Here is a 72,089-nt window from a genome sequence, read left to right as displayed (position 1 = left end):
TAGTGGGGCAGACACTTAACACCTTCCTTGCTTGGCTAACACATCTTATCAAACTTTTATCAGAACAGGTATTTCAGTGTCATTAAATATATTTTTTTCAATTAAAGTGTTTACTGTAATTAAATTACGTTATTTAACTATGTTGGATAAATAGGGAGCTGTAGAATTGGCGAAACCTATAGATAGGTCGGATCATGATGTCGATGATCCCCTATATCTAATGACATTGACCATCCCACAACTTTTTCTTAAGCCGTTGCAAGTTATGTGGGATGCTACCGTGTTTGGGGTGTTTAATGAGAACTTTCCCTTGTACATAAAGCATGAAGGTCTGTCTGAAATAGCACACGGTGGTCAATGTCTCAGCATCTCTGTTATACAATTGTGGATTTTGTAAGTCAGTTTACATTATTGTTTATTACCCAACTTATTGCTTTTAAGTCATACATAATTTACTTTATGTTAACAACAATAGATATATGACTGAGACAAGTATGTGAGTGGGGAATGCCGATGTGTATGGATTTCTCGAGCCACAGTTCATCCAGAGATCTAGGCAATCACAATTTGAATCAGAAAGTTACATTAAGAACCGGATGCAAAATTTAAAACGGGATGTATACCTAGGAGCCTACTTGAATGGGTAAGTTAAACTGAATAAATGAATATAAATAATGTATAATAGTATAATAACCTATATATATTGGTCTCCACTGCAGTGCACATTGACAAATGGTCGTCATTTTGCCTAAGGAAAATGTTGTCATCTGGTTTTGTTCGTTGCATAATAGGCCAAACAACTACCTCAAAGGAATAATTAACAGGTCAGTGTTGTTTTTCAATACATTTGCATTAGCATTAGTCGGGAACATCAATATTTTAATTGTACAATAAGCATCCATGTTTGTATTCAACAATGCTTTGAAAGAACTTGACGATACTCAACAAAGTAAATCCAAGGCTGGTGCTAGGTGGATTATTGTTAAAGTAAGTCATTTAAACAATGTTTCTAGTTATATTTTAGTACTGTGTAGACTAATTTGTACTTAACGTTGAATTTCTAAATTTCATAATGTTTTTAGTGTAATAGACAAAAAGGAAGCACTGAGTGTGAGTATTATGTCATGCACTAGATGTCAACTATAATTTTAGGAAGTTTTAAGAATAATTGGGAAACGATAATTGTTTAATTCAAACAAATTTCATTTTCTTATGAATGGTATTATATTATTAACTTATATTTTATTATATCATGTAGTATTTCAATGATGCTAGACCATTGGAACCAGAGAGATTGAAGGCGCTTCGCATCTAGTGGACAAAATATTATTTGAAAGTTAAAAATGAAACCTAGGTTGCTTAGGAAATTTTGTAATTGTAGTTTACTTACTTTACATTTTTTACAATTCATATCTCCTTAACATTAAATATTCTTTTAATTTATAGTAATTAATAAATTTCTCATGGAATTTCTGGTAAAAACTGTTTCAAAACAGAATGAAAATTATATATTGTGTGGTCTGCTTTTAAAATTTGCAGGTTAATTTTGAGGTTATTGAAAAAACAGACACCATATTAAAAAAAATCCTTAAAAACAACATCGGTAAAAAATCGATGTTAACTTCCACTAACAACATCGGTTTCTTAAAAATCCGATGTTAACTTATTACCAGCAACATCGATTTTTTAAACAACCGATGTTAAATGTCACCAACAACATCGGTGTTTTAAAAAACCGATGTTAACTTATTACCAGCAACATCGATTTTTACTAAAATCGTTGTTGATATGAAGATATATAACTTTTTTTTTATAATTCTTATTATATAACATCGGTTATTTAAATAACCGATGTTGTATTTTTACATTAACATTGGTTTTGAAAAACTGATGTTAACGATAATATTTTCAACGTCGTTACTTTCAACATCGATTATTAACCGATGTTGAAAGTCCTTAATAACCGATGTTAAAATCATATTTTCTAGTAATGAGTTGTATTTGGAGTTTGGACACATGTAGTTTGGTCAATAGAAATATAGTTTACCTGAGAAAACTAACAAAACATACTTGAAGCTTGACTATGTAACATTAGATTTTTAAAGATATGAATGTAGAAAACATACATATGTTGTAAACGAAACCTAAAAAACCTACCCACTCCACAAGATCTTACTGTTACTTTGTAGGTACAAGATTTTGTTCGCCTAATTTTTTAGTTAAGAGATAATCAAATGATGAATCATATGTTGTTAAACACATGTGCATGTACCTAGTAGATAATCATTTTGCATGTACATGTACAACTCTTCCAAAAAAAATTATACATTACAAATATAGTGACAAAAAAAAGAACACAAGTGCGTGTACATAACATGAATCATTATGTTGTTAAACCAACAATAAAAAAAAATTAAACAAATCATAGGGATGTAGTGTACAGGAATAGAAATTACAACATTAAGAAAAGACATTAAAATAATAATTTTTATTTTAAAATGTTAATCTTTATACAAAATTAAAGCAATACCTACTAGAGTGTTGCATTACCAAAGCTTCATCGTAATCATTTTTCGTGTACAATTTTAATAATGCAAAGAGATGCATTAATCCAGTAAGAAAATAAATTATGCACAAGAAGATGACACCATACACTATTTAGTCCATACAAGAATTGACATAACATGTTAAGAATCAAAACATAATGGTCTCAAAACATCAAAATATTTGTGTGTTGACAAAAAAAATAAAAAAAAATATTTATTACACAACATTTTGCTCACCTTATGATATCACTTTCCTTCTATAAAGAATATTGGTTATTAGTTTTCAACAAAATAGCCATTAATTCCTAATTCAAATTATTTGAGTATTGTTGACCTCCAACAATTATGCAAATATACATTCCCTAATAAATTATTAGCTAAAGAATGCTAATTTACAAACGCGGAAGACATGATTATGTTTAGCTCCAATAACAAATATATAGTTCTTAATAAGGTCACTCAACATGTTGAAATCAAACTTATACTTTTGTGGAAATATTCTACAAAAGATGTCATCATTCTCATTTCATTTATTGGAATATAAAATCGAGAATCATAAACAAAAACAGTAAGATAAGAATAATTATTTACATTAAAATAATAAATAGTCACTTAAACTCTCTAATTGTTTGTGAAGTTTGTAGATACAATATTTTGTTGGCCTAATTCATAAATAGTTGAACTTTTATGTAATTTAAGCTTTATTTACTTGTTATTCAAAAATAAAGAGGAAGTCAACTTTTTTGAGTTTAAAGAGAATCCTATAAATTAAAATCAATGCTAAAAATAAAGCATTCTCTAAGAGTTCAGTTAAATGAAAAGAAAGTCTATATGACAAAAAATATACTTGAAACCCTACCTCCTCATCCCTAAACCCTAGAATGTCTTGAGGTGCTTGTGTGCACAATTATGACACCAAAGTTTGTTATTGAGGTTTGGCCACGTGGGGACTTTTTCATAGTGAATACCTTGAATGCTTCCCTGTATAGTATACATTAGCATTTTAGGTTTTTTACTTTGACTAATGCATATAAAATTTTGGCTAAAATATGTTTGTATTTGCTAAATATAAAAATATTCAGAATTTATTTTTATAAAATTTTTAGTATATTTTCTTTTTCATTAAATTATATTTTTTTTCATTTTTTGTCTAAAACAAGATTTGAACATTTGAACTTACATATATTTGTTTTTTTACATCGATAATTTGCATCATTAAAATGTCACATTTATTATATCAATGAAGCATATAACCCATGTAAAAAGAGCAATACTTAGCATCATTTTTTACATTGGATATTTGAATATTGTATTGGACCTAAAAATGATATTTTAATTTTATGAAGACAAAAAAATTACTAAAAATTTTACAATAATAAATTTCGAACATTTTTATATTCATGATAACAAAAAGATTGGTTCTGACGTTGGTTTTCCAATATATAAAATTTTCCCATTTGATACAAGATGAAAAATGATGCTAAGTCGTCTTTGCTAAAAAATATTATATTAAAAAGGAAATTTTAGTAGTAAATTGTATTTTTCAACGACAATCAATTTTTCAGAGGATGGCTCTTTAATCTGAATGATACATTGTTAATCCATCATAGGATTTATTTTTTCGCATCTTGATCATTACAATAATTATTTCTTTCTTGGTCAGTTTTATCAGAGAATTCTCCGTTTTACACAAAAATTTACTCACAATAATATTAATTATTTTGTAAGATCCCAAGTTGACTTTATATTCAAGAATAGGCTGTTAAATTTGTATACATAGTATTTGAGCTGTTGAGCACAAAAAGTTCTTGTACTCGATCTAACAATCATTTTATTTTGTAACATAAGAAAGGTAAAATTGTAAATTTGGTCCTTCTGTTTGTTTTAGAATTCGATTTTGATCCTCTTATAATTTAATTCACAAATTTAGTCTCACAGTTTTTTAGAATCTCATTATTTCAGTCCCCCAACCCCGAAACTGGATGTTGTATGTTACTTGCCAACATTGACCGTTATATATGACGCTTTTATTATACGTTGATCGTCACGTGTCACACATTTATTAAACGTTAATTTTGTATACCTAATTAATTTCAACTTTCAATAAAATCGCACAACATGACAGTTAATGTACAATAAAAACGCAACACGTGGCAGTCAAGGTAAGCAATTAATAGCCAAGGTACTGATGAAGCTCCATGTGGAGCTTGTAGGTCTTGGATCTTCTTCATCAATGGAGTCCTTTACTTCTTGAAGATCAATGGCAGCAGAATGGAGAAGGAAGATGATTGGAGACGCCACTTCAAGGAGGATGAGTCAAGAAGAAGCTCACCACCATAGGAAGCCATGGATAAGAGCTAGAAGGTAGGAGAAGATGAGTGGAGGGAGAGGGACAAAAGGAGCACGAAATTTTGTGCCTCTAATGAGGTCTAAACTTTGAAGTATAATTCTCAAATAATTAAAGTTGAAAAAATACACACACAAGGCCTCTGTTTATAGCTTTAAGTGTCACACAAAATTGGAAGAAAATTTGAATTGAAATTCAAATTTCACTTTGAATTTGAATTTGTGGAGCCAAATTTGGAGCCAAAATTTCACTAATTATTATTAGTGAATTTTAGTTATGATTCAGCCCACTAATCTAAGATTAAGTCCAAGATTCTCTACTAAGTGTATTTAGGTGTCATGAGACATGTAAAACATGAAGGACATCCATAAAGTGTGACTATATGATGTGACAATGGGGTGTAGCAAGCAAATGCTCACATCCCCCTCTAAAATTTAATTGGATTGAGCTTCTCCCAATTCAATTAAATTTATCTCTCAACACACACATCAAATATTCACTTAATGCATATGAAATTACAAAACTATCCCTAATACAAAAACTAGTCTAGGTGTCCTAAAATACAAAGGCTAAAAAATTCTACATTACAAGAGTACCTTACCTACACTATGGAGCCCTAAATACAAAACTCAAAAATAATGAAATCTTAATCTAATATGTACAAAGATAAGTGAGCTCATATTTAGTCCATGGGCTCAAAATCTACCCTAAGGCTCATGAGAACCCTAGGGTCTTCTCTTGCCTCTCTGACTCAATCTTCTTGGAGTCTTCTATTCAATGTCCTTGGGGGGGGGGGGGTAGGATTGCATCATGTACAGTTTCGGGGTTGAAGACTGAAATAACTAAATTGCAAAAAATTGGAAGAATTAAATTCGTGAATTAAATTATAGGAGGACCAAAATCGAATTCTGAGACAGATAGGGGAATCAAATTTGCAATTTTGCCTATAAGAAAATATGAAAAAGTATAATTAAAAAATATTTTTAAACTACTTTATTCGATGAGTACTCATTTATTAATAACTAAAAATTTTTTAAAATATAATTTTAAAACTTAAAAAAATATTTTACCTGTGATTTGCAAAGCATCACCTATATTATGAATTCCACATGGTTGAATATGAACATATTCTCAACCGAACTATTATCTATCTCTTTGAAATATAGTTTTTATTTTATTCAAGATTTTTTTTCTATTTTTTTAAGTACCGTACCTCAAATTAAATAAGAATCATTTAAAAAAAAAGAAACTGGTAAAAGAAAAGAGAGGAAAAAAATCAACTTTTGAATTGAAAATTAATTAAGCATTGCCGGAGATAATCTCTCTCGTTACCTTTGACTCCAGATGTCATTAAGGTAATCAATTTTAGCAAAGTTAATTTTACATTCAAAATATGCATTAGTTAGATACAAGCATACAGTTTATAAATTGTATATTCAGGAAGATGAAAACATGTAAGATATAACTTATTTTCCCAAATACAAGCGTATCATCTTTTTAAGATTGTTTTTTTCTTTTCTATACTCGTATATAGTTTTTGGTGTTAATTAAAGATAATGCTAAAAGAAATTAATATCGAGTTAATGGTGAGATTACATTTTTTTTGGCCTGCGTGATATTTATCTTATTAATCACTGTTAATCGAAATACGTACTGTTATTTTCACATTGCCGCACATGTAAGATTAATTAGATTATTACACATTCTAATCAAGTTAAAATAATCTTCATTACACTATTTTTTTAGTTTAATAGGTATTCATTATCAGTGGAAAACATTTTACACTAATTAAAAATAATTTTTAATATAACTTTTAAGGAATATTTATTCTGAAATAAGTTAATGAAATTTATCATATATGGTGGCTGCTTGTGATTATATGCTTATTAGTTTATTCATATTTGTTTTCATATAATGAGATCAACTACATGAATTATACAAGGTTTTATAAAATCTTGTCATGTATAAATTATGCTAGTATTTATTTTCTAATCTTGTCAGGTATAAAATCATACAAGGTTTATATGATTTTGTTTTTTTACCTCCATGGCTCCGTCTATATATAACTAGTAAGATTACCCTCCTTACTCGTGACTGAAAAATAAACAAACGAACTTTCGTTACGAATTTTCAATAAATCTGTAACACATGTTTATTAACTAATATAGTCTTCAAGATTAATTATTTAATAATAATAAAAACATATATAGGCATGTGTCACAACTACCAGCAGCCTCTTCTTATCATTACTGCAATATATTGTATCATTATAGATGCAATATGAGAAACAAGGATAGCTATCGCCTTCCTGCCATTGATCATTAATTAAACATCCAACTAATATGTTTTCTTTTTATTTACTTAAATTAAATGAACAAGCAATTTTGAATTTATCCTGTTATTTTTATTACTAATTACTAATCTTCGATCAACGTGTCTTCTGACATATATCATATCTTTTTTTTTTTTTTTGGGGAGGGGATTGGTGGTAGAGGGAGGGAGAACAAACAGCAATATAAGATTGGGACGAAATGTCAAAGCTAATACATTATACTTGGTTTTGGTGAGGAGAGGGTGATGAAATAATTTCACCTAAAGCATGTGGTTGTTAAGCATAGACTTTACATGTATTATCAGGTGTTATGTCTTATTCACCTTTTAAAAGAGAAAAAAGGGAAGGGGGGTTGGGGGGAGAGATTTTTTTTTGTAAACATATATGGACAGTATTTTATGTCATATAATAGCTGATACTTTGCAAATTATGCTCAGCTATGTGTACTCAGAGAAGCAACCAAAATAATTGGATGCGTTTTCGTTTTATTTTTTCCTTCAGTTAGAGATGACCTTTTCGTCACTTATTATTAATTAGTTGAGTAGAACTTAAGACTCGTGCTATAAATTTTCCCAAGACGATGCTATAAAAAATTCCGAATCTGGAAAATGTTAATAAAAATAGTGAATTTGTTTGGTACAATTAATGGGGAAGAAAAAAAAACTTTATTATATCGTTCCCCAATTCTTAAAAAAAAATAGCTAGAATTCGTTTTCACCATGCAGTCTTGAATCAATGTTACAAGGCTACTATATACCGCACTGTCATGTTTGGTTTATCATAAAAAGGCAACATAATTTAGGTAGCCCGTGTGGAGATCTACTATCAGAAAATAACTGAGGAATGAGATCTTATTGCTAATTGCAACTATTTGCTGAATGCAGAAACAATGATAGCGGTTCTACAGTTTTCCAGTGGTATCATCTATTAGGGTTATGAATGGAGTATCATAAAGCATGTTATAGAGTTTCAAGCCAAAAGATAAGATGTATGTATATATATTGAGAATTGAATTTTTATCATTAAGGTTTAGGTGGCTTAATAGTAAAGTAAAAAATTACACTTTACTAGATGATTCTTAGTTGAATGGATACATTGAAAGTTGTTTTTGTTTCAACTTTCAAGAGAACTTATTTATTATAATTAGTAGCAATATTCACTATAAATAGAGAATAGAATTAGTGAAGAAACATAACACATGAAGAGGGAATGTGTGAGAAAAGAGATTGTGAACCAAAGTCATTTTGTTGAGAGAAAAATGTCTTTGTGTGAAAGTGTTATCATTTTTTGTAACTATTGAGTGAAGTGCTTAGGTTTATAGAGTAATACACTGTTTGTGGTGGGTTATAATCATGTAATCGTTCTTGTGATAATGAAATAATTTTTGAAACTGTTTCATGGACGTAAGCAAGAGATCTCGAACCATGTTAAATTCTTGTGTTTGTTATTATTTTCCTTGTGGTATAATTTTTATGTGTGTTCTCATGATTTTTTGTGGGTGTGAATAATTTTATTTATAAAAGCGTTGCTTTTCCAACACATGTGAACCAACTAGCATATAATTGTCTAACCTTAATTTTAGAGATCTCGATTGAATTTGAATCTTAGGTATATAACAATTTAAAAAATAATTTGTTATTCATAACTATTTTATCGAACTCAAACATAATTATTTTCTTGAAAGATATATATAGTTTGGAAAAAAAAATATTTTCAGATGTGCTGGTAACGTTTACTCTAGTGTGTTTAACTCATAATTTTATACTAGCAGTTTTTAATAATAAAAAAAATGTTAAAAAGCTGATTAGAGACGGAAACATTTTTATTTTCATCATTACATGATAAAAAAAGTTACTACCTTCTGTGAATTTTGGGCTAGCTATTTTTGGAGATATCTGAAGTTTTACCAAACGCAAACATTTTGAAATTCATATTTCAACTTTTGGGCTTTGCACTAATAATGACTGAGGGAGAACAAATAAACAACATCCATTCATCCATGTGACAACAAAAGGTAAAACCTCTCTCGATCGATCTGTCTAGAGCGTATTATATTGAGCTATCATTAATTATCATTATGATTAATCATTACATAATACATATTACCACATGTGTCTTTCAAATATTGGCCTTATATTTGTTATCAACAAGTAGGGTACAGAAAAAGTTCAAACACACAATCAATAATAATCTCTCTTTTCTTTCTTGTCACTATGTTCGGCTTTGCAGTGTAATAATCAGTGTCTTTAATTCTACGATAGCCCTAGCAGCTTACTTATCAACGGGCAAAAACATATAGCATCCATACCAATAATGACACTTAATTTGTAATATTGTAAAATTTTTCCAGATAATATCATATCGTTTCATATAATCGTTGCGGTGTCATCATATTTCGTCATAAATTTTGTAGAAACATACTATCACATTTCAAGGTTTTTAGTGATAATTTCCCCCTCTCAAGGTGTATTGCATATGTAGATCTAATAGCTAACTTTAAAATTTATATGATAGCCTTTATTTCAAATTATGTTTGTTGTTTGAAAACTTAGCTAGAGTCGGAAGTGCAATTGAGAATTATTTCACCGTTATTATTCCTATCATAGCAAGTTCACAAGCAGAGAAGAGGATGTGAAAATCTAGCTAGCAATATAAAAATTACATGTCGCAATCAATGAAAATGACACAACTCGTGTTGAAATTAGACACCAGGTACTATAAAATTTGCTATTGTAAAATAGAATTATTTTAGTTCATAATATAGTGGTATAAAATTGCATCATGATGGTCATTGAAAATAGTTGAAATTAGACCAATGTTATATATATAGCTTACTAGATGAGAAATACTATATATACAAATAATGAAAAAATTGAGAAAATAATGTTATTCACTTACAATATTATGATATTTGTGATTAAAAATTAATTTTAATTCTTTTTCTACATGATTAATTAATTAATTTCAATTCTTAAATAGTGGTTATGATGGTTAAATATTTCCGTTTATTGAGTAATGCATTACTGAATAGTTAATAGCGTTATGAAAAAATTCAAAATGATAGTGAATGAAATGAAATTTAATTCTTCTAAAAAAACAGAAATGAAATATAATAATTAGGAACAGTACTAGCTTCGCAAACTTCAAATTAGGAGTCATTTTTAAATATAATAACTTGTAACGAGAGTTGACAAATTAAGAACAGTTCATAACTAGTTTATTATTCGAATTTACCTAGGATTGAAGAAGCAATTATGGGTGAATGTGGAACTACTATTCATATATGCTCAAGACTCTAGTAGTAAGAAAAAAGAAAATATAATAATTGCATAGGGAACCAAACAAAAGCTTGATACGGTAGGGTATGTATATCCGCAAAGGAAAAGTAAGGCGGAAAGAAAAAAATGCTTTGTTTTCTCACGCGCTTGAATAAAAATTAAATTATTCATATAAATATAATAATTTTATATTAGTTGTATATATGATAGTACCGATGCACAGGTAATTTTATTAACCAGTTAACCACTAGAGTACTATGTATAATGAAGGTATCTTATTATAATTATTATCTCAAAAATTGAAATTAATAATAGTAAAAACAAAAAATCGAAGAACTAGTTTATGTCTCACATGATAAGCTGAGTTCAAATTATAAAAACTTTATGGTTATTTATAGAAGATTCGGTAATATATACTTTATAATTATGCGACTTAGAGCATTATGAAATTAAATTCTCAAGTCCCCTTTCTAGTTTCCTTTTATTGGTTGTGACAGGTTTTAGTTGGTGAATTAAACAATTGTATTATCCCATCATGGCAGCAATAAATCTAAGACTTAAGTTAAGACCTACTTCCATTATACTATACTTACGAAAGAAATTTGGCAAGTTAAAGATTCAACGAATCTTTCTTTAATCATATTCATTTATACGAAATCCACTCCTTGTAAAATACGCCTTCTAATGCCTTATTAAACAATATATGCACTGCGAAACTATTATAAATACAAAGGGTTTGAATCACGTGTTCGTAATAATGGATATCAATTGGGGTCACTTTAAAACGAGTATGAGAATAGAAATTATAGAGGAATTATGTTTTTCGTTCTTACACAAAATTTACATAAGATCTACACTAACTAATAACCAGTCAATTACTGACCCCACCAAAATATTGTCATAGTGAACAAGTTAAATATTTGTGAGGAAAAGTCCTATAATGATCAAGGACAAAGCTAATATCATTAGTGAAATTATGTCTGTAAGACGTAAAAGATAAATATCATTGTAAGATGTACATATCATTTGCGTAGAAGAAAAAAAAAGTTTGATATCTCCCACATATTCAAGGAGTACAATACAAACTTTAAAGAGTTAATCTTGAGATAATTGTGTAGTTACGAAGGAAACGAACATTGTGTGGAAATATTATATTTAGAGAAATTCACATTATTAGAAAAAGTATTTTCTATCACAGCAAAATGACGATGGTTCCTTAAGAATCGTCTTAGTATGTAAGGCGGTGATAGTTTTGTAAATATAAAATTTCTCAACAAAAACAATTTTACTAAAACCGTCTTAGAAGACTGTCATTCTAAACCGTCTTAAAATATTTTTCACTATTTTTAATTAAATAAAAACAAACGTGTTCAGCCTCTCACTCACACATAAGCGCACTTGTTGGAAACCCTAAAATGTCTCCTTACACTCCTCGACTTTCCTTCCTCAAATGCCTCAACAATGGCCAACATTCCTCGGTCCCATCCACTACCTCCTCAAAGTGGCCTGTGCTTCTATTGGTAACAACCACCACACACACTACGATCTTTGATCTCTTCAAGATTGACAACTTCTATTGGTAATGCCATGAGTGACGCGAGCTTTGATCTTTTTGAGATTGAGAGCTTCTCCACCACGATGCAGTTGACCTACCCCTCGGGTACCACCGCAACAGTAGAGACTCATTCGATGAAGCCTCCGCCTCCGCTTCCGCCTCAACCTCCACCATCGTCACTGCGACAGGATTGTTCTACAACAGAAAAAGCATGCACGAAGGTTCAACCACTCTAACACATGGTAGAGGGTGGTGGTGGTGCTGTTACGCTCTAGGTGGGATCGGAGGTTGTTTTGGGCTCACGCGAAACGCTACTACGATTCATCGACGTTTTTATGGTTGTTTCGAGCCTTTGCGGGAGGGAGGACGAAACGACGCCGTTGCTGGCGACCTTTACACGGGTGCACCACACTAGCATGTTGTGGCACGTGGACTAAGACACCTGGACCCTAATCGCAAAGCATCGAAGAAGGCTCTTGAGCACAAGAAAGAGATTGCAAAGCATCTCGGTCCCCCTCATTCAGACTAACCCTTACAAGGTTTTAATCCATTGCTCTGTTCTTTTTTAATTTTTAGGTTCGAATTCGAATGATTCTTTAATTGGTGGAATAATGTGCTTTTGATTAGCTAAGCTCTAATGTTGACCTTCAATTTATCTTTTGCTTTTGTTATTGTCTTTCACTCTTCGTGAAAGATAAAGTTTGGTTGTTTTTTATGTACATTGTGTACTAATGTGCTCATATTATCATGTTTCTCTCATACTTTGTAATCAATGGAATTTTGGTCAATTGTATTCTTGAAAGAGATTGTTCAATTCCTTATGGTTAATCTATTATGATTTCCTAATTTTGGCCAATTTCTTTGTTTAACTATGAAATTAATTTAAACCCAGAATTCTATCCAAATAATCATACAAATGAAGGACTAGATCCATTTACATATCCTCTATAGACATATATGGCCTTACTATATTTTAACAGTTAAAAATATTGGACCGTAGTTAAGTATTATGTTTTATTGTGTACCAGGATGTAATAGCCTGTGACGTTATAAATCTTGATGACATTGATGTGGAGTTCAACTCTATTGGGGGACTAGAAACAATCAAGCAAGCTTTGTTTAAGCTTGTTATTCTGTGTGTTTTTTTTTATTGGGGGCTTGATTTTGTTGTTAATTTGTTTTTAGGGGCAATTTAAACAACATTTTGCAGAAGAGGAGGTGGAAGGTGTTGGAGTTGAGCAAAGAGCAAGAAGTGAGTGCACTTGAGCAGTGTTTTGAAGTGATGCAAGGAACACACAATCGGTTGTTGAAGTTTTTTTCTTGAAGGTCTCATTCCTCATGATGCTATGAAGTACTTGGACACCTTTCCAAGATGTTCATGAATTATGGTATCATATGGGTCTGGTATGCTACATTTTATGCTTCCTTTTATAACTTTGCTATTTTGTTCAATGTTAAGTAGTAAGTACTTTGATGGGGGTGGGGGGCTATTACATCACATTAGAGTGGATATAATTAGCCAAATATAGTGTAAAGCCATACATTTAGCATAAATGATAAAAGGTATGATTTTCATAGCATGACTGGTTAAGTAAAAAGTTCAATCTATTTAACCAGTGATATAAATTAGGATAATTAAACTGACATATAGTTTTTTTTTATCTTAATCTCTTCTTTGAAAATAAAAACAAAAAACTTTAGCCGAAGGATAGGTTCTTCTGTGTTAGAATCTAATTATAAAGTACAAGACTTGAGTCCTACATTGGAAATATGAGATTCTAGTGTGAGTTTTATAATCCCTTTGGTTCTCTAACTACAACAACTCGTTTTTGTGGTCTAGTTCTCTAAAGGTTTTTATCAACTGGTATTACTATTAGAGCTATTCATTATAGTTGTCAAATAAAAACAAGCGACGAGTGGTGACTTTGACATTGCAACATTAGCTTGAGCTAGTCAACGGGCCATTGCAACTAAGAACAATCGTCTACATTCTAAGACAGTTCTTTGAATAATCATTTTAGAATGTCTAGACGATTTTTTGAAAAAACCATTTTATACTCTTCAATATATTTTTTAAATTTTTTTTTAAGACAGTTTTCTAAAAAAACGTCTTAGAAAATTTATTCTTCTAAGACAATTTTCAACTAAGAACCGTCTTAGAAGAATTCTAAGATGACTTTTTGTTAAAAATCGTTTTAGAATGATACATTTTCTTAGATGATTTTTTAGGAAACTGTCGTAGAAAGTTAAGTAAAAATTTTCTACGACGTTGCTTACAACGATGATTAATAATCGACGTAGAATATTCGAAATAACCGTTGTAGAAAAACATTTTTCTAGTAGTGTCACGCCGATGATACATGTTACCCCATTTTTTAAAAAGAAAATTATAATTATAATAAATAAACATTTTTAAATATGTAAATTGTATTATAATTAAAACTCATACTAATTAAATACTTTTGAATATAAAAAATTGTCAATGACTAAAAATAATCTTATATCATTGACAATCTTAAAAAAACATAATGTTGAAATTTAAAGATAGAGATACAATATGGATAAATTGAAATAATGGGATAGACATTTAAAAATATTAAGTATGCATATAAAGATAAATGAATAGTAGTTTGATATGCATAGTTTTTGATTAGTTGTACAAGTAATATGTAAAATGTAACGTCCAAAAGAGAAAAAAGAGATAATATTGAGAATATATTCAACTGAGAGAAAGTAAGGGAGACAAAAGTTCCCACTCTCCTAATTGTATAGATTTTTATTGTTCTTCTTTACTTATTTACTTTTTGTCATTGAAGTTACCTCCTTACAGATAAATTTCATTTAAAATAAATGGCCACATTTATCTCCTAGTAGTAAATAAAAAAGAATAGTAAATTACATTCCTCTTCCATGAAAGCTACCTATATTATACTCTCCTCGTAATATATGCATTCCTCTTGATAAAATGAATAGATTGAATGAGCTAATTAGTTCTTAATTTGTATATTTAGGGATCGTGAAAATGGCTCGCTCTTTCTTTCGCTATGATTTTGTCTATACATTTACGTGTAGGATTTTTTTCCAGCACTAGTAGGATATAGTCGATGTAGGGGCTGGTTATTAGGTATTTAATGGAGATATTTTATTTAATACTTAGTAACCAGTTGGAGGATAAAAAAAATCATGCATAGCAAGGTGCCTCGATCACACAAAGAGAATTTGTATATCACAAGCGCATGCATGTCAATGTTTTATTTATTGCAGCCATCAAACATGCACAACATTGATCATGTTGAGCCATATCAAGGTGCCTCGATCACACAAAGAGAAACATATGCGACATGTGACGATTTCATGTTTGTTGCGCCCATCAAATATACACAACATTTGTCCTGTCCTACTAAGTAACCACCTCTCAATTGTGACACTTTAGGAAAATGCCTCACGTCACGTGTAACACTTTCAAATAGCACAAATGAAGTAAATCCCACGTGTCAACAATCTTAGACTACTAATATATAAATACTTAATTATATTTATTACTTTTATTTTTTTTCTTCTTTTTCGTCGCCTTATCATTTATTATATTTATTTCTTCTTTTTTATTATATTTATTTCTTTTTTTCCTAAGTGTATGAATATATAGATGTTGACAAATATTTATTCAAAACTTTAAACTCATAATTTATCAGTTTAAAGTTTTAAATAAGTATTTGTCAACTTCTATATATTCATGCACTTAGGGATAAAAAGTGCATATTTACTTCCTTCAATAGAACTTAGCTCATCTCCGGATTTCATGAAAAAATTATCCACCATGCAGAGTAACAGGAGTCGGTCATACGAGAAAAAGAAAACAAAAAATAAACTTCTTAAGATCAACTTATATATTTTAACATATTAAAAAGTTAAATGAAAGAATTATTATGTCCTTAAAAAAATAATTTTTATAAACATTAAAATACATAAATTTAAATTTTAACTTATAGAAAGAATTCATTTTATTTCATTTTTTTGTACGTCTATAAAAAAATATTTATAAAAAAACTATCCAAATTCCAAACAAAGTATTAGAACTCCTCAAAGAAAGTTAATGTAATTTTCCTTAGAAAGAAACGCTACATTCATTATTGTTAGTTAAAATTCATGAGGTTCATTACTAGCAGTCCTTATTGGCTTTTTAGTTAGTTTTATGTGAATTTCACCTAATAGTAAAAATATGCACTAAAAATGTATTAAATAAGATATTGGAGACATTTTTCTTTCTGCATATTACCTTTTCGTTAGAGTGAGACCAAGTCATGTATGTAGAATAACTTCTTATTACAAGTAAGATGTTTTGGTTTTATCACCTTTATAATACTAAAATGACATTTTAAAGAGTATCCAAACTACAGGCATGTAATGGTGTATCAAGATGAAGGATTAACAGTAGAAAAATTGCAGGTCTGCAGCATTAGTAGGAAAAGAATATAACTTCATAGCTAACTTGAAACTTCATTGTATTTGAATACACAGTCATACAAACGTCCACCGAGAAATTGTGCTACCTCGGGATGTTTCACCTAACAAAATGCCAAGAAAGAAATAAGGGATCATTAGAGCTCAATTTTTCATTAGTTAAGGCAGGTAAAATAATTGTAAGGTGTATTACCATTCCAATCTTAAGAGAATCACATTTAAATTGAGCATAGAGATTTGTTTCTATTCCACGACCCTGTCAAAAGAAATAGATTAGTATAGAATATTTGGATTTGAAAAACCCATCTTTGTAATTTGTTGTATTATGGGCTTATAATGCAACTGCAGAATCCAATATGAGGAAACTACAATGTTATCTTATTTTCACTTTATTTTCTGTTTTCAGAGACTTGTATTTTTTATTTTTTTTTTGGTTTAGACCACAACTCCATTGGAGACAATCCTGTCCATACCGGGTAGGATCATTATATGTGACAAAACTCTCCCTTCAAGTATTTAGCACAATTATATACCCAAAACTCGAACCCGAGACATCTGGTTAGGCTGGAACTATCACACCCTCGCCAGTTGATCCACTCACTTGGTGGTAAGATAACATTTTTGCAACTCTAAGTAAAAAATACTAGAATAGCCTAGGTGGTGCCAAGCTATGAGAAAGAATAATGTCAGAATCAAGATGAAATTACATACATACTAAACAAAAGAAAAGGGTGTCTGTGTTGGTTCATATGGGAGCCAAAAACTTTATGGCATTAAGTGTGCAAGTCTTGGCCAATTATATTGTTCAACTTGACACTCCCAACAATCTCCCATTTCAAGTATGAGAACGTCCATCCATACGTTCCCCTCATTCAATATTAGACTTTTACTCACAACACTTGACACTCCTAATAGTCTAAAAACTAAACAATTTATGAAAATTAGTTTGACCCGATGATGGATTTTATTGCTTATACAAAGATCTTTCTAGTATAACACTATTAAGTACTAAGAAGAAAAATATTTAACGGTTATCTCAGGCTAATAAGGCATCACTTTTTCCTGCTTCTATACTCTTAGCAAAAAGGTTCTAAATCCTTAAAGGAATGAAACTTGCTTTATGTGGATTGTGCAGTGCAAAAACATTATGTGATTTGATGCCCTAACAAATCCAAGATGTTACATATCAAAATAAACTTCTCCGATTCTAATTGGATGTTTCTATTGAGCAAATCAACTATTCTGATTTTCCATAGCTTTTAAGTTTTAACATTTTCTACAAGATACGTTAGATGATTCATACCAACAAAACCCAAACTCATTTTTTCTAAATTTTCCTCAGTTTTATAATATTTTAAAGTCAATATCCAAAGGTGTTGCTCAAAGTCCAAGAACTGTCTTGTTCTAACTTTCCACAGGCAATTTTTTAATCCACGGCCAGCACTAACCAGTGACATCACGTTGCTGCTAATACTATTCCCTTTGCTACCCTACTTCACTCCAAGTACCAAAGCCCAACAATGCATCTATAAATTGATCCATCAGTGAAATAGAAGTTTCCAGCAACATACTCTCTCCGTCCCTAATTATAAGACCCTTTCAATTGATTTATACCCCATAAAAAATGTAGTTAGATGAGTTAATCACATTAAATTTGTCAATTAATTGTCCTATCATTCCAAAATTACCCTTTTCTTATCTCTCGAACCACTCAATTGTTTCTCATTAATGTTTGGAGAGAATAATTAAGTAAGGGTATGTATGAAAAAAAATAATTAATACATCTAAAAATTAGAAAATGATCTTATAAAAAGCGACAAACAAATTTCTAAAAATGGTCTTATAATTAGGGACAAAGGGAGTACAAGAAAGAACTTACCATCCCTTCTAAGATGACAAGATCTGCATCGCTGGCAAGGTAAGCAAGCTCCTGTGACACTCTTGTAAGATCAATGACCTGTAATCAATTCAACAAAGCACAAAAGATGTAATCATCATCATACAGGTTAAAGATCTGATATCACAGGTTTGAATACCATAATTTTCCTAATCGACAGAAAGCATTGCTCATTTTCTTACAGGTAAATCATTGCCAGAGTTCGCAATTAAGAGATTTGAAGTACTGACACCCACAAGCTGTCCATCTTCATCCTTTAACTGGATAAGTGGAAGCCAAAATGATGGAGTTAGCAAAGAATATGGCAATTACAAAAACTTTATATAAAAACTTATTTTCATTACCTTTGATATAATTTCAACTAGCTCAGAACAAGTCACATCATTGATGGATGGTAAGTCATTAGCAGCCAATACAACCTGCGTTCATACAGAATCACATTAAATACGTTAAAGATGTCAGCTGTAAGAACAGAATTTCAAAAGCAGTTTCTATTTAAACATATAATTAAAATGGAAAAATACTAATGAACATGTACAACAAGACAATCATTTACATGTTTTATCCAGAAATTAGAGTTCAGATGATTGATATAGAATTAAAATATCTGAAAATTTTGCTTTCAAGGCTTTTGGTAGAAATAAAGATGCAAAATATCTGTGGCAATGTGCTACCTATGCTCCACTTTGGTGCATTTGGTTGAACAATAACTCCTGTATTTTTAAAGAGAATTCAATGGCACAGCACTTGATTTGGTAAAATTTTATGTGTTTGGGTTCTATTTGATGTAAATCACATGACTTTATAAATGGGGTAACCCTTGTTAGGATTGGACGGCTTTGCTACAATGATTTTCTCTTTTTTCTTTGTTTTATATGTTTTATTATTATGCTAAAAAAGGGTTCCTTTTCATCCATCTCTTTTGCAATATTTATTTTCATTTTAATGATTTTTTCTTTTATAAATAAATAAAAGATTCAGCAAACCTGACTCCCACGCCGAAGTAGTTCTCTTGCAAATGGCATAATACCCAAAATGATATCTGCACCAGAGTTATCAACAAATATGATAACCTGCCATGATAAAAGGCACAGATTAGAACAGTACCACGGCATAAAATATGCCAGAAGACAAAAATTCAATTATCAATGATAAAATTGTATCTCTTTATACATGTCAAACTTGCCTTCTTCCATGGGTTCTTGCTCCATTTCAATTTGAAAGTGTCAAGATCATCAATGACCCAAGGTCGAGGAACGAGATTTTGACAACTAGCCAAAAAGGACATTCCATCCTTAGAGAAAACCTCTGCAAGCTTCAAGAAATTGTGAAAAGAATAAGGTAATATACATATACATAAAGTACAAATAGATATAGCTTTACACACTACTGTATGATTGTGATAATTAAAAAAGAAAAAGAAAAACAGTTTTCTTCTAGTAGGAAACTAAATTCATACCTAGGTAAAGTTTTAAGAATATCTAATTACCCATGCAAAATTTCAGCAACCGAGGCAAGATATAAACATTGTATTTTAAGGATAATTAGCCACTGAATGTGTCCTTATTCTTCGCACAGCAATGAGGAACTAATCCAAATGATATCAGAAAATGGGATAACACCAGTGACAAATAGACAATAGTACTAACAGCAATCAACTACGGAAAGTTAAGGAATATTGTATTTTAAGGATAATTAGACACATGTGTCCTTATTCTTCACAGAACAGAGGAACTAAACCAAAAAAATAGGAAAGCGGAAAGAATGGATAAAGGGATTGTTACTGAAACATGGTACATAAAAGAATATTTATAGATACATATTGCAGCTTAACCAAGTAAAATTAGTGTTTGAATGAACAAGTAGGTGCAGTCTGGTTTGGCAAAGAATGTTAGTTAGTTTTGCCAAGTTATCAAAAGAATGCATAGTAAATCATCCTACCTGTGCAGAACCAAGATCAAATATGTTTCCAGCAAAAATTCCTCTAACTAGATTCTCAAGTCGCTTGCCTTCATCTTCAATGGCATCATTAAGATGAACAACATTCTCAAACAGTGAGATGGCTTTTGCATTTTCTTCATCCTATTGAAGTGAACAGAAAAGAGTAACATAACTTGGGTGAAATAAAACTATATTGTGCATTAATAATGTCATGTACCACCCCAGCTCTCCTTTATTAAAATTGATAACAACATATGTTTAAATTCTTCTCAACTCAACTTCGGCTAATGAACAGTAGAGCTTCTCAACCAACTACATCTGAAAACAATTCCATTATTTTTCCTCCATAATTCATGCAAGATGTTACATTTAATCAACTACAATCAGATAACACTTTTCTTCCACCTTTTATTGTCCATAGTTGCATAGCAGTAACAAATGGCATCCCAAATAACAGTTAAACTTACCTTGACTTTTTTGAAGATATCTCTGAATCCCAATTCTCTAAGCACAAGTTCACGAAGTCTGCAGAGAAGCTGGAAAATCCCCCCAACCACCCACCAGAAAGAGAGAAAAATAGAAAAACATTGAAGGAAATTAGACACATCACCAAACTTCTTTTTTTTTCTAATTCCTATTTTGGGGAAGGGGAGATTACGGTATAGTTTTAGCTATAGTATAGAACATACAATGCAATCAGGAGGCCCACCATGACTTTCAGGATCTTTCTTCAAATCTTCAAGTATATCAGCATATCTTTTGCAGGAAAAAACATAAACAAAACATAAAATTAGTAAATCCCATACTACAAGTTATTATGTATAGTAAAAATAAGAAGTAAGAAATAACCTTTGAGCAAATTTTTCAGCTTTAGCTGCAGCATCAGGAACAGAAGTATCACTCTCTGCACGCTTCCTGTTAAATAAAAGCTAAATGATGAGGTAAAGTGTAAACATGAAACACACAAATAATGAAATCCTTGCAATAATATAAAAATTCACATATTTCACTAAAACCAGTAATGATTGTTTTAATATTGCCATCAATTTGTTGCTTCTACTCACCTTAATTAAGAAAAAGCAATTCTAGGAAGTTTGTAAATTGAGCAAAGATGGCTCCTAAAATCTAGGTTAGGAGACAGCCAAATCGGTTGATCATCTGGTGCTTTTAGGTTGATTCAGAACATTAGAAAAGTACAACAACAAATTACAAATTATTATTAAAACAATTTAAACATTCATTTGTTATAGATGTTACTATGATCATGATTTTGGTGCTTTGTTAATATTAATGATGCTTATAGTATATGTTTACCAAACACTCAACTTCTCCTAAAGCAGCTTTACTATCACTTATATTAAAATGACTCTTAAATCACCCTTTAGATTTAAGCTTTGGACTTTTGGTTGCAACCTCTAAAAAGCAACAATAATAACATAAATAACCCTAACCCAGTATTAAATATAATCAGGAGTCAAGACAATGGAAGCCCCAATCAAACCAACCACTTTGGCAGTAACTCCCACAGAAATTAAAATTTGTAAATACGTTCAAGGTGCTATAGAAAGATAAACAAATAGCAAATAGTAATGATAACACCACCTGCATATGTTGTTCATCCCTCACCAGCATATATATACCACCATTACAAACACATATATATTAGCTAAAATTGAAAATCATAGTTTAAAAAAACAAATGAAATAATAAATTAGTATACATATATCATTATATCATACACAGACATACAAATATACAAATACAAGTGGTAACTATAACAGCAGTAATAACAAATGAACAAAAGTTAGATGCATTTTCTTAGGTATTTATAGTGTTAATATCCAATTAAATTGAAATTTCATCTCGTTAAACCACGATTACCACGCAATGAAAGTCAGCATTGATTGGAACTCTAATTTTGGTTGCTGGAGAACAACACTAAAATACCTAAACAACTGCTCCTAAGTTCTGCCGGTAACAGTTCTGATCATCATAAAAAGTTGCATAATCAAATATCACGAATTAAGTATCCTAAGCAAAAACTCACAAGGGGAGGAAAAATAAAACGACCCATTTGTTGCATCAATTTAAAAAAGAGAAAAAAAAACCCACAATTTCTATCAAGAAAAAGAGCAAACCACGAAATTGCTGGGAAAAACGAGCAAAAGGGTATGCTACAAACGATGAAAAACTGGGAATCAGGCACCAAAAAATCAATTTTTTTAGAAGTGAAAAGAAGAAAAGAGAAGTGGGAAACGCACTTGAAAGAGGGGATTGAGTTGAGGAAGAGATCAATCCAAGAGATTTCGGTGGGAGTGGGCTTGCGAGGGTTATCGGAGGGGAATCTGTAAGGAATGGTGCAAGCTCTGTAGTTGGAATCGATTGGTGTCAGCAACAACGGGAATTCCACAAGCTCTGATGCGCTTTCCATCTGAATGCGATTCTCAAAATAGGATCAAACTTGTCTTCGAGTCTAAGAAAGAAGAAAAAGGCAAAGGAATCGCTGACGTAGTGGTGCTTCTCTCCTTCTACTTCTACTTCTACTTCCCACACATTACTCTCCTCTCGTGAGTCAAATCTCAAAACTCAAAACTCTCAGCTTCTTGCCTTCTTTTGCTTTCTCTGCTTAAAGGCTCAAGGGTGTTTGCAAGGTGCACCTAGCATCATTAACAAATGTCAAAATTGCCCCTGTGTTATTTGCTTTTGCAGATCAACTTGATCCGTAAGTTTTTTACAGATCAACTTGATCTGCAAGTCTTTTACAGATTAAGTTGATCCGTAAAGGACTTACGAATCAAATTGATCCGTAAAAGACTGTATTTTTTGAAAATTTAAGCTTTATTTAAACAAATTTTCATTAAATTAATTAATTAGTAATAAATAATGTAGATATGTTTTAATTTTTAAATGACATTTCTAATTTACTAAGGCAATAATAATATAACATTTTTAATTTAGTTACTTCCATTCATAATATTTCGATGAATTTTGAATGAATTTGGAATCAAGTAATTTAAACATAAATAACATGTAAACGTTAACACTAATATTATAAACTAATATTATTAACCAAAATAACTTAAAATATACAAAATGTTCAGTCAAATACATCATCCAAAACTAATAATATCAAAGGTGTGAATAAACTATGGTTGATTCGTACGCCGCCTACGTCGAGACCTCACATACACATTGTTGTCTTCTGCGACACCCCTGGCAATCCTGAGGCATTTTTGGATGACCTCATGTGTGATGTGTCTGGCGTGACTTTATTTAGGCTGAGATGATGCTCCAACGTCTCTACGATGGCATGGCAAGTCTCCTGTTAAATTGAAAACAAACGAATTATACAAATTAATATTAAAATAATTCAAGTAAATGACATACATGTAACCAAATAGTAACACTTACCACTCCATGTCTGGGCTCGTCCGCATCAGAATCCGCATGTGTCGATGCTGGTGTTGGCTCCTGAGGGATACGTGACTCTGGCACCTGAGGGATATGTCTGGCTACGTCGCATATGCATATCGAGGAGGATCTGATGTCTGTGGCACAGTCATGAATGGATGCGATATCACGAAGAATCAGTCGATGTAGTAAGTCGCACACTGACCTAGCACAACACATATGTCACCTACTGGTGCCAAATGGTCTGAGTAGTGCGTCCACCTATCGTCTACATCATCAAATGACCCCCATGAATCAGAAGGGTGTGCAGGAATGCACTGGACGTATCCAAACTGGCGCATAACCCTCTCCGGTCTGTATCTGACAACAACAGGCCCCCAGTGGAGTTGTCCTAAGAAACATGAAATCAGATGAAAGTCCTAGACCGGTCGGTGCTTCGCATATGGCATCTAGCAGACATCTGGAATCCTGAGACGATCCAGGCACTGCATGTACGTCGTTGTAGATATCTTCTTGGCAGTCTTCTTTGTGGCAATCCACCGACACGCACGTAGTGACACCTCGTCATCCTCTGGATCAGCATTGCACTCCGCAACTGACGGAAAGTGCTCATATATCCAACACTACAGAGGTTACATGAAAATTATACAAATTTCAAATGAACGTCTAAAATAAAATACCCTCATTAAAACATTTTTGTAATTAAATTATGAAAAACATGTTAATTACCTGAAACAATGTGATGTAACCAGCAACCTATCGGCTGGTGCTGATACTGACATCATTAAGCTGATCGTACATATGGACGAGGTCAACAGCTCCCCATGCATACCTCCTAGTCTGAGTGAGGTCACGCATGGCGTCTAAGAACACAACATGAACATGGGTTGCACTCTTATTAGCAAAAAGAGTGCAACCCAGAAGATGCAGAAGATAAGCACGAGTTGTAGCTGTCCAGTGCTGGGTCTGACATCTGCGCTGATAAATGTCTCGTAGCCAAGACAGGCGTACGTATGGTCCAGTACAATGTCCTGTCTCGGCCATGGCTACCTCTGGTGAGACCATCAGTAACTCAACCAGCATCAGCACCACCTTGTCGATGTGCAGAGGCTGAAAAGCATGGAAGTCGCCAATGATCGACAGATGAAGAAGAGATGCGACGTCATCCAGCGTGATGGATACCTCCCCCACTGGAAGATGAAAAGTACTTGTCTCTCAGTGCCACTTCTCGACAAACGAGGATATAAGTCCCCGATCGTCGATGTCTACTGAAAATGCGATCAGAGGACTTAATCCTATCCCAACAATCATATCCTCAATTGCAGGAGCAGGTCTGCCTAATTTATGCACCTTCCTCCCATGGGAGGATAACTTCAACTTAGGTCGTTCCTGATGAAGTATAAAGGAACATACAATTTATTAAAATAATATTTTAAAGTAATCAAAACCTCAATAAAAAAGAATACTTAACAGATAACTTAAATTGAATATTATAAATACCTCTCCGGACCATACGATGGCTGCAACATGCTCAGCATACTCCGTAAGCACAGATGGGTCCCTGGGTCCACCAGGAAATCCCTCAGTCTCATCTGCAGCATCCTCTGCACCGGTATCCTATGCGTCAGTCTCTGCACCGATGTCCTGTGCAGCATCTACCATGGGCTCATCACCAGCTACAACAGGCTCAGCCTCTAGTACCACATGCAAATTCGTAGGTACCGCAGGCAAGTCCGCAGGTACCGTAGGCACATCATCGGCAACAGTGACAGGTACCTGTCACCTGCGTGCCGATGCGGTCAGCCTTCAGTGCTAGGGAGCACTGTTAGAATCATCACCATCCCCTCTTCCCAAACCTCTGCCAACAACCCTACCTAAGGCACGATCTAACCCTCTAGTTTTAACCATGATCTGCAAATGTTGTGCTATTAGATGCAAGCAAATTTTTGTTCTTATCTCAATAGCCAAAGCAATTTTTCTTTATCTCATTTTCTTAAAGAGATCACATAATCTTCCAGTGTAGGTTATGATTTTGAATGTGTCTAAAAGTTGTGTTAATAAGCATTAACTTTTGAATGCACTATTCTTGTTTTAGGATAAACTATAAAGTGCACTTACAACTAGTGATTAGAAAATTAATGATTGAGAATTGTGATAAAATCAAATACATGCATAACAATATTTGTAATTAACTACAATCTCAATCATTGATTTTCTATTCAACAGTTGTTAGTTAGAGCGCTTTATTTTTAGAAGTACAAACCCCTCACATTAGAGGACCCAAATCCTTCATTATATTGAACCCATGTAATTGCACTAACACATGTATCGTCCATTCAAAATTGTTTTCTTATGATGGGCATTTACATTTCTCTATAAATTCATTTCGGACCATTTAGAAATTGTTTATTTGTTATAGATGTTCTAATATTTCGGTTAGCAGTCAAGCTATAATCAACATAGTTGCTTTGCATTTACTAGCCTCAATTTAAAGGTCACTGCACCATTATTTGGTTCACTTATTGTTTTCAGAAAATTCTTTTTAGATATTTAGGAGAAGAAAATTTCTTGTGCACAAGTTAAAAATAGGAAAAAGTCAGAAGAAAAAATAAAATAAGGTCTCCTCTCCATAAGTTAAAATTAACTTATGCATATGTTAAAAATTAGTTTTTAGAGAAGCTAATACGAGAGAGCTTCTACAAAAATAGTTCATCTTTGTACAAATAGTTGAATTGGGACATTTAGCAGATGTGGTTTCAGTTGCTCAATGACAAATAGTAATGGATTTGGTGTTTTTTAGTGACTTGTGATTTGTTGTTGGTTTACTTCTACTTTTTAATCTAATAACTTAATTTTTCCTGCAGGCACTTGAGAAATCCAAGTTTGAGCAATCACTCGAGTCAGTGAGGGAGAAAGAATTAGAGCTACATTGCAAGCACGTTGCACTCTATGGCCCACGTTGACACAATGATACTTATAAAGAGACTTTTTGTTTGTAGTAGGGACTGATGAAAGTTTAGATCTATTAATCACGATATCTAATATTGAGAATGGAGAGAAAAACAACACCTTTTCTTCAAAGGCAAGATTCTTGTCCTTATTAATAAATCTAGTGATATGACCTCAAACACAGAAGAAAGTAATGAATGGACAACTTGACAAAACGCTAAACAAAATCAGCAAAGCAATGTTGTTGCAACTAGTACATATTGAACACTGTTACCAATACTTTTTATATTCGCTTTGGTGTTTATTTATTAGCTTTGGTTTACCATTATATTAGTTTAGGTGTTCATATAATTTAACAACCATTTTGCATAATTTATTGCCTAATTTAAGCTTTAAAATTTTAAATTTATATGTGCGGATCAAGTTGATCCACATAAAGCTTGTGGATCAACTTGATCCGCAAGTTCAACACAGCCTAAATACACAGCCTACGGATCATCTACCCTATTGCAGATCAACTAGGTCCTAACTTGTGTCTACTACGGATGACCTAAATACTTAAGCAATCTCCAATGGAAGCAATAAGGATGATTGGAAGCAATAATGGAAGCAATAACAAACAAGAAAAGGGACAATAGGCCTTACCTCGATGAAGAACGGAAGAGCAGCACCTCGCGGAAGAATGGAAGAAGAAGAGGCACTCAAAGGAGGGAGAAGCAGCAGCTCGCACGGAAGAAGAACAACCACCTCGCGAGGGAGAAACAGCAACTCGCACGGAAGAAGAATCACCAAGAAGAAGAAATGGCTCGCGAAAGAAGGAGGAAGAAGAAAAGCCTCGCGGAAAGGAAGAAGAAATGGCTTGCTGGGTGCACTATTTTTTTTTTTTTTAAATAACAAGGAGCATTTGTGACTTTTTGCATTAAGTGTTGGGTGCACCAGCAATAATGTTGGGTGCACTAGCAACAACCAAGCCTCAAACTTAACTTTATCATTATTCTTTTTACTGAAATGTAATTTCAAACTTCCTATTTTCATAAATTAGCGATTTTAATTTTTTTAATTTTTTAAATAAAACATTTTATTTTTTATTTTTCAAAAATTTGATTTCACTTTAAAAAATATTATGATTTTAATCCCCATTTTTTAATTAAGATATTTTGTCTCTTTTTTAAAAAATATGCAATTTCAATTTTTGTTTCTAATTTACAAGTGTCTATTTATTATTCACATAACAAATTTTTTAAATTATTATTTAATTGCTATTGTAACAAGCTTAATTTATTAATAAAAAACATTAAAAAAAACACAAAGTCAAGTTTGAAATCGATTAAGGGGATTAAAATCATAGTTTTTTAAAGTAGTGGACAAAACGTCTAAATTAAAAAATTGAGAAACTAGAATTGCAAATTTAAGAAAAAAGAAAAGATAATTGATTAAAGAGCTAAAAGGAAAAATTGAGAAACTAGAATTGCAAATTTAAGAAAAAAGAGATAATTGATTAAAGAACTAAAAGGAAAAATATTTTTATTGGGATGTGTAAAATTATGATGTCCATTACTTTTTTACGCTTTTTTATGATCTCCACAATATTAAGTCGTTGTAGATATGTGCTACCTCGATGAGTGTCTGGTGTTGTGTAGACAATAGATATGTGACTGGTGTGTCAATTTTTTATAATTTTTTTAACCAAATAATAATAAATCAATTCTCTCTCTTTTTTTTATCTGCCAACTAACTTTAATTTAAATATTTTTCTTCAGATCAGTTTGGTTGCAATCAAATGAATTAGAAGAGATAGGAGAGACGAAGAAGAGTGAAGAAGTGTGTTGATCATATTGGTTTGGTTGCATAGTGGTGCAGAGAAATTTTTTAGAAAATTGTGAGACCCACAAGTTTTATTTTCCTCTCTCACATGAGAAGATTAAGGAAGAATTTTTCAATGTGTAAATGTTTTTACCACCATGCCCTTTACTTGTTGCGTCACATACAAAAAGCACTGGTGCTGGAGGAGAGAAAAGAGCTCATTCATCCCATTGTTTGCGCGCTCCATATTTCGAGCTCCTAGTATGTCTTCACCGCCCATTTCTCCAACTAGAGGTCGTTGAACGTCTTGTCATCACTGGTAGTGGCGGTTTCGTTAGGGCTTTTGGTGGTGCTCTACGTCGTAATTGGGGTTTTAGGTGATGATTATGGCAGGCGAAAATGATGAGAGAAGTTCTTATGTGTTTATTATTTGTTGGATTTGGGGGGCATTAACGAATGATGGAAGGTGGGTGTGCGACCATTGGAGGGGGGTGGGGGTGGGGGTGGTTGATATTGTATTTGAAACGCTAAAAGTGGATTGGTATTGCGAGAGAGGTCTGTTGGAATTTTGATCTCGCTGTGGTAGATGTCATCTTTCTGATCGAAATCATGAAACATAACTCACAAATTAAACCTTTGTATTTTTATTCCTCTTAGCCATCTCTATTTGCTACTTCTATCTTCCCTAAAAAAATTAAATTATAAATAAACCTTAATAATAAGGTTAAAATGGTAATTTACTCCACAAACCAATTTCTTTTATTTTTATATTTTACTAACTAAACAAATTTAATTAAAAATATTTATGTTTTATTCTTCCTTATTTCTCTTCAACCAAATCACATCTCTCTGCACTCTATTTCTTACTTATTTCTTTTCTTTTTTCACCTATTATCTTTCATTCTCTCATTTTCTCTCCTTACAACCAAACAACCTATTCATTTCTCATATATTTCTCTTCTATCAAATAACTTGTATTTCTTACTTATTTCTCTTCTTTTCTTTTCTCACCTACCTATTTTCCCTCCATTTATTTCTTCTCCTTCTATCAAACACACCTTAAGGATATGTTTGGTTGTGCTCAAATAAAGGAGGAGAGGCGCAAAAGAGCGAAGAATTCAACAAACTTCATCAATTTGGTTGCGCAGAGGTAGTGGAGAAATTTTTGAAAATCATGCAAGACCCATTGGTTTCATTTTCCTCTCTCAAATGAGAAGATTTTTGAAGAAATACAATATTTTACTTTATTGTCCTTGTTCTTTCTCTTCCTTCTTTCATTCGTGCAAGTTCTCCTCCGCGAGGTTTGTCATTCCGTCGTTGGAACCATCCTTCCTGTTGTTAGACACCTTCCAAATGCGCAACTCCTCGTCGTCGTCGAGATCCACCGCGGTCATGATGTTGTGACTTTGATTGTCGTCGACTTCAAATTGTGCAACTCCTCCTCCTCGTCAAGATATGTTGTGGCGACAAATGTCATGATGGAATCTGCACTTTGTGTGCATGGCCCCGATCTATTTGTTGGTAGAAACAAACTTCGGTGTACTTACTCCTATTTGTTCATGCTCCACGCACTCACCCAACTACTAGAATGAATTTGCACTTACCCAACACCTCTATTTTTTAACACCATTATTATAGCAAAAAGTGAAAAGCAAAGAAAGCAAAAGATCATACCTCACAATGGAGTCTATCATCCAGGGTGGCGTCAATGGGATAATAAAAAAATAGCCTTCCAATTTACAGTTAAAAGGAAAAAAAATATATAATATATTAATCTTATGAGGGTAAATGAGTATTTTCATAAATCATATCATTCTATTTCTTCTCTATTTCTTTTCAACCAAATCATCTTTATTTCTTACATATTTTTCTTCTTTCCTCTTCCCTCCTCAGTCCTCACAACCAAACAACCCTTAAGCCTTCATTTGGTAGTGATCAAATATGTGAGGAAAGGAAGGATTAACGCAAGAGTATGAAGAAATTGGCACAATGTGGTGAATTGGTTACAAAGAATTGTGCAGAATATTTTAAAAGAAGCTATGGCACCCACATGTTTTTTTATCTTCTCTTTGTTGTGCAGATTGAAGGAGAAACTGACAATGTTCAATAAAAAGAGTGGTCCTTCTAACACTCTTTCATGAGTTGCAACCTACAAAAAGTTTTAACAAAGGATAAAATTGTATTTTCATTCAATATTAATTATTTTTTTCTTTTTTAACCTATTAAATTACTTTAATTTAAATATTTCTCTTATTTCTTATATATTTATCTTCTTTTCTCTTCTATTTCCTTATTTTCTCTCCTCACAACCATACATACCCTACGTGACTAAAGTATAGACATGTGTAATTGTGAATACAATTGATTTTAGTTACCATAATCCTAAGGGTTTGCTAATGAACCCTAATCCTTCCTAGATAGGTAGACCAACTTCCTTACACGTGGAACAATCCTAAACACAAGAAACTTCTAGAATGGAAAATTTAACATATTAATAATCCTTGTATTTCTTAGGGTTCTTTGATGTTTCATTTAGGCCACACATCACCCCATTTCTTCCTCAACTTCTCATTAGTCCCTTTCTCCGATCTCCTTTATTTTCCAATACAAGGTTCTGGTATAAAAAGGGACAGACTTTGTCATCAAAACACTTATTAGAAGTAGTTGATGGAACTATTACTTGTAATAAGAGCTCTAAGGACGAAGTTCAACCCCATCATATAGATCTTGTCCATATGTCACTAGAGTCTGGATCCCTCTCCATTAGATACATCTTGATTTCAATGGTGATGGTTTTGATACCAATCAAGAGGAAATACTAATTTTGAGTAATGTTGATTATGTATTTGTCTGGAGTGGTGTAGGCACTTCTTATGTTGTGTCCTCATACTATTGCACAAGTAAATGAAAAATAGTTGTTATGAATTTAAAACCCTATGTTTGTTGAAAACCCTAATTTTGGCAAGTTGATTATGAGCGTAAAAAAAAAAAAAGTATCTATGATCTATTCCTCTATGACACTTTTGCCTTAATTTAAAAGGCTATAGTTGGGTTGTTTAAGGCTAATTCAACAAATATTACTATTAAAGCGAGGATTATGATAGAATTAAGCTAACATTTGACATAAGAGAATTTTTCAGTTTCCTATGAATGTTAAATTGAGCATCTTGATTTCAAATTGAGCATCTTGATTTCCCATGTTTGATATCAATTTTAAAAAAGAAAAAAACTACGCAAACAATATACATTCACGAGAAAGAAAGTTTTCTATGAATATTTTTTGGCTAGTTTCCAGGAAAACCTTTTTATGGAAGAAAGGAGAATCTTATTTTTTCGAATTAAAATTTTCGTTTACTACAATAAAATATCATAATACTTCTATTAGATCAATTGTTATTATTATGATAAATAATTAAGTAAACAGATAAAAATATCACATAATTCTTTAATTTTCAGAAAACCTATCTAAATATTTCAAAAAATATTTTACGACCAAAATTTTTTAATTCCCAAAAATTATGATTCTGGAAAACAATTTGTCGCACCAAACACCCCCTAAAGCTAGATTTCAAATAAACTAGGCATCAGGCATACATCTACTGCCTTATTTTCTCGCTTCAAAATTCCACGCCCGGAAAACCTATATTCTCTGAAGTAGTAGACAAGTTTATTTTTCGCAAAAAATACATGTCCTATGCAGTCATCAATAGAATCTTATTTAAATGATGCTTAGTAATCTTGGGCTAAACAATCAGTAGGGCTCCACGGGGGCTCTGAATTTGGCACCAGCATACACAGCAGCAGAACCAAGTTCCTCCTCAATCCTCAGGAGCTGCACCACAGACCAAAGGGTAAGAAGTGACAACGGTCAATAATATAAGCAATGGACATCCCAATTTAATTTTACACTAATTTTTTTATTGGTCCTGCTGCGGCATGTAATATAGTATGGGAGAGAACAAAAATTACAACAAATAAAAACATTGGTTCTAAATCAAAGCCTTTAAAAAATCCAGTTTTCAAAGGGTATTCTAGTATACAGCTCATGTAAAAAAAACAATGATAAGCTTTGACGATTTTTACCTGGTTGTACTTGGCAAGCCTTTCAGATCGGCAGGGAGCTCCAGTCTTGATCTGACCCTGTTAAATAATGACATAGCAATATCTTATATCAGCTTCAGCTTAAGGTAAAAAAAAATCATTTTTCAAAATTTAAACAAAATTTGTCCCAAAATGCACCACTGGAACAATGAAAAAGAACATGATATGATTGAAAAAAAAAAGCTTCTGATTCTGGCAACTTACAGTTGCTAATCCAACTGAGAGGTCAGCAATGAAGGTATCCTCAGTTTCACCACTACAATAAACAAGATGAAACACATTAGTGTGCACAAAGAATAATACAATGTCACAAAACAGAACAAATACCTCCTGTGGCTAGCCATGACACCCCAACCAGCTTGTTTAGACATTCTCACAGCTTCAATACTTTCAGTTACACTACCAATTTGATTCACCTAACAATGATGATAAATAAATAAAACTTTCCTTGTTAGAGTTGATAGAGAATTTTTCAGATATAAAAAATAGCTAATAAACAGGGAACTTTAACTTTCGATCTTCTAGCAGATGAAAAGAAGGCAAAAGTTAATTTACCTTCAACAGAAGGGCATTGCAAGCCTTCTCCTTGATTGCTTTCTCCACCCGCTAGAGTTAATAATAGACAGAACATTGTCAATGATACATATTTGCAGAACATAGGTCACAGATTTTAAGTTAATATAGCATACCTTTGGGTTGGTGACAAGGAGATCATCACCAACAATCTGCACCTGCTGGCCAACTTCAGCTGTTAATTTTGCATAGTGCTCCCAGTCATCCTGATCAAATGGATCCTCAATGGACACAATTGGATAATCTGTCACATATGATTTGTACACATTCTTTAAGCTGTCTCCTGAGATTTTCTGTGATCCATCATTATTCTGCAATAATGTAGTCAGTTATCTAGTTAAAGCATTTGAAAAAGAAATATATCTCAACGGAGCAAAATGAAAATTTAAGAAAAATTGGGAAAATGTTTCTAAGTTGTCAACCTCTTCCTTAAAATTCAAGTCATAGGTTTTGTCCTTGTTATCATAAAATTCTGAAGCAGCAACATCCATCCCAATTACAACCTGTAAGAATAGAAATTAATCAGCAATATAATATATTAAGATGATAAATTAGACTCAGTAGACGAAAACTCAACCTTTCCAGTGTAACCAGCTTTGGCAATGGCAGTCTTCAGAAGCTCAAGACCTTCTTGGTTTTCCTATAAATTAAACAACAAACATATAGATTAGAAAAATAAAATTGTATTGGACCAGCATATAAAGATAAATGTTCAGTATACAATAACAGCAGAAAGACTTTTTTTTTTATAAAGAAAAACATATTAGGATTATTACATTACATAAATAATTCAGCTCAATGCAAGCAAAAAAAAATCATGGATTACTTTAAAATAATGCTTAGATCACTAAAACCAAAATTGTAGCTGCTAAGGACCTGGATATTAGGAGCAAAGCCACCTTCATCACCAACGTTAGTAGCATCCTGACCGTATTTCTTTTTAATAACAGCCTGTAAGATAAACAGGCAACATCTCAATTTATGACCACTAAATAATAATGATTTTAAAGAGAGTTATGCGAAAAGAACTATAACCTTTAGATGATGGTATACTTCTACGCCCATTTTCATTGCTTCTTTGAAGGAAGATGCCCCAACAGGGAGAATCATAAATTCCTACAGAGGAGGACCCAGGGTAAGCATTTCAAATTTTCAATAAAGAATTGTCCTGTTCAATTGTTATATTAAATAGACATTACCTGCATTGCTAGCTTATTTCCAGCATGTGAGCCTCCATTGATAACATTGAATGAAGGTACAGGCAGTACCAAAGTCTTGTTTCCAGCCAGATTGGCAATGTGCTAAAAATTAAAACAATACAAAAGCGGACCATGAGAATACAAGTTTCACTTATAAATACTTTTATTACTGAAACCTCACATACCTTGTACAGAGGAATTTTCTTCACTGCAGCACCAGCCTTGCAGACAGCAAGTGACACTGCCAAAATAGCATTGGCTCCAAGCTGAAAATTTCAAAAGTAAAAACCACCAAATTAGCATAAAAGAAATGGCCAATACAACAACAAAAGATGCAGCCACTGAACTCAACAAGGCATAAAGGAATCATATAGTGATACCTTCTGCTTGCACCACCCCCATTCATTAACAGTTCCATCAAGCTGCTGTACCATAAAATTGTCAATTTCAGTCTGCTTCGTTGGGTCCTGTAAAGGCAACAAACAAAATAACACATGAAATCAATTATCCACTACTAACATGTTTCAAAAAATATGCCATAATCCAATTTTACAGCTGCATAATACCTTGCCAAGCAGAGCAGGTGCTATAATTGAATTAACATTCTCCACAGCCTAAGGCAAATATGAAATCTTATCATCAGCTCCAACACAATAAAAAAAATCGAAAACAAACGAAAACTAAAATGGTAAAGGGAACATCAAGCACCTTGAGAACACCTTTCCCGAGGTAGTCTGAGCCTCCATCCCTTAATTCCAAAGCCTCATAAACACCTTTATAGAAAGTAAAACGAGTCCATTTTCAGAACTACCAACCCATGCCATAACCAGATGAAATCAAACTTTGCAGCCAATGAACATCAATATAACACGCAAAACCTACGCATTCCACATTTCCACTCATAGACAATCAACTACCACACTTCAAACACAACAATCTCTGTTTTGCAGGATAATGACACTTCAAGCAGCATAACACTAACAACTCACTAAACACATTTCTTTTTCTCTCTCAAACAAACAGCAATCATTTACCTGTTGAAGCACCGCTAGGCACGGCGGCTCTGTGGAAGCTTCCATCGCTGAGAATAACGTCAACCTGACATAAACAAACCGCATTCAGAATCCAGAAATCAATCATAGCTTCGCATGAACCAGTTCCATAAAAACAATAGAATCAAACGAACCAACATTTTCTACCTAACAGCAAAACTAGAACGTGAATCCATTTTTCTCTCATTTTCCCGCACATTTTCTCAACGTCCAAACACTAACAAACCACATTCAGAATATAGAGAAATCAGACCTTCGCATAAACCAGTTACGTAATAAAAATAGAATCAAACGATTCAAAATTTTCTATCAAACACTGAAAAAAGAACGCGAATACATTTTTCTCTCATTTTCCGGCACATTTTCACAACGTCCAAACAGTAAAACGAGAAATCACAGCTTCACATAAACTAGTTCCATAAAACAATAGAATCAAACGAATCAACATTTTCCAACAAACACCGAAAATAGAACGTGAACTTATTTTTTGTCTCGCACATTTTCTCAGTATCCAAACAGAAAACGACAAGAGGAAATGGTGAAAGAGCAAGACTCACTTCGACGGTTGGATTTCCACGGCTGTCGAAGATCTGGCGAGCTTTCACGGCCTTGATCGTTGCCATTGATCGCAGTGGTTTTTTCACAGTTTAGAGTTTTTCCTGAGCGTCGCTGTGATTTTCCCGAGAAAGTGAAAAAAGTGTAGTGACTAAACTAGTAATGGTATTGCGCGCATTCGATTGGTTCATTTTATAGAGAGGGTTGGTACGTGGCCATCACGGAAGGTCGATGAATCTGGACCCACTAAGCACGCAGAGAAGAATATGCTTATATGCTCTCTTTCTAGGTGCCGCGCCTCTCGAAACCACGTTCAATCAATGAAAAAGCAAAGTAGCAAACTGCCTTTGAAAACTTGAAAATATGTACTTTTCAACAAAAGAATGTTAAATTTAAAAGAGTGAATAATAAAAAAAAGGTTTTTTTTTATCAAAAAGTTATTTAAAGATATATTTAAAATTATAATATGCTGCATTGATAGTATTTTTAACAATTTCTTATTTTAATTCTTAATCGATACTTTGTTAAATTTGGAAAAACAAATGTGTTCAATTTGAAGATGTTTTTGCTAATAAGTTATTTTTAATAAAAATGAGATGAATTATGAACTTCACTTTCAAACATGTTGAAATTACATTATATTTTAATTTTTAAAAAAATATAAGTTATTAATACATTATTGAAAAGTTTTAATGCTTCAAGTAATTATTGTAATCAATCATTTTTTATTTATATATTATACTATGAGTAGTTTTTTTAGGGGATAATATAGAGTAGTTAGTGAATATAGTTTTGCTCTCGTGTTAAAGTAGAATTAATTTATACTATTATTATCAAATAGAGATATGATATATAATATTTTTTTTCTTTATTTATTTTTATCAATCACACATCTTATTTCTTATTTTTATTGTTTCTTTTCCAACAAATTAACTGTTAATTGTCTAAATATAATTTATCCGTCAAATATATGTTATTATTATATTATATGAAAATAATAATATTTATATTCTTATGAAACATCTTCATATTTCTTCTATTTCAATTTTTTTTCTGGTATTATTTTTTTTATTTTCTCTGTCTCTTCCTCTCTTTTTTTTTTCTTCATTTAATCTCTTAAATATAACAATGATTTTTCTGAAAACATTTTTAATGAAAGTATTTTATAATAAATTACATTACTAAGTTTTTTTCTGAATGCATTACAAGATTAAAATGGTTAATATAAAAGAGAGAATTATATTAAAAAATTGTTTATATATATATAAACAATTATATTATTATTCTCTCCCGCACACGCATATATATATATATATATATATACGGGAGAGAATGAAAGAGTTTGAAATGAATTAAAATTATATTATTATTCACTTGTCATTAGTACAAGAATAAAGATGGATCAACAACGGATGATACAAATAAGTGATATATAATAACTTATATATGTTAATGAAGTAGTTGAGATTTGAATACGGAGAGTCACCTGAGACAAGTTCACGTTAATACCATAATCAAAAAAAATGTTACGGTTATGCTTCCTATGTGATTAGTATTGCGGCCTTGTTTTCCTTCGTATTGTACTTGTACCAAGTTGTTTGTTCTAATTAATAAAATCATATTTTGCCAAAAAAAAATGATGGTCTAATATATCCAATAAAAAAAGAATTTAATATATATATATATATATATAGATAGATAATATAAAATAATTTTATATTATTATTCAATCACAAATCATGATTTAAATTATTTTAGGATAAATAATCACTTTAGTCTTTGAATATATAAATACAAAATTTAGTTTCCAAAATTATAAAAAGTGCGATAAATATATCCTTCATACTAAATTATGACTAATTATTATAATTTGAAAAAAATTATAATGATTGCTACAAATTTTTTTTAACAAACTTGTAAGTTAAATTGAGTCTAAAAGAAAAAAAATACTCGTTTTATAAACTATAAATAATTTTTTTACACTCTCATGCTTGATGAAAGGTTCAAGTAAAAAAAAATTATTGTAAAATATTATAGTTAAATTAGATCCATGAATAATTTTTAGAAAAAATTGTAATTGCAATGACACTTTTAATTTGTAAAAAACACTCACCTCCTTTGAAATAATTTTTTTTAAGGTTGTGATTTTTTAAATGATTAGTCAATAAAAAGTAATTGTGTATGATTTAAAAAAATAAAAATCAACAAACTTGTATTATAATTTATAATTTGATGTCATTGCATATACTAATAGACATTCATATTTTATTATGAAAATTTATAAAAAAAAATAATTAAATAAATAGTATTTGATTAAACATAAACAATAATTTTCTTGTCGTTTTACGGTAAAAAAAACTAATGTGTTGATAGCATTTATTCAAGAGTTAACAACCAAATGATTGATTTTTTTTTGTTTGTAGTTGAAGAAAAGTAAGAAGAATTCACCAAAGCAATAAAAATTCATTTTCATTGGTAATATTTTATGCATGTCTCAACCGTTGGTGAAACTTAAAAATTATATAACGGAAAGAGACACTTACCTGTGGTATGGTTCTCCCAAAATTTTGTTGTCCGGATATATTTGTTACACTTTTTACACTTTCGGTGACTAAATTTTATTTTTTTCATCTTTAAAGGACATATTTGTCAGCAGAGTCTCAAGACAAAAAGTAAAAAAAAAAATATTATATGACAAATATGTCTCTATGCTGACAATTAGAGATAACCACGTTAACTATTATTTGAGTGACAAATTCATTCCTTTGTGTCACGTAGGTTATCTTATTAACGGGATAAAAGTTAACAATCAGATATATTTGTCACATTTTTTACACTTTTAGGAACTAAATTTTGTATTTTTATTTTTTAGAGACACATTTATCAGCGAATTACATATTTAAAGATAAAAATGACTATTTATCCATTATTTTAACATAATTATTTAAAATATCAATAAACTTACCCTATATAATAAATTATAATTAAATAATTATATAAAACTTTTTAGGTAACTTTTTTCTCATAAAAAGAAATGGCATTGTATAAATTTTAATTTGTGGAAGTCAAATGGGCAAATGGTACGTTTCATTGAATCATTGTTCTTGAAGTCACATCAACCAAAAAAATGGTTCTAGAAGGGACCCTCTTTCAATTCCTCTCCTTCACAGTTATTAAAAAGTTGAAATGCATAATTATAGTAGCAAATAAATCTTCTTTCGTTTAACCTTTTGCGTTACAGAAGTTTCTTATACACATCCATCCTTAATCTTCGTCAATTAATTCCACACCAAAGCTAGATCACGATATATATTTGTCTTGACATGTCTTACCAGCAAAAAAGTATGTGAAAAGGAGTAATTTGAGAGCACCTAGAGTTTCTGATAAAGAGATCTTTGTTTTGGAAAAAGCAGTTAATTGTTTTGCCACTAATGGATTTTGTTGATGGTTTTCTCACATGGACTTGGTTGATTTGTAAGATTCAAGGTCCTCGGCAAATGCAGCCAACAGTTTTGCGTTCTGATTCTATCATTCTAAAGCTTTGGGCTGTGTTTGATTTTTTTTCTTTCTTTCAAACATCTATGTTTAGAAATCATTAACTAACATGAAGGAATTAAGCTTCAGTCTACAATTAATGATTTTTTTCTTACAGAGTCTACAATAATAATTACCACTACAGAAATTAACGTTATGCATCCCAATTCCCAAGTAAAATATTAGAATTTCTAAAGTTGTTTTAACGTTCATATATTTTTTCATGGATTATACATAACACTCAATATTTATTATTTATCAAAAAATATAAAAACTACCCATAGATTTTAATTTACCGTGTTAAGATCAAAATTATAAAATATTTGATATACTTTATATATATTAAGGAAAAATCAATTTGCATACAAAACTCTCGCAAATAATTAAACATTATTAAGGCAACTTATTTTTTACAGAACTTTTCTGTACCAAAGGCATAGTATGATGTTCTTGATAGAAAATGGGAATCTCTAAAATTGTCGTAGACCATTAAAAGAGGAAATTAAGTAGAGAATTTAGTGTCCATATATATATATATATGAACAGTATTTTCTGAAATTTGAGGACTTTTTGGGATGATTAAGTAAACTACCAATTTTGTTTAGTAATTCACTATGATTGTCACATACTCCTTCAATTAAAGATTTAGTTTTTTTAAGTTCCCTAATTTTTTGTTTAGCTTTATCACTCATTTTGAAAGGTTTGAATAATGGTTTTTCAATGGGAATACTTGGTGAAGCTTCCTCAACTGATTTTTGTTTAGGAACTACCTTAGTTTTAATGGTTTCTCCTAAAACTTGTAAATATTTATTGGTATAATTTGTCTGTTCCATTAGGCTCTTAATATCTTTGGAGGTTACTTCCTCGTTGACATCTTCTGTCTTGAATGGAATCATCATGACATGTTTATTGTTACTGTTTTTGACATTTGGTAGTTGATATTGTGTTGCGGAAGGTAATTCCGATTGGATTAACTCACCGTCCTTCATTTGCCAATTTGTTATGACATTTGTTGTTGGATCACCTATGATATCTTGTTTTCAAGGGTAATCTATATATTTTCTAATGGTATAAGCATGAAACCAATCAAAGAAAAGGACATTAATTTTGACTCTTTCGACAAATTCATAGAACTTGTCTTGGATCTGTTTTCGGTTATAACCCATTCAATTCCAGTAGAACTAACCAGATCTGAGTCACATAACCAGTTCCCTACTGTAAACCTCCAAGGATTAGACACTACCTCTAGTATACCTAGAACAACGTACAACCAAGAATAGGAGGACGACCAAATGTCGATCCAATCCCCAACTTATTCTTCTATGGAACCTTATGATGTTATCTGACAACTTTAGCATTGATAAGGAAACCCTTAGGAAAGACTTTTATTCTCCAAAGAATGAACTTCAAAGGAGATGATTTTTCCAACATTACACGGGTATAAACAGAAAACAGATCCAAGACAAGTTCTATGAATTTGTCGAAAGAGTCAAAATTAATGTCCTTTTCTTTGATTGGTTTCATGCTTATACCATCAGAAAGGATATAGATTAGCCTTGGAAACAAGATATCATAGGTGATCCAACAACAAATGTCATAACAAATTGGCAAATGAAGGACGGTGAATTAATCCAATCGGAATTACCTCCCACAACACAATATCAACTACCAAATGTCAAAGACAGTAACAATAAACATGTCATGGCGATTCCATTCAAGACAAAAGATGCCAACGAGGAAATAACCTCCAAAGATATTAAGAGCCTAATGGAATAGGCAAATTATACCAATAAATATTTACAAGTTTTAGGAGAAACCATTAAAACTAAGGTAGTTCCTAAACAAAAATTAGTTGAGGAAGCTTCACCAAGTATTCCCATTGAAAAACCATTATTCAAACCTTTCAAAGTGAGTGATAAAGCTAAACGAAAAATTAGGGAACTTAGAAAAACTAAATCCTTAATTGAAGGAGTAGGTGACAATCATAGTGAATTACTAAACAAAATTGGTAGTTTACTTAAGGTCATCCCAGAAACTCCCCAAACTTTGAAAAATACTTCCAAAATGGTAACAAGAAGTACCTCCAAATTAATTAATGTTATTAATGAAGATAGTGACCAAAACTCAGATAATGCAATTGAGATAGGATTAGTATCAGAAAAGAATATAAATCCAATTAATTCCAAACACTGGAAAACACCCTCTAAATTATATTATCAACGTCCAACTGTCCCTGACCTTCTATTAGAAGAAAGAGGTGAAAACAATTTTAAAAGTTTTAGTGCAAATAGCATCTATGAATGGAACATAGATGCACAAATGGAGTATAACATCATGAATACACTCCAACATATGACCATGGTAGCTACAGCCTACCAAACCTCCCATGAATGTTCGGAAGAAACCATTATAGACATTTTAGTGGCAGGATTTTCCGAACAATTAAAAGGTTGGTGGGATAATTATCTCACGAATGAAGAAAAATAAAAAATTTACAGCGCAGTTAAGACGGATCTCAATGGAAGAGTCATTACTAATGATGAAGATAAGGAGATTCCTGACGCTGTTAATACATTAATTTTTACAATAGTTCAACACTTCATTGGAGACCCATCTTTGTGGAAAGATAGGTCTGCAGAATTGTTGTCAAACCTTAAGTGTAGAACCTTAGCAGACTTTAGGTGGTACAGAGATACCTTCCTAACTAGGGTTTACACAAGAGAAAATAGTCAACAACCTTTTTGGAAAGAGAAATTTCTAGTCGGTCTTCCCAGATCATTAGGAGACAAGGTTAGGGATAAAATTCGTAGTCAATCTGCCAATGGAGACATTCCATATGAAAGCTTAAGCTATGGTCAATTAATTTCTTATGTCCAAAAGGTAGTCTTAAAAATTTGTCAAGATGACAAAATTCAGAGGCAATTAGCCAAAGAAAAGGCCCAAACAAAGAAAGATTTAGGTTCTTTCTGCAAACAATTTGGTCTACCGGCTTGTCCAAAATAGAAGAAACAATCCTCTAAGAAAGAAATCCATGAGAATAAACTGGTCAATAAAAAGAGATTTCCAAGAAGGAGATATTCATACAAACCCTTAACCAGTAAAGAAATGGAAAATCCTAAACAAAAAATAAAATAAAAAATAACATGTTACAATTGTGGAAAACAAGGCCACATTAGTAAATATTGTAGACTAAAAAAGAAGTTAAGAAACCTTAATTTAGAACCTGCAATTGAAGAGCAAATAAACAATTTGCTTATCGAAACCTCAGAGGAAGAAGAAACAGAAACTTTATCCTCAGTACTCTCCGATGAAGACCTAAACCTAATCCAACAAGATGACCACCTATCATCAACAGATGATGATGGACAAATCAATACTCTAACGAGAGAACAAGATCTCTTGTTTGAAGCAATCAATTCCATACCTGACCCCAGGAAAAGAAGGTTTTTCTGGAAAAACTCAAGAAAACATTAGAGGTAAAACCCAGACAAAAGGATTTTATTACAAATAATAAATTTGATGTAAGTAACACATTCAAAAGATTAGAAAACTCTTCAGCCAAACCAACAACAATTCAAGATCTTCAAACAGAGATAAACAATCTAAAAAAGGAAGTGAAAGAACTTCGTCAACAACAAGAAATTCATCAGGTCATTCTTTCTCAGATTGAGGAAGATAGTGATTCTGAAAGTGTTAACAACAGCGAAGAAAACCAACCAGATAATCTAGAAGATGATATGTTTATGGGATTAATCAACAAGATTAAAATCCAAAAATTTTACATAAAAATAAAAATTATTAATGATTTTGTTTTAGATACAATGGCCTTATTTGACACATGGGCAGATTCAAACTGTATTTTAAAAAGATTAATTCCTACAAAATTCTTTGAAAAAACCTCAGAAAAATTAAGCACAGCAATTGGCTCAAAATTAAAGATTAATTTTAAGTTATCAAATGCAATCATCGAAAACCAAGGTCTTAGGATTAACGTAAACTTTCTTCTGGTAAAAAACCTTAAGAACGAAGTAATCCTAGGAACTCCCTTCATTAGAGCCTTGTTTCCCATTCAAATATCTAATGAAGGAATAACTACAAATTATTTAGGAAGAAAAATTATATTTAATTTTTCTACTAAACCGATCTCCAGGAATATAAATCTTATAGAAAATAAGATTAACCAAATTAACTTCTTAAAGGAAGAAGTATCTTTTAATAATATTCAGATACAACTGGGAAAGCCCCAAGTAAAAGAGAAAATTCAATCTTTATTAAGTCATATCGAATCAATTGTTTGTTCTGATTTGCCACATGCATTTTGAGATAGAAAGAAACATATTGTTGATCTCCCTTATGAGAAAGACTTTAGGAAAAAACAAATTCCCACAAAAGCCAGACCAATTCAAATGAACGAAGAACTCCTTCAATACTGCCAAAAAGAAATCAAGGATTTGCTTGATAAAGGCCTAATCTGGAAAAGCAAAAGCCCATGGTCTTGTGTGGCTTTTTATGTCAATAAAAAATCTGAGCTTGAGCGAGGAACACCCCGCTTAGTCATAAATTACAAACCACTGAATCAAGCATTACAATGGATTAGGTATCCTATTCCAAACAAAAAAGATTTACTTAACAGATTAAATTCTGCAAAGATATTTTCAAAATTTGATATGAAATCTGGATTTTGGCAAATCCAAATCCAAGAATCAGATAGGTACAAAAAAATGTTTATTGTACCTTTCGGACAACATGAATGGACAGAGATCAGCGGAAAGGGACCAAACGGACAAATAGAAAGTATGAATGCAGTGATAAATGGAATTCAAAATGTAAACTTTTAAAAACAAGTACCAAGGGCACACCGGAGACCGGCTTACAAATCCCAGGTTTTCATAAACAAAGAAAACCGAAGCGGCGGCAGAGCCGCACAGGATCGGTACAAGAGGGAGAGGGGAGACGTATGAGAAATAGAAATTTATTAAAACTTGAAAGAAGCGCTTACAAATTTTTTTCTTTCAGAGCACCTCGTCTCAGAAACCTGAAAAATGGCCAAATGAAAGGGTGCCCCACAACATGGTTGAGGACTCCTTATATAGCCAAAATTCTAAGACCGGTAGTTGCCGGTAATTTTGACCAGAACTATTTGACTGTTTGTTACAAGACAAGTAGTTTTGACCGGGACCTTATTTGCTACAAGACAAGTAGTATTGTCCAAAATTATAAATTAATTACATATAGACGGTTTTGTGACCGAAATTAAATTTAATCTAAACAGATACCAAAATATGCATCTTCATTTTGGTAAAAGGGGTATTCTTCTTCTTCTTCAGCAGAGCTTGTTTCTTCCTTCTTTGAGGATGAACCTTCTTCCTCCTGCTGTAACATTTGCAGAACTTCCTTTAGATTTTTAGTTAGGATCTCTTTTGATTTTGATCCTGCTAAAAATGCTGCCAGATGTGACTTTTGGTTTAAAAACACAGAAGTTTCTGGATCAACTGCTTTGAGGAATTCTGGATGGGATTGGAACCAGAGTTTTACTTGTTCTGGATATGCTTTGGATGAGTCAAATTGTGTCCACCATTTTACAAATGCATGTCTTTGTAGTGATGGATATTGGTTTGTTTTTTCAGTCTTGCTGTAACGATATTGCCATGAGAAAATCCATGACAGAGAAAAACTTGAGAAGTATTTAAGATCTACTAGAATTCGTGATTCCTGCAAATTGTATTGTCTTTCAAATTGAGCAAATCCTTGTTGGACTGTTTCCGGGAATATCTCTGGAATTGGACCAAAGAAATCCCACCATTGTAAAAAACAATTTGGAAAATTGTAAATTGTGTTGGTCTTGAAATATATCAACCATGAATGCTTGAAGCGGGTATTTTGGTGCCAAAACACCTTAGTCCAAGCATCAACATAATCCCAATAGGTATAACCTACCAGGTCAAATGGTACTGAAAATCTCTTTCCTTTGTTTAAGTCCGAACCAAAGTGTCTTGGTTGAAGAACTTTTAGTATTTGGATTGTGGAGTGGGTGTTTAATGTTTGGTCTTTTGGGTCTTTGAAATGTTTGATAGATACTAAATTTGAATCTATCAAAATCAATTCATAAAAAGTTCTTGACTTCAGGATGGTAGTTGGTTTGTAGTGAAATCCTGATGGGAAAGCCTTGGTCGTTGCCTTGAAGGGATTTTTGTCCCAAAATTCAGGTTCCATCTGCAAAACAATTAAAAATTTATTTTTATAAATATGATTGTTAGTTTGTTTGGTAGGTGGTGTTTGTACTTTGGCTAGTGGTAGTTTCCCTTTAGGATTGGTAGCTGTTTTGATCATTGATGCATTTTGGATCATTGTTTGTAAATTTGATTCAGAATCATCGTTAGATTCTGAGGCAATATATGACCAAGATTTTTTGATTATTTTTGGAAATTTGGTTAGACTCATGTCTTAGAGGGCCTGAAGGGTTTCAATTGGTCAGACATAGTCGGCCGATGTTTGTTTGGCGGTTGCCGGTTTGGGAGATTCCTGAGTGGATGGCTCAGGTTTGATTGAGATAATCTGGGTCGATGACCCTTTTAAATTGGTTTTCTGGGTAGATGACCTAGCCTAGGTTGGTGACCCAGAAGAAGCTGAGGATGATTTTTTAGTGGACAACTCTGGAAGAGCCAACCTAGATACTTTTCCTGTACCTCGACCTCTTCGCAGGGAGACTCCCGATGCCTTAGGAGGCATTACCGCTTTTCTGTAAGAATTCACGGGGAAGGTAGTCAGGTAGCTAGTTTGAGGTGCCCTTGATACCTATTTTTAAAAGTTTACATTTCGAATTTCATTTATCATTGCATTCTTACTTTCTATTTGTCCGTTTGGTCCCTTTCCGCTGATTTCTGGTATACATATGTGTATATTCTAGAAATGGCTGGTTGATGGTGTGGATTTGTTCTTTAATCTTGGGTCTATCTAATTCCTTCCAATACCATTGTTCTTGCTTGAGAGTCTTTCATAAGTTAGTTGTGGATTTATAGGAATTTTAGTAGCATGCTTAGTTTTCTTAAATTTCTAAAACAATAGTTTTTTATCCTCTCTCTTTGGAAGATTATTCATCATGGTTTTCCCTTTAATGCACCACTAATGTAACGTAGGATCCGCTTGGTTAATAATGCAAATTGAACTTATATATACGTGCAAAAATATATCATGTACTTTCTTTCAAAGTAAATTTTTTACTTGTAAGAAGCTGAGATTACTATCCCATACATACAACACAAGAGGCACTGAGTTTTTTGAGCTTCCAGCCATATTTTCTTTATTATGACTTCCTGAATTGGCTTCCGTACGTATCATATTGTTTTGGTTAGCTTCTTCAGCAACATTAAGACTTAAGAGGGTGGTGATTATTGTTGTAATCAGAAACTTTTTTCTTACTATTAAAAAAAAAGGAGAAACTTTGTCTTGGGCCATAAATCTCCTATATAGCCACTTTGTCATAAATCTCCTTTCATGTAATTGGTTTTCGAATAAAGACAAAGTTTTAATGTAATGTAACCTTCACGTGTATTAGGTATTATTCAAATATTCTCTAATACCATGAATTTTGATCCTTGGAATATTACTTTATTTTTTGTTATTTATTTACAAGAGTATGATATTAGTAAGTGTGAGAGAAGCAAGCGAAATGGATGACTAGGATGTGGTTTGCCATTATGAATTTGTGATGATGATCGATGGCATTTACTTCCGTGATCTCTAACCGGGAAAGATTGTTTTCCATAAAAAGATTTCCAATCCACTAATAATATGTTATTAGGCATATGATCTCGTCATAATGGGCTAGGAGTTACCTACTTACTTATAGGTAATACAAATCTTAATACTCAAATTGAAACCAGATACCCATGTGCTCCACTGGGTTAATTTGTCAACAATTAATATTCTTGGTTTGGAATTTACATGTTTAACGAACGTGAAGAGAAATTACACTCTTTTTCATATCGTTATATTATATTTAGCTTTATGCGAATGTTATATATTGACATTTTTATTATCTATAGGTTATTTCATAACTTAAAGTACTATTTGATTTAACTTATTTAATATTTATTTTTTATTTATAGGAAATTAATATTTATTTCTTAGAAGAAGAAAATAACTTAAATTAAATTTTGAAAAGAATGTTTTTAAAAAGTAATTCTTAATTAAACAAAAGAAATAAAAGGCTAATTTTAAGAGTTTTTGTCTTCTATTTTCCTTCTCTTTTGAAATTAAAACCTCAAAATTCAAGAAACACAGAAAATTTTAAACTTGAAAATAACTTTTAAGCTTGAAATTTTCTTAATCTTAAATTAAACATGAAAAGGAGTGTGTACGTCATTTCTATTGTTGAGGTAAATAATTGCTGCATGTACCATAATATCAAACCACTATAGGAATGCACTATTTAGCGATTGTCATAGGCTGAGTTAGATTAGGTTTTGTAAGACTTGAAACTAACTTGATTCTTGGATATAAGATTTGAAATTGACGTGTTTACTTAATATGATCCATTTTTTAATTGAGACTTGATATGTCCTGAAAACTTAAATAAAAATCAACTTTGAAATAATATAAAAAAAACTACCTATATATACACTAATGGACCTCAACTCAACTAATATATAAGTTGATGGCCAGTTTAAGCCTTTAAATAGAACAAATAATTAATCTTAAATCATAATATTATAATCCTAATACAATAATAATATAGGCCTACATAATGATTTTTTTTACATTATCATCTAATAATAAATTATTATATATAATACAATTTTTATTTTTATAATAATTACTTTTATATATATATATATATATATATGATCCGATAATTTGACAATATAAAAATCCTTATTCTTATAGTATATATAAAAATTAAAATTTCTTATTATTATTAATATTATTATTGTTATCATTATTATTTACTAAAACAAACTCACATGTTAGGTTTGAAAAACTTTTCAAGTGACCCAAAGTTTAACATTTTTTTTTAAATCCTTTAAAAAATATCTTGACTTATATTTACTAAATAGTCCTATACTTTGACTTAAGCCTAATGTTGGCTTGGTCATAATTCCCTTTCCATCCTTAACATTGTTCCTAGTTGCTTTATACAAAATGAGTTTAAATACTTTGAACGTATGAAAACATACTTGTAAAAAAAAAAACTAGCAAATAACAATTTATTAGGTTTAAACCTTTCTTAACTTGCTATATAATATTTTTTTAGAAGTGCTATATGATATACTAATAACTACATAGAAGTGCATTGAACAATTTTTATAGAATAAACCATCAAAATTGAAATACATGAATAATATTGACTGACTCTATGCTTAATTCATATAAGTCAACTGAAAATTATTTTAATGAAACCGATTGGAAAACTATAAACAAAGAGCCAAGAAGCAGTGGGAAAGCAATCAAAAGAACAGTTTGACTCTTAAATCTAATGGAATTGAAAGTCAACCAAGGTAGATAAACAATAATTGTTGATGGATGTGCTTCAATTATCAACTTTAAAACGGGATGACTTTACCGTTTCTGTTGTAATAATAATTAGGGAAAACAACAGGAACTTGCACCAACTTTAATTTTTTTTATTTTATTTTAAGAAACTTCAATACATTGATCGTTCACTGATTTTCTTAGTTGATTCGTCCACACACACATATACTATATATATAACATTAGAACTTTGAACCTGAACTATTTTCTCAACCCTCAATGGACGAGTAAGCAATCCATCAAAATTAATTAATTTGAAGAGAAAACTATGACAAAGATAACAAGTGAGGAGCATAAAATTTATATATGGAGAGAATAATGAATATGATTATTTAATAGTATATGCTACTGTATTCTGTCGTCCAGAATTTTGAATTACAAATCATAGACATTTTCCTATATTTATCAGTGGCTTAGCTGGGCAAAATCTTTTTGTTTGAATTTCAGCATCATATTAAAAAAGGAATAAGGGTGTCTACACTCTTTAAATAGTAAAGTACATGACAATATGCTATTACTGCAGGGAGAAACAACTTTAATACAATTTAGATAAAATTATCAAAAAAATATTTATAAGAAGAAACTGAGAACTAACCAGTTATATTAAATTAAATTTGGAATATAAATTTCGCTCTCAGAAATTCTAGGCCCTGTTCCTCTGTTTGGGTCACATTCAATAAAATATCTATTGAGGGATGAGCTGTGAACATCGGGGGTGACATTTTCAAAGCTTAATATCAACACATTTTTCTAACATTCAACAGTGTTTGGTTACAGAGAGTTAGGTCATTGGTCATTTTCACTTAGTCATAGTCAAAAATCCCAAGATCTTCAACAACACATACAAAATCTTAATCCATTTATTGTTTTTTTAGTTTACTTAATTGCCCATGATTATAAAATTAAACCGAGAAACAACAAGGGGTAGAGAAAATAATAAACAGAGAAACCAAACACTCGTAAAAAGTTTTGGTGGGTGATGTCGAGTTATGACATAGGGCTGTGCTAGCCAAGAAAGCTCCATGTGATGTTCCTTGTATAGTTCAAAAGACTTTTGATTAATCAATGAAATAAAATACGCCCCACATACAGTTGGAACCTTCCCACACACATTATATCAATACATGAATCGATCAATTATTATTATTATACAAATGTGTATTATATTGTTATATTCCTTAGCTTTCACATACACGAATGTATATTATATTTGCTACATTCCCATGATAGCTTTCACAACAGCACAAGCACCAACATCTCCTTAAAGGATCCATTCAACAGAGTAGAAAGAAATAAAATAAAAATAAATTGAGATAAAAATTTAAAATTAAAATAGAATATAAAAATATAAGTCACATCTCATTTTTATTTATTTATTTTGTTCTCTTTCTCTTCAAACTCTTTCCACGCGATTGCATCCTATAATAATATTATAATAAAGGACTCTTTCCACGTTTGCATCTATATCTCAAAAGGGCTTTAAATATGCCTTAAAAGTCCTCAAAATTGCATATACAGTTGCTCTCTTGTTTCCACCCTATCTCACTCTCTCTTTGTGTTTGTTTCCTAATTGTTCCCAGCTATGTTGGATTCTGTGTTGGAGTTCATCACTCAAGCTGCTTCCAGCTCAACATTCATTTTCTGCTTCTGCAATTTGATCATAGTCATTATCCTAGTGGACTTGAAGCCTAGCCTCAGCATTCATCAAGAAAGTGAAATCCCTCCTTCCAAAGGTGACGAGAATGAGAAACAAAGAGCAAAATACTCTAATTCTCTTGTGGAAAAAGAGACAGCATCATTGCCACAAGCAGTGGAAGTGTCACATGATCAGGAAGCAGAAACAGTTGAGAGCATTGGAATTGAAGGCAATGATTATTGCAACAACGAAGATGAGGAAAAAGTGGAAGAGGAGGATGACGACGAAGACAACAACGATGAGGATGAGCTGAAGAGAAGAGTGGAAGAGTTTATAGAGAAAGTTAACAAAGGGTGGAAGGAAGAACTGTTGAGCACATGCATAGGACTCAAATAAATGATAAGGAAAGTTAGGCCTTAACTTTGGGTTATTAAACTCAGGCTTGAAACATTTAAGTCTTGTGTTGAATTTTGTTGTATTGTAGCATTCAAGAAAATAATATAGAAATAGTTGTTTATATGTGCATACATAAAATCTCTTTGGTTCGGAATAGAAATCAATTCCTCTTGCTTGTGTTTTGGATGCAATTGTTCCAACACGTCAACCATAGTGCCTTGGTAAATCAAACCAGAAAATGAATGAAAGTTGAGTGATTGAGTGAGTTTCCCTGAAAGATAGAATAGAAGATAAGAATTTTCAATGTATAGAACTTTATTCTAATTGCTCACATCACATGGATAAGGGGAAAAAGTTATGTGCATAAAGAGCATGCTTGGAAGCAGCATATGTAGGGATTCCTTTCTTATTTTTTTCTCTTCTTTTCTTTTCTTGTAAAGAAACATTTTGTGGGAATTTCTTTATTTATATATTCCTTTTCTTTTTGCTCATATTGGATGCTCTAGGCACTAGCCACGAAAGGACATCTATTTTTTCTTTTTGGGAATTGGGATGAAACATAGCATATTTTCTTTCTGGGAATTGAGATGAAGCACAGCAAAAGGGTTGTGGAGTGTAATTAAGGCAACATCCTAAAGCCCAAGATGGATTGTACACTGAAAGATGTGGCAAAATTGTAGATATGGAAAAAATATGGCTTATGTCGCAAAACTGACTTCAATTCTCACAAAACATAATATTTAAGAAAAGAGGAAATATGATTAAGAAGATTCTCATAATTGACTTAAAAAACTAACTTGTAGGTATATTTTGAAGTGTTATGAGAAATCAAATACTCTAATTATAATAGTTTAAAAAATCAATAATTTTAGATTTTTGTGTCACCCATCACTTTATGCCTAATTAACTGAAATGATTCGTGTACTTTATTTTGTCATTACATTTTACATTACTTTGTAATATAGGAACAACCGGTTATTTTTGTGTAAGATCCACACATGTGAGAGTTTATTATGTAGTAATTCCATCAATTTTTATAAAATTAAAAAGTGTAAAGTTTATTTATATCAGAAAAATTATATACAAATATATTTCTCAAATTCACAGAACAAGAATTCTTGCACTTTATTTATTGCTTGCTGATTGGCTGGTTTTGTTTTCGCCTAGTTGCTTCTTTTTTTCTTGGTACTAAAAAAATACACAACAAAAACGACTATGACAATGAAAGGAATTGTAACAACTATAAAGTAAAAGACATAAAGAAATTAATTTGAGAATATAAATAAATAGAATTTAAGATGGAAAAGGATTAACGTAAAAAAATTGAAAGTCATTAATAATTTTGAAATATGAAAGATGCTAAATAATGATGAATTCTACATTTTATTTAAAAGGTGCAACAAAAATCTCCCTCAATAAAATGAAGATCCTATTTTACTGTATATGGATAGATTATTCATAGAAAACATTTGTTGGCTAACCAAGGTTAGTATGATATTTATATAAAAAAAAGGTTAGTATGATGGTGTATGTGTGTAATTACTACTCCAATGAGCCTGCTATTCAAGTTTGTTCATTCTCCCTTTGTAGAAAGTTGCCTTTGGCGGCACACACATTAAATCTGTTGATATGTCTTAAATTTTGTTAATGGAAAAGTTGCAAGACAACTTAAACGAAAAGATATACTACCTCCAAAATTGAAGCTGGAGGACAAGGAGATTTTAGATAAGGCAAATAGTTTGATTTTGTTGAGTTTGCCTAATGAGGTCCTGTTTGAGGTTCTTGATGAAACAACGACGGTAAGATTATGGAAAAAGCTCAAAAGCAAATTCCAAACGAAATTTCTAACCGATTAAGACATGTTTGATTAACCTTTTAAAATAGCTTTGCTACTCAATTCCTACCTTTTTATTTTCCTCTTCTCTTCTATGTAAAATTTTATCTTGTGTCATTTCTCTTTGCAGTAAAAAAATCTTAATTTGATAGTCTTTGATAATGTAAATTAGAGTGTGAAGTATCCTTGTTGTTACTTCCTCATTCGGTGACCCTGCCCCTACTAATCTTACTCAATTTTTACTTTAAATTTGGTTGCATGTTTTTTTTCAATGTTCGTTAAGTAAAAAATGATTAATCAATGCATTCTGTCATGATAATAATAGTTTACCGAATGTTGATGTTGACATGGCGATTCAGTGGCTTAATTGGGTAAAGGGATGCAATGAAGACAGACACCACTTCAGAATTGGTAATATTTTAATTTGGTTGATTAGTTTTTTTTTATCCATTTTAAAAGTTAACATATAAGTTTAAAAAAATGTAATTATCTTGTTTTTATATTTTTTCAATTCTCTAATATGACTTTTATTATTATTTTTTATTATTCATGATAAGTCTGTAAAACACTTCAAAATTAAGTAAAAAAAAAGAAAATGATTAAAGAGTTAATAACTAATATCACTTTAAACACGTAAACAAACAGATAAATAAAAATATATATTTTTCTTTAAAAAATAATTAAGTAAAAAAGAAATAAAGAAATTGAATATTTTTTTATTTAGTCCCTTTCTTGTTTACTTTCTTATCCTTAACTCTAGCCCCCCTAACTTCTAGCATCACCACCATTCACCAACCTATGCTACCAATGACACAAATTGTTGAACCACCACAAACTCCAACACCACCTTCTCAATCACCATTGCTTCCCACAGTGCTACCATTCACATTTGAGTCCATATCCTTTTGCTTCTGATCTGCCTCCCCTTTCTACAGATAAATTGGTGGCAATTTGTGTTGGAATTATGGTTGTGGTCACTCACAACTCACTAGTTATGTGGTTGTTAGGCATAGGTAGGGACTCAATTAAAAAGAAACAAAGTTAAGAGACCAAATAAAAATTCAACAAGCCCTTTAACAACATTGTTTTTGTCTCCCCTTTTATATACAAGTCACTTTATAACCATAACACCATAGGACCTTTGTCCATTAATAGGGTTGATGAAAATATGACAATTAACCTAATTGATTGTCTATTATTCATTTAGAGTAAATAGTGTATATGTTGATAGTATAAAATTTACTTACAAACCTTTATACATAATTAGTTTGTTAAATTTAAAAATAATCATCTTAGTTCTTAACAGCCATACTAAAATGATTCCTGATTCTTTAACAATGTAAAAATTTTGTATACCAACAATACATAAAAGAAAAAAAAGCTTTTACTTAAAGGGTAGATTAAAAAAAACATCAAAACATAAGAAGGAAATCAAATAAATTGAGCCAAAAAACTCCAAATATCTTGGGTTTCAAGTCTATATCACCTTTAATCTGGCATGGCTTTAAAGGCTTTTGCTTCAGATTTACCTTGAGAAATTAACAAACTGATGCTTTAACTGTGTAGTTAATTCAAAGCAATTCTAAGTGGCTCGTATAAATGTCTTCGCCAGAAAATTTCTCTGCATACAGTTAATTCAAAGCAATTCTAGATGACCTTGAGCAATTGCAGTGACTTGCAAATGAATTCCCAGAGATTGATTTCTACAAAGTCCACTTCCACTCTTAATACTAGTAGCCATTGCAAGTGTTGACACATGTAAAAGTGTACAACCATATTTACTCAATTACTCCTGATAGATTCTTGATGGATAACATGTAAAAAATGCTCAAAAGCATAATTTGGCCATCGGGCATAAAATATAAAATGGCTCTCCAATAAACATTACTAAAATCAACCAGATATCATTGTATTTAGGTAACGGAAAATAAGGAGAAAATAACAAATAAGTGCTAAAATGCAATTTCCTCCTTCACAAGAAATAATATCGTTAGGTTACAGTTTAGAAAGCACCCACATGCACTCATTTCAAACAATCTATAAAATCTAATAAGAACGTGGCATAACATATATCCTACATCTAACTGCTACAACTCAATAAACAATATTAGATAACACCAAAGAGAAACATGGAAAGCTAAAAAGTAGATTTCCTAACACTAATAATACCTAGCACCAAAGAGAACAATTTCTCAAGTCAAAACCAACCTGATACTCATCCATCCCACTATAAGACTTTTGTCATGTTAATTGTCAGCATCAGTCAAGCATGAGCCTAAATGGGGTTTGACTCTGTAGAACACCAAATACTTGACAGGAAACAATGTTTAGCATGCAACTCCAGCATCTGCATGGCTAGGGTTGGACTCGTTTTCAGGGAAAGGAGCTGAATCATCAGAAGCTGAGTTCCCAGAGCTTTGACCATTGCCAAAAATGTGGTGCACTTGAAAAGCAGCCGGTGTCATGATTGGCTTTACTCCACCAAGACCAATTCTTATTTCTTCAGCAGAAGTAGGGTTGACATACGTCGGAGCAGCCATTGATATATGCTCCACTCTCGGCTTCTTTGGTTTCTGTTGCTCCAGCTGATGACCAGGAACAAAACTAGCCACAACAACCTGATGCAGAAGATGGCATGAGAAGGAGCTTCTTCATTTTTCTTTTAAGTAGTTGATATTAAACAAGAAAGTCCATCATAACTCTTATTTGAGTAGCCTAAAATGTTTATAATTTAATACAATTGCTTTATGATGAGAGTAATTTGGACAACCATCATTTGGACCAATAGTATCCTATAAGTTCACTTTCTATGCAATTTTTTTACACAGTCAACCAATAAAAGAATCATTGTTATAACTTTTAAGGTAATTTATTGTAAAAGTTAACAAACTCATCATACCTGACGGTTTGTGATTAGATGACTGTAAAAATTCATTGCCATTACCCTGTCAACTGATAGACTATTTACTCTTGTTTCCTATTTAATAAAGGTTAAAAAATCTTGATAAACAATTTTACAAGGTATTTCTTTTTCTTTTTTAAACCCTATCAAATATCCTCCTCTATAGCAGAAATTACCTGCACAGGACCTGCAGCTACCAGCAAACCAGCCAATCCACCCCCCATTACTCGACCATCTGGAGCGGCCAAAGAGATGCTCATCCCACCAGATCTGCTCTTTGTTAATCCATTCTCAGTTGTTATATATGAACCAGACAAGGAGAGAATTTCAAAACGCCCCTGTAGAAACACCAAAATAAGTGCCAGCATATTTATTTTTTATGTATTTATCTAGTGCTGTAACCAAGTGCAATATATAAAGGTAGGAACGCTAGCAACAACACAATATTTGAAAATCTCTTTCTAACACTGATTTGGATAAAATCCCATGCTGGACCCGCTCAATAACTTGGGTCCACCATCATTAGTGGAACCAATGTGGGATTTCATTTGAGTGTCAAAAGGAGTGTTGATTGCATTTCTCTATAGAAAGATAACTGTGAAATGTGAATCAATTCCATGTGATGTTAAGGTGAATTAAATGGCTATAAAATTTCTAATTCCATACATGAAATTTTTTTATTGTGATAGTATAATTAGTTTCCAAAGAAATTTGGAATGCAAGAAGACATGAACTGTCAAAAAGCACAAAACAAGGTCACAATAAGACATCTATGAGAGGCAACGGTGGAAAGTGTGAAAGCAAAGGGATATTCACTTATAGTGTTCAAAACTAAAAGATACTGAACACTACTAAAACCGAGCAATGGGGATAGTTCTCAGTTTTCACTGAGAATATTCAACACAAAATTATGAACACAAGAAAGGAAGAAAGCATATTAGATCTTGAATTTGTGGATAAGAACCAACTTTTTCTACATGTCCGAATCAAAGGCTTAATGCATAATTATCAACATTAATATCATCTTAGTTGATGACCTAATTAGTGCAACTACCAACATCTGCTGATACAGTCAGAGAAAATATTGCAAGAGAAGCCAATCACATAACAAAGATAACTATTCTCACCCAATTGCCAGAATCAACTTTTAAAAAACTCTAAATGAAGACCCTTATTTTTGCTAACAGTTTAGTGTAGATGCATCCATTCTTCACTTAATATCATATACTTGATAACATATTAAAAAAACAAACACTTGATTTACCAACACAGCAACACCCCCCCCCCCCCCCCCCCCCTCTAAAAAAAACAGAAAAAAAAACGACATTTGGTACTTGATGCCTTAAATGGTAGACTGTAGACAGATAGTGCTGAGATAAATCAGGAATTAGAAGCCAGGTTAATGTTACATATACATCAGCTGATAGAGAAATTTAGGACTGAAGACTGAACTAACCTCATATGTTAAAGTACCACCAGAAGAAGTTGGTTGGCGTAGTGTAACATTTGAAATTGTGCCATTTGCAGACAGAATGCAAATTGCTTGACATCCTTGTTGAGAGAAGGACATAATCTTCATAGTAACATCCTGAAACAGGGCACAGAAAATCACAAATACATTCACAAATCAGTTCATCTATTCTCCTCCTCTTGACTAAAAGCTTCTACAACTTTCTGACTTCTCAAATTATAAACCTGTTCAGAAACAAATGGATTCCAGAAAGCTAATTTCAAATTTTGTTCAATTTCCTAAGAACCACCAATCCTGAGGTTAGTACACATGGGTAATGCTCACAACTTTGAGAGTTGGGATAACACAAGCATAATTAAACAAATATTTTAGGTATTTGATTATATACACCAATATTACTTTATTAAAAGCATAAAGAGTGATTACTACACCAAATAAAGAAAGTAAAATATGATACATGCTAAAAGGAATTAAGAAATTTAAGAGGTAAGATACTATTACATTTAAAAGAAATGTATGGAATTTCAACAAATAGACAAAATGAATGGCCTTCACATTTCTTCTGAATAAGGCATCACACAAGTTGGCTAAATATAATCTGACTATTTTTAAAATATAGACTTAAAAGGAAATGAACAGAATACCTCGCCTTCATTTACTGTAAGGATGTGAGGTGTGAAATTGGCACCAACTGAGTATGCAATTCCATCACCTATAAAATAAGTAGGCAGGTAGATTAATTGATAGACATAGTAAGAGAAGAGAACATAAAGTTCAAAGTGAAAGTTACTATCTAATTCACACACAAAAAAAAAAATCCACTTTCATTCCATTGAAAAGCAATCCATGAAATAAATAATTTAATTAGAACCACTTTTAACCAGACATGATATACGTTCAGTGAAATAAACTATATTGACCAATAGATCATTTTCAAGAGAATTCAACAGCGAAAGGGGTTTTGACATTGTAAGCTGCAACAGAAGCTACATCCTTTAAATCATATCCTATCTGTACATATGTATGTGTTTGTGTTTGTCTGTGTGACAAGATCAACTGTAAAGTAGAAAAAATCTACAGATGTTCATGCAATTTAAAAACTAATAGATTTCATTGCACCACTTTATTTTTACAGACAATGTGCTACTTAAAATATATGTAAATATCTATCATTAGGTTACACTTTTACAAATGTCTTAAGAACACATTAGGTCTAGCTTTTACCAAAAACATAGTTGTAGTTCCAAAAGCTAAACCATACATGTCATAACTAGCCTAAAATTTGATATACATGAATATAATCATCACGATAAAATAACATGATTCAACAATTTCATTGATAAAACTTGTTTTCACAGAAAATTATTTCAAGGTCTCGTTTACAAATTGACACTTGGTGCAATTAGAGCCACAAAAAATACGTTGTTAGCCTGATTCCAAATATATCAGTAAACCAGATTTACCCTGCTTCATCAATCATTAATCAAATGCATAATGTAATGAAACAGCTATGCTATGCTTCATCTGTTCCAGAACCTCCTCCAGAACTTTCAAAAGGCCTAGAGCTAAATCTCATATAAAAAAATGTTATGAACCAGGAATATCTTCAGATATAAAAGTATGCATGTTACACTCACAACTATTGTAGCCTAAGCATGAGCTGCATTTTAAAAAAAGGGGGTTAAAATCAATTTCCACGTCCATTCCAACCTCTTCATGATGTGGAAAAACACACATTGAGAGACTTAATTAAATTTGAATGGCTAATAAATTAAAACTATCACTTTATGAAGCCACTATTAACATGCTACATGGAAGAATTCATCTTAAAATCTTCTACAAAATTTTCCAGTCTATTTTCCCGTAAACACTACCCATTTTTCAAATATGCAACTTCAACAATCAACTTGTCAGATTATTCAATTTTAAGTTCCTATTTTGCAGCATGGCATGGTCCAAAGTCCAAATCAATAGTATAGACTTTAGACCATTCCAAGCCTTGTCACATCAGCCTAATAAGTACTGGACTAAACCTATTGAATATGCTGGTGCGGTGCCTTCAGTTATTCCAACTGAGTTTCTGTGGTCAGATTATGTCACCTTCCCCTCATAAAGAAAAAAAAAGGAGTATCATATGCTACCTTAACTGAAAACCGACCTCACCTCACTTTGACCACAAATCTTCATTTCCAGATCTGAAGGGAATCTCAGACAAGGGTCCACTTGTACCACCACATATAAAATCCACTTCAAAAACATAAATCAAATCCACAAAACAAAACACACATATTGAAAACCAAAAGTTTAAATCAAATACAACTCAAAAAAAAAAAATCCATAGTTTACAATTTACATAGCAAATAAGAACCCTACTCAATTTGAAAGGGAAAAAAAAATCTACTGTTATTTACTGCTAATGCAACAGTAAAACATAAAAACATACAAGCAGTAACTAATAAAAGATTAAAGGCTAAAAAACGTAGGAATCAATGACCAATCCTTTTGCTACCTGGTCCTGCACCTCCAGCTTCATAAAACTTAAAAGACTTCTTGATTGATTCAAGTGGCTTCCCTCTTCCCCTTTTCCAGGCTGAGAAGTCTCCGGTCAACGGAATCGACGCCGATATCGGCATCGGCGACAGCGCCACCTTGCCGTCCGGTCCATACTTCCTAGGCCTGCCCCTCTTCTTCTTCCCTTCCGTACTACCTGAATTCATCACCGAAGCACTCACCGGCGCCGGTGCCGGTGCCGATGCCGGAACTGGAGAAGGCACCGGTGACTCCACTGTGGGCCCGGAAAACTGCACGGAGTTTAGTGCTACGTGGAAGCTCTGGGGGGCCTCGACAACCTTAACAGCATGCCCAGAACTAAAAATCTCTCTTTCCTCCATTTTTTGTGCGAATCAAAGAAAAATTAGGACACCCCAAAACCTTAAAACTCGCTTAAACCCTACCCATTGAAGATTCAAGCATTAACAAACTCAAAAACAGCGGAAAATATTGATTTTTTTTTAACTCAGTGGAGACAAATGTACTTGAATGCAGAACTGACGTACCCAGAAACAGTACAGTGATGTTTGAGCACAGAAAAAGTTGTAACTGCACAGAAAAAACTTCAAAAATAGAAACTTTTGTCTGAAATGACGAAAACCCAGAAGCAGAATTTTGAACTCCGAGAAAGACGCGACACAGTAACTCAAATCTCCACCATTGCAGAGAGCGGAAAGAGCTTCAAAAAAAAATAATAACACAAAATTTTTGAAAATAAAAATTCTACAATTACAGAGAAAAACAAAAATTCTGGTTCACAAATTCTCCAGAGTGAAATATGAAATTAGGGTTTTGCAGGAAAAGGAGGAGTAAATAAATAAAGTTGAAAAAATGGGGAAAATATATCAAAATGTAAAATGATAAAGTAATAAAGTAATTAAATAATGGGAATTTAATTATTAATTAATATTTTAATTTCAAAACTCAAAGTATGAATTTTGGTTAAGAAATTGGTTCACGTCCGTCTTGGAAATTTAATAAAGGTGATTTAATAAATGACTCTGGATACAGATACTTATTAATTTGAATGCATAAAAAAATAGGTGTTGTTTTTGGAAAAGAAGGAGAAAAAAAACCTTTTATAAAAATTGGCATTTATTTATTTACTGCTTTTTGAAAACAAGAGAAAAAAATTTAATTCGAAGCTGTAAAGCAAAGTTTGGAGCCATTCCATTTCCTTACTGACAAGTTCTTTGTCTTCTAAGTTAAATTAAAGTTGACTAAGACACATAATAAATGGATGTTTTCACAAGCAAAAAGAAAATTAATTAATTGAAATGTCCTATTGGTTTGGTGAATCTACTCTAAGATGTCATTAGAACGCATGCACTGCTCTTCTATCTTTTCTCCCATTATTTTTGACCTTCTATTCTCTCTTTTTCCCTTTCTTCTCTTTCACAGCTTGTGTTGACTAAAGGGGGCCATTTCTTAAAACCTTTTCTTCTTTGAGAAGAAAAAAGGACAAAAAATTAAACACAGAAAAATCTCGTAATCAGAAGGGGCTACTAGTCACTTAATAGATACAGTGCTATTTTAATAGGGTATCCATACACAGATACTATTAGGCTTGGAGACTAAGAAGATACAGTGCTATTTTTTTTTGCAGCAACTTCCCAAACGTGGAAACTTAACTGATGAACATAAGGAAAAGGGAACAAATCCAAATAGAGCAATATTATTTCACAGCTAAATTGTGTATTAAAAAATAAACTTTTTTTTTTGCTAGTTGTTGACTTGACACTACAAGCTGTAGACAGTTGTCAGTATTGGTAGCTATAAAGCAAATAAAGAATTTTTCTTTTGCTAACTAAAACAAGTTGACTTTGTTTTCGGTAGGATTGAGGTGCATGAGATCTCCCACAATCTACTGGTGAGAAAGCTAAACAAACATAGATTTGGTTGTATGTAGGTACTGAGTCACACGTGTGACGCATTATTACTCTTAATATAACTTTTTTTTATATTTAAAGTGGAGATCAAACCAGCAAGAGAAGAGTACTGCTGGGAAATATAGGCCAGGTAAAACAGTTTTGAGATTAAACTTCTATTTGTGAAGAAAAAAAAACATTACATTAGATTGCAAAATTTTGCATTAAGACGCTCTTTCCACACCATAGTTCACATCCATTTCTCTGACTATGTACATCTGGAAAAACAATTACATTTGACTTGTGATCATCATCACAGGTAACTACTATAACAATGTAACTATGTAATCTGGAAAACCAAACAAACAAATTATGCTAACACAAAACCGAGCCTTCTTTCCTCAAAGGAATATTCAATCTCTTGAGCCGAGACTCCATAAGGAACTGATGCAGGACCTGGAGTCATGGACATATTCATAGGATTCAACAATTTCAAAGGTGTAGTGGGGTCAGGAATAGGTACTGCCTTTGGAGTTTTGTTCTCTTCATTGGCCACTGTGGTTGTCTTTGAGGTAGTGATAGATGGAAAATTGCCTAACTACTAATGTTTTCTGCAACTTCTCATTCTGTGTATCATTTGCAGCATTTGCGACATTGGCTTTCGATGATAATGTTAAAGAGATGGGAGAAAAAGGTTGTCGTGTCAAAGGAGATACCATGTCAAGAACACTTCCAGCACCGGTAGAGTATTTTCTCAAAGGAACACCAGCAATATCAAGTCCTCTTCTGGCTATAACATGAGAAAAACAAAAATAAGTTAAGAGTTCTAAATGCATGAATGTGACAAGAAAAAAATCATCTGTATAAACCATTCACATATATGCTGTTTGTGCAGATTATATGAAACACAGACATCAAAGGAATACTTGATATACCGGCTAGAAATTAGGGGAAAATCAAGCAGCTGAGATGTGGCTTTGGCCTCCACCTTCAACATCAAACAAATAAAAATGTCTAAACCATTCCTTGGTGCCACATACAGCCTTATCAAAAAGCCATCAAGAAGAGTAGTTGGGAGAATCCGGTGGAGAATCTTCTTCTAAAACAAAAGAAAACATAAACAGGTATCCAAAATCTATTATGTTTAGATGGCAAGTTGGCACATAACTACATTGATGGAGGTCGCTCAAGTCATTCATTTTGAGAAGAAAAATAACAGAAAGAAAAATGCCATGCTAATTGCTAATGGAATCTAACATTAATAAAATTTCCTGCTTCCATAAATGAATGAAAGGAAAAAAAAAACCAAGACAGAAAATTTGGCTTTACCAATATTTATATTTTTGTTTAGCAGGATCTGGACCTATAAAGAACCTACCACGTTCCAAACATCCCCCTTACCATTTTAGCCAAAATTAAGGGAAGCAAATTCGTAAGAGATTTTGAATTTGTTCCTGTTCTTTCCTTTCAATCAAACAGGCAGGAAATCCTTACCAAATACCAAGTGAGAATTCTGCAAGCCAGAGACATGAAAAATTGGAGGGGGGGTAGAGTCTAAAAGAAGTAACTACCTGATGATAAACATGAAACATCGTCATCCAGGTTATTTAGTTGCTCATTTTGGTGTACTTTGTCTGTCTTCCCTGTGGAGAATGACTGAGTAGCTTTTGAATCAGATTTTGGGGTTTGACATCCAAGGGAGATTCTTTTACTTGATGTACTTCTAGTTGACAACCTAGGTGCTTTTTTTACACTCTGGGCCTTTGAAGGGCTTGGTTTAGATCCATACAGTACCTCCTTTTCCACTATTATTTGTCCCTGAAGTTTCTTTAGTTCCTGAAACAGAAACATAATATGTTAACAAGTTCCTGATACAGATCAATAAAATGTTGCCTGAATTTTAAAACCAGACAAAAGTCAGGAATTTTCTTGTAACTAAAAAACTTGTATTGGAGAAATATTTGAATAATTAAATGCAATAAGTGGTCCTTATACCCGCTGCCTACGACGTTCTTGCTCCTTCTCTTGCCGTGATAGGGAGTAGTTCTCAAGCATGGAGAGCAGACAGGTCTAGAAAGTCACATACAGCAAAAATTAGTTTCAAACAGACTTGAGCAACCAATTGACACCAAGGTGACCTCCAATGATTCCTTAGGTGAGGGTACTTACACCATCATATGTGAACTCAATGCCTTTGTCCTTTTCCCATGCTACAGTTTTTGAAGTTAAAGCATCTACCATTGCTATATGCAAACAAAAGAAAATGAAAAAGACATTCTACTATAAAAGCAAACACTTAAGCACAGAAAAGCAAAGCTGTGTTACAGTTAATATCATTGACACATTCAAGGTCCAATAACAAAATAACATTATGGATTCATGGCTAACAAAGTAACAATCAAGATCTCTAAATACCTGGAAGTTTGTTAACCAAGGCACGGGCTTTCTCAGCTCTCTTGAGAGTAATATGAGAACCTCTCCCAGCATTGTATCGATTTTCATCCTAGAAGAAACAAATGTACAATAAAATTAATAAATTGTGAAGTGTGATAGATATGGGAAGGGGAATCCATTTACACCATTTAGGGCCCATTTGTTTAGGCTTTTAAAAAAAAGGGATGTTAAGATGTATAAAAAATAATTTATTTTTAGAGATTTTATAAAAAGTAGAAGTTATTTTTTATTTGATTACAATTATAAAGTTCCTTTATTTTGAAAGTTAGTTATAATCATAACTTTTTCACAAGCTACTCGAAATAATTAGAATCTGATCTTTTTTTCAAAAATAAAAATATTATTCATGAAAAAAAATTAAACAAACAAGCTCTTAATAACTTTTTTTACGAACATTGAATTTTATCCATCCAACTGCTGAAAAACATTCAATGTTAATAATACCAACCTGCTAAAACAGTATAATAAGTGCCCAAGACTTAAAATCTGGTGTAAGTTGGTCCCTACCTATATATGCATAACAGAAATTATGAAGATAAAAAACTAACCCTGTTGTACTCCTCAAGCCAAGACTCTTCATCACATGCTGACAACCATTTCTCAACTTTTTCAAGTATTTCTTTTCTGAAAAAAGCTTCCTCTTTTACTCGGGCAATTCGAAGTTCAATTTGTTCAAGCACACAAGCAGGGTCTACAGATCCTAATAAAGAAAGGAAGATGCAGACTTTAAGTTTGCTGAGGAAATAATTGCGCTCATTCAGTGGTTTCTCACTAGGAACTTACCGGATTCTATGGCTTCAACAGGATATTTCATTGCACTGCCAATTTCTGGAATCAAATGAGTCTTTTGACAAATCTCCTCTAGCTCTACTCTTTTCTTCAAAACAAGCTCTTTTATTTTGCTTGATTTTAACTCTTCTAACCTAGATACTTCTGCCTCAACCTGCACGGAATTATTACTGATCCAGGAACATATAATTGTAAAGTTCCAAGTCAAAAGGCAACGTGCATTTAGTGCATATTGGGAATTGAATTTTTATCACTAAGGTTAAGGTGATTTAAATGCATATTTGAATGGATGCATTGGAAGTTGTTTTTGTTTCAACTTCCAAGAGCACTTATTTATTATAGTAGGTGGTAATTTTCACTATAAATAGAGAAGAAAATTAGTGGAAAAGATACACATGTATGTGTGAAGAGAGATTATGAAATAAAGTCACTTTGTTGAGAGAAAAGTGTCTTTGTGTGAGAGTGTTATCATTTCTTGTAACCATTGAGTGAGGTACTCGGAGTGATACACTATTTAGGTGGGTTACAATTTTGTAATCATTTTTGTGATAGAGAAATATTTTTTAGATGGTTCCGTAGACGTAGACAAAAGGTGCCGAACCACGTTAAATTTTTATATTTGTTATTATTTTTTCTACGCTGTAATATTTGTTGTGTTCTCACGATCCTTTGTAGATGTGGGTAATTTTATTTGAGGATGTGTTGATTGTCCAACAATAACCACATTAAATCAAGAAAACTAGTCCTTACTTTATCTAGTAATTATAACTCACATTATAGATGAAGTTCTCAGACAAGCTGTTTGGCTCAGTCACTTCATGTTCTGAAGCAGCTATATTACAAGTAACATTCTGAAAAACTTGTTGCTCTTCAATAGGTGTATCCATCAAATTCCAGAGCTCCAACATTGTTGAAGCTAGATCTTGGAGCTGCCAGACCATAAGCAATTTACAACTTTCAACCAGAGAAAATAACATGAAATTATAAACACGAAATTATGTTTCATATCTAATTTAGATCTTGGAACTGCCAGTTTTTACCCTCTGCATTCTCTTTAATTTAACTTTTCGCAGGCCTTGTATACCAATAGCCAATTGATTGATGGTATCGTTATTTACACTCTTAGGTCCCTCTGAATTTCCTAAGCTAGGATGGACTCCACTGACTGTCTGCTTGAAGTCCAAGCCAAGCACAGAACAAAGAGAATTTAAGGTATACAGGTGGTCTTGAACCTTCTTGAGGCGCTCACTCTGCATAGAAAGTAACAAAGAATAATGCATGATGTTTTAAATTGATTTACACACACTCAAAGAGAGAGGGGGGACTAGAAGAAAAAGATTGACCTTTTCCTTTTGAAGTGCAAGAAGTTGTCTGTGCAATTCTTCAAGCTTTCTTAATGATAAATCAGTTTCATCTACAATAGCTGTAATACTTGGACTAATTTCATTTGAGATACTTTGAATTTGTTCTTGAACTTCTATAAATTGATTTCTACGCCCAGACTTCCGTTTTTGCATTTCCTCCAGCTCTTGGCGAACTCTTGCTAGCTCTTGTTTCAAGCTTACAGCTTTTTGGTCAAACTAGAAAAATATGAAAGACAAGAAATACCCAATCCTCTTCTTAGTAGATCAACTGGATAACAAAGTAACCTTAGTTTGACTGCAAAGCTCATGAAAATAACAACCAAGAAAACTATACAACAACAAAATTGTTGCGAGTGACCATGTTAGGCATATGGACCAGTTTTACGTAGGCTACTAAGGGCCTAACACAACCCTCCTCCTTTACCCAGGCCTGGAACAACAAAGAAAACTATAAAGGTATATTATTTTTTACAAGAATCCATATTATCCCTCTCAACACAACAACTACCCCTTTGGCACATTGTAACTCATTGAAAACAATTTATTAGATAAAAAATTTGTGCATGAGCTTTTATTGATAACCAACAATCTTCATTGAACACATCTTACGTAACGTAAAATCACTTCAAATTATTTTCGCAAATGCAACAATAAATACAGTTTCATTTCTTAAGGTCTTTAATCTACTTTATTTAACCAATACACATACAAGGCCTAAAACAATAAAAAAAATAGTGATTCATAAAAGTCCAACCTGCCTAACATGCACTGGTCGCTCTCCCATTGCTAAGCAGATACTTGCAAGCTCTGCCTCAGAATCAGCAATTTCCTGCCTTAGTTGAGCTCTAGACCTATTTGCTTTATCTACCTTTCTTCTGTATACTTCTAGACACTCTTCTTCAATCTCAAACACCATTCTATCTTTTTCAGTCTCAGACTCTCCAACTTCATTCCATATTATCTATTATGAAAAATAAGCCAAGACAAACAATAAGAGCTTTCTTTAGTTTACCAAATATTATTTTTATTGGCCAGTGAGGCAGAGGGAGTATTAAAGATGAATTGTAGCAAAATTTATTGTATACCTGAAGTTCATCAAGAAGTGATCCACATGTTGTTTTGGTTTGTAAAAGATGATTTGGTTTAGACATTTCGGATCACTTGTATCTACCAAAAAACAAAAAACTCTTAAACCAATGTCCCCAAAAAAGGCCAGAATAAGTGAAACTTGAAAACAGTCATTCCAAATCATTTGTATTGCAGATGTAAAAACTAACAAATACTTACAATAGATTTAAAATCAACGACCAATCATTCAAAACGAGTCACCATCCAAGAAGAATCAAGTTCCAATGTAGAATTACTCATCAATTAATTGGTGGTAATGAGAAGCATGAATGCAAATGTACAAAGTACAATAAAGTAACTTTAAAATGACAGCATGGTCATAATTGTGTTGAGATTCTCACTTGAAAAAAATACTATTTCTACAAGAAACTATATAAAAGGATTTCAGTTGATGTAAAAAAAAAAGTCCACAGCCAATGCATAAAGGTGGCCATTGGTCTCATTTGGTTAAGGCTCAACTATATGTTAAATAAGTGAAAATGTGAAACAATGACACAATGTACTAGTTGCTCTAAAACAAATTCCCAAACTTACATCATCTACCGTTCTCTCCATTAAACAATACTTCTAAAACCTAAAACCCACACCATTATCATTAGGCTTAAAACAAACTGGCATACAGATGCACTGAAAATGCCACATTACTCTCCTAGTGTTAGACCTTGATCCGAATGCATTTTTCAAAAATTTTAAATTTTGACAGAGCATGATTCCATCATTTAATCCATGTATCTCAAGTGTTGGATCTATAATCCGCAAAAACCATTTTTCTTAATCCAACATCCCCAATGAAAGAAAAATAAATAAATAAAAGATAACCAAACACAATTGGTTGAACACCCCGAGATTCAATCCAAACTCGGCATAAAAAAATTTCAAAACAAGCACGTAGCTTTCTGCCACCAACATAATTTTGGAAAATGTTAGGAGCACAATGCATAATTTAAAAGATAAAAAAATAAGAACCAAAACGCAAAAAAGAGGAAAGCTAGAATATTTCAATGACCTAGGATATGTAGGACACAAAACTACAACGTGAGATACTAAATTTAGGTTGATGTTTGTTTTGTATTTTGTTTGTTTGTTATTGAAGAATTTCTGAAACCCATAATAGAAACTATGTCGTTACACTTTCCTCGAAAAGCGAACATGATTTTAAGGAACCCAGAAAAGCAAAGATGGTAAATTTACCAATATAATAGTAAATGATAAGAGTAATAACCTGAGAACAAAAGGGATTGGTGATTTGCTTTGGTCTAGAAACCCCCCTTGGCAAGAAAGGGGGGATTGGTTTTCTCGAGAAAAAGAAAATAACTTTTCTAGGAAAATGCAGTTTTGTGAATTTTTGAAATGGGATGAGAAATGGAAAAGTAATAGGAAGAAGAAAGAAGAGAGAGAGAGAGAATGTAATCGAGGGAAAATGTAACCGTTGCCTTTTTTAGATTGGTAAGAATGGAATTTTTCTATTTTTTATTTTATTGATTTCTACTCAAACAATTTTTTAAAGACATTCAAACAAATTGACTTAATTGCAATTTTTCCCTAAAATTTTATAATGTCACAAATTTTGTTCTTTAATTTCTTTTTTGCGGATTTTATTCCCAAATCACGTGAATTTTGTTCCCTTGTTGAAAAATTGTCACAATTAAGATATTTTTGTAGTTGTTTTTCCTTTAAACCAATACAATTAAGAAAAGTTTGAGATAATTTTTTTATTAATTGTGACAATTTTTCTAAGTTAAGGCAAAATTTGCAATATTTTGTAAACTATGCGGCAAAATTCATGAACTATTTTTTTGAGGAGCAAAATTTGTGATATTGTAAAATTTTAAGAACCAAAAATACATTTAAACTTTAATAATTAATAATAAAAATAAAATATTTAACGTTTGTTGTCGAAAGATAAATTTAATTTAGAATATTTGGATTAACACATGTAGAAAGTAAGAAATTTTCAAAATTACTAATATCACTATGTTATAAATTAGAATGTATAACAAGTTGGAGAGCGAGACTTTTTCAATTTTTTTCAATACTCCATCTAGAGGTTTAGTGCCATCCCATGATATTCAAGCTTAGTGACACCCCAAAATTTTGGCCTTCTAGGTTATTCCTCGATTTAATGTCAAGGGCATCATATAAATATTATCTTCAGGTACTTGCATGCATCATGCATTAATTACAAGATAATTATTGATTGATATATTGTACCAACATGTATCACATTGACTAACTCCTATTGGATGATTGAATACACTTGTGTGTGGTAAAATGTAAATTGAACCTGGATTCTATCCTTTCATATGTTTGATAAATGTAATAACATTGCTTGTGAAAACATTACTAGTGTTCAATGTTATGTTTGGTAGAGAATTGATTATGCTTAGAGAACTCTAATCATGAATGATAATAATGAACCACATTTGAACACTATTTTGGTCGTATAATTGCTTGAGGTGATGGTGATGGTCTGGGTTGTGTTGCTAAGAATAATTAATGTGTTATGCATGATAAAGATTCAATTAAGGATTAGATGTGAGTTATTTATGTGTTCTATTGATCAATAAAGAGGAGGTATAAGTATGTTGTCATAAAAGTGTAAATGCATGTTAAGCACCTTTGGTTTCATATCTCACCCCTCTTCCTTTCCCTTTTGTTTCTTGGTTGTGGCCCTGCTTGACACTAAGCAGTGGATAGATAAGCACCATAATAAGAAGATCACTTCAAGATTAGAGAGCAAAGGTTTCTAGACAACTATGAAGATAAGACATTTTAAGTGCAGATTGTTTTTGTCAAGATACTTTGGTCACAGTCCCTTAGATGGAACTAACACTAGGATAGACAACCCTAGTAAACTTGAATTGTACCACTATTGGTAGGTGTTTGGGTATGGTTAAGGTTTTATCATCATTCATTAGTGTGTTTTTGTTGGGTTAAGCTAATTAGTTTATTTGAAGGAATGTAATGTAATTAATGATTATTCAACTCTTTTTCACCCTACAAACCTATTATGTTATTTTCAACTTTTGATCATGAAGGAAACCCTTTATCTTAATGCATGCACACCTTTTCTTTTTATAGGTTCCATATCACACAAGTTAAAATACAGGTTTTCAACTATCGTGAAAAATTTATTTGTAACTTTATCAAATTTGATAAGATAATATTTTGATCTTTCAAATTTGAAAGTAAATTAGTTAAATTCTAACTCCAATAAACTAGGTCCTTACGACTACCCGTGAGTGATTTTTGTTAAAAAAATTGACAAAAACTAACTGTGAATTAAAATTGCTAAATTTAAAAAATATGAAAGACTAAAAGTGTAATAAAAAATTTTAAGGGGCTAAAATTATAGAATCATAAAGTTATAGGATCAAAATAAATTTAAACATGTTGTGAATATATATATATATATATATATATATATATATATATATATATATATATATATATATATATATATATATATATATATATATATATATATATATATATATATATCCAACTCTTATAATATCATCCCATTCTTTGTTTGTTTTTTCAAAATATTATCCCATGGACCAATCTTATTCATATCTCATGTAGTACTAAATAGTAAATAAACCGTAAAATGACATCAAAGTGTAGGCACTTGCTTTGGACACCAACAAAATTGCTAATACACTCAACAAATAATGTGAAGTGACACAAATATCATTCTCGTTAATTTTAAAAACCATTCCATCTCGCTCTCCTTCTCCCTCGTGTTGTTTGTACAGTTTGTGGCACTATTTCCTTCATTTGTCGTGTCTTCTTTTCCCGTTGTTGTTGTCGTTAGTGGTGCCGCTGGTTACTCCATTGCAGTAGTCGTCGTATTCTCCTTTTGCGGCATAAGTAGCTCTTCGTCTCTGTGGTTGTTTGTGCACTACCATTGCCATCGTTGGGGATCCGTATAAGCTATATAGATTGACAATCTGTATGGTTTATACAAATAACCAATCCGTATATTAATTTTTATAAAAAAATAATTAATTAATAGTAAAATAACTTATTTTTTGAAAAATAATTTAATAATTCAAATGTTATAAAATTTAATTTATAAAAATAAATTATTGGAATTTTTAATATGTAATTATTTAATTAATTTTATTTTTTTATTTAAGTTTGTTTTTAATAATTAATTAATTCCTAGAAAAGTAATTAATCTATTTTCTTTAAGAAATTAAATTATATTTGAAATTTGAAATATTTATTTGTAAAATATTTAAATATGATTGATTTTTAATTTTTATTAAGTATATGTTGTACAAATTAGTGTAACAAGAAAATTTATATATGTAAATGACAATTTTTTTTGTGTGGATGTAGTGATATAAATAATATTTGGTGGTGTAAAAAAAAACTCATTTATTGGAAATTTAAGAAATTGTCATAGGATTTCTATCATATATTTTAGTGCAAAAAAAATTAATCATTCTTTTAATGTGCATATTATTATTTGAATGATGTCACTAATTGTTAATCATGCTTTTAATGTGCAGATTATAGTTAAAACCAGAGGTTTGGGTTGGGCTTTAGGAAGGGTTATAAGAAGAGCTTTAGGTAGAGAAGTAAGTTGTGATGAAGGCCCCCAGTGACGAAGACCCACGGCAT

General features: G+C 31.9%; 4 protein-coding genes and 1 pseudogene across 4 annotated transcripts; 1 reads left to right on the top strand and 4 right to left on the bottom strand.

Moving 5' to 3' along the window:
* Positions 1 to 16,303: 16,303 nt before the first annotated feature.
* LOC114368629 (uncharacterized protein At2g17340-like) lies at positions 16,304 to 22,979 on the bottom strand. Its single transcript, XM_028325846.1, has 12 exons — positions 22,619 to 22,979; positions 21,207 to 21,272; positions 21,047 to 21,113; positions 20,825 to 20,893; positions 20,358 to 20,498; positions 19,603 to 19,731; positions 19,403 to 19,489; positions 18,761 to 18,835; positions 18,599 to 18,676; positions 18,399 to 18,476; positions 16,713 to 16,775; positions 16,304 to 16,623 (listed from the first exon to the last, which is right to left on the bottom strand). The coding sequence occupies exons 1-12, from the start codon at positions 22,786 to 22,788 to the stop codon at positions 16,543 to 16,545; spliced, it is 1,104 nt and encodes a 367-aa protein (XP_028181647.1). The 5' UTR covers positions 22,789 to 22,979; the 3' UTR covers positions 16,304 to 16,542.
* Positions 22,980 to 32,004: 9,025 nt separating this feature from the next.
* Positions 32,005 to 36,174, bottom strand: LOC114368628 (enolase-like). The gene is made up of 17 exons (XM_028325845.1): positions 36,003 to 36,174; positions 35,428 to 35,491; positions 35,102 to 35,166; positions 34,960 to 35,007; positions 34,774 to 34,860; positions 34,579 to 34,659; positions 34,394 to 34,495; positions 34,230 to 34,310; positions 34,071 to 34,145; positions 33,772 to 33,834; positions 33,617 to 33,697; positions 33,311 to 33,505; positions 33,177 to 33,227; positions 32,949 to 33,037; positions 32,826 to 32,877; positions 32,604 to 32,660; positions 32,005 to 32,352 (listed from the first exon to the last, which is right to left on the bottom strand). The coding sequence occupies exons 1-17, from the start codon at positions 36,066 to 36,068 to the stop codon at positions 32,272 to 32,274; spliced, it is 1,338 nt and encodes a 445-aa protein (XP_028181646.1). The 5' UTR covers positions 36,069 to 36,174; the 3' UTR covers positions 32,005 to 32,271.
* A 14,389-nt stretch (positions 36,175 to 50,563) lies between these two features.
* Positions 50,564 to 51,487, top strand: LOC114368632 (structural maintenance of chromosomes protein 6-like). The gene has a single exon (XM_028325848.1). It carries the CDS (start codon positions 50,648 to 50,650, stop codon positions 51,095 to 51,097), a length of 450 nt encoding a protein of 149 aa, XP_028181649.1. The 5' UTR covers positions 50,564 to 50,647; the 3' UTR covers positions 51,098 to 51,487.
* A 3,332-nt stretch (positions 51,488 to 54,819) lies between these two features.
* LOC114368630 (AT-hook motif nuclear-localized protein 6-like) lies at positions 54,820 to 60,656 on the bottom strand. Its single transcript, XM_028325847.1, has 5 exons — positions 59,814 to 60,656; positions 57,949 to 58,016; positions 57,290 to 57,421; positions 56,010 to 56,171; positions 54,820 to 55,549 (listed from the first exon to the last, which is right to left on the bottom strand). The coding sequence occupies exons 1-5, from the start codon at positions 60,193 to 60,195 to the stop codon at positions 55,259 to 55,261; spliced, it is 1,035 nt and encodes a 344-aa protein (XP_028181648.1). The 5' UTR covers positions 60,196 to 60,656; the 3' UTR covers positions 54,820 to 55,258.
* A 1,211-nt stretch (positions 60,657 to 61,867) lies between these two features.
* Positions 61,868 to 68,835, bottom strand: LOC114368627 (annotated as a pseudogene).
* Positions 68,836 to 72,089: the final 3,254 nt, after the last annotated feature.

This window comes from Glycine soja, chromosome 9, assembly GCF_004193775.1.
Source record: "Glycine soja cultivar W05 chromosome 9, ASM419377v2, whole genome shotgun sequence".
NCBI lineage: Eukaryota > Viridiplantae > Streptophyta > Magnoliopsida > Fabales > Fabaceae > Glycine > Glycine soja.
Note: the sequence above shows the minus strand (reverse complement) of the source record. Positions and strands in the feature narration are given on the sequence as shown.

Bases quoted from the DNA above. Each gene is read 5' to 3' on its own strand.
- LOC114368629 (XM_028325846.1), bottom strand. From the start codon at position 22,788: ATGGAAAGCGCATCAGAGCTTGTGGAATTCCCGTTGTTGCTGACACCA. The intron at 19,732-20,357 runs GTAGGATGATTT...AATTTCTTGAAG, and splicing joins TTGATCTTGGTTCTGCACAG to CTTGCAGAGGTTTTCTCTAA. The intron at 18,836-19,402 runs GTTTGCTGAATC...GTATGAACGCAG, and splicing joins TACTTCGGCGTGGGAGTCAG to GTTGTATTGGCTGCTAATGA.
- LOC114368632 (XM_028325848.1), top strand. From the start codon at position 50,648: ATGTTGGATTCTGTGTTGGAGTTCATCACTCAAGCTGCTTCCAGCTCA.
- LOC114368630 (XM_028325847.1), bottom strand. From the start codon at position 60,195: ATGGAGGAAAGAGAGATTTTTAGTTCTGGGCATGCTGTTAAGGTTGTC. The intron at 57,422-57,948 runs GTATTCTGTTCA...GCCCTGTTTCAG, and splicing joins TTACAGTAAATGAAGGCGAG to GATGTTACTATGAAGATTAT. The intron at 55,550-56,009 runs GTAATTTCTGCT...CTTCTGCATCAG, and splicing joins TAGCTGCAGGTCCTGTGCAG to GTTGTTGTGGCTAGTTTTGT.
- LOC114368628 (XM_028325845.1), bottom strand. From the start codon at position 36,068: ATGGCAACGATCAAGGCCGTGAAAGCTCGCCAGATCTTCGACAGCCGT. The intron at 34,861-34,959 runs GTATTATGCAGC...TTGCCTTTACAG, and splicing joins CACCTGCTCTGCTTGGCAAG to GACCCAACGAAGCAGACTGA. The intron at 32,878-32,948 runs GTATTTGTTCTG...TGTTTATTGTAG, and splicing joins GTCATGGCTAGCCACAGGAG to TGGTGAAACTGAGGATACCT.